The 72,089-nt window shown below is 36.8% G+C and overlaps 4 protein-coding genes and 1 pseudogene across 5 annotated transcripts; 3 read left to right on the top strand and 2 right to left on the bottom strand.

Annotated features, from left to right (window-relative positions):
• Positions 1-539: 539 nt before the first annotated feature.
• Positions 540-9,956, top strand: LOC143592797 (cytochrome P450 704C1-like). Its single transcript, XM_077072621.1, has 6 exons — positions 540-669; positions 5,985-6,513; positions 7,126-7,626; positions 9,044-9,379; positions 9,454-9,654; positions 9,739-9,956. The coding sequence occupies exons 2-6, from the start codon at positions 6,163-6,165 to the stop codon at positions 9,919-9,921; spliced, it is 1,572 nt and encodes a 523-aa protein (XP_076928736.1). The 5' UTR covers positions 540-669; positions 5,985-6,162; the 3' UTR covers positions 9,922-9,956.
• On the bottom strand, positions 2,752-4,229 carry LOC143592030 (uncharacterized). Its single transcript, XM_077072050.1, has 3 exons — positions 3,807-4,229; positions 3,471-3,720; positions 2,752-3,260 (listed from the first exon to the last, which is right to left on the bottom strand). The coding sequence occupies exons 1-3, from the start codon at positions 4,227-4,229 to the stop codon at positions 2,752-2,754; spliced, it is 1,182 nt and encodes a 393-aa protein (XP_076928165.1).
• A 503-nt stretch (positions 9,957-10,459) lies between the features above and the next one.
• On the bottom strand, positions 10,460-15,426 carry LOC143592804 (alpha-L-fucosidase 1-like). The gene is made up of 3 exons (XM_077072627.1): positions 14,703-15,426; positions 14,362-14,601; positions 10,460-11,139 (listed from the first exon to the last, which is right to left on the bottom strand). The coding sequence occupies exons 1-3, from the start codon at positions 15,242-15,244 to the stop codon at positions 10,461-10,463; spliced, it is 1,461 nt and encodes a 486-aa protein (XP_076928742.1). The 5' UTR covers positions 15,245-15,426; the 3' UTR covers position 10,460.
• Positions 15,427-28,012: 12,586 nt separating this feature from the next.
• On the top strand, positions 28,013-29,778 carry LOC143592037 (3-ketoacyl-CoA synthase 5 pseudogene; annotated as a pseudogene). The gene is made up of 2 exons (XR_013145837.1): positions 28,013-28,844; positions 29,161-29,778. The product of XR_013145837.1 is annotated as a 3-ketoacyl-CoA synthase 5 pseudogene (transcript).
• A 20,957-nt stretch (positions 29,779-50,735) lies between these two features.
• On the top strand, positions 50,736-53,210 carry LOC143591027 (3-ketoacyl-CoA synthase 5-like). Its single transcript, XM_077071352.1, has 3 exons — positions 50,736-51,495; positions 52,146-52,489; positions 52,578-53,210. The coding sequence occupies exons 1-3, from the start codon at positions 50,957-50,959 to the stop codon at positions 53,081-53,083; spliced, it is 1,389 nt and encodes a 462-aa protein (XP_076927467.1). The 5' UTR covers positions 50,736-50,956; the 3' UTR covers positions 53,084-53,210.
• Positions 53,211-72,089: the final 18,879 nt, after the last annotated feature.

Raw genomic sequence — 72,089 nt, forward strand, 5'->3', positions numbered from 1 at the left:
CTCTTTAGGGTTTGGTCCCTGTTAACTTATACTGGGCCATATTGGGTCGTTTGCTCTTTCTGGTAAAGTAATTAATTAATCCAATTTTACAAAGCCCAAATAAATCAATATTGGTCCACACAAAACTTTGCATTAGCATAATTCGAAATTATTAACCATCAATATGTCCACAACAAAAATATATAATTATATAATACAACCATCCACCTATATTTTTAAAAGATATTCTTCAAATAAATAGCTTCGTGTAATTGTTGGTTATGATGACCAACGACAAATCTGGAAACATATGATGCAAATCAAAGTTATTGTAAATCTGGAAACAAATGGAAGATAACACGAACACTTAGACATCAATTCCTAGATGTAATATTTTTTAATGGATCAAAAATTAAAAAAAAAACTATTACCGTTGCTATTGAGTAGTATAAGTGGGCATGCTACTATAACGGTTTTAATCTTTTTATAATCCATTAAAGTCACACTTTATATTAGCACGTACCCCGTCCACCGGACGGGTATAAAACTAGTTACATTAGCCGGTCATGGGAGAGTTTAATCATGGTATATATAACATACATTCAACAAACAATATGTTATGTTAACATGTTTATCCGTCTAGCACGATTAATTAGTTAAAACGTGGTATTCTTGCAGGTCGAATAAAGAGTAAACTGCGGTTTTCGTCCCTGTGGTTTGTCCAAATTTGCGATTTTAGTTCAATAGTTTCTGATTGTCTTTTTTCGTCCTTGTGGTTTCATTTTGCTTTCAATTATATCCTAACCAACTAACCCCGTTAAATCCACCTGGTTATGTCCATCATCTTGAGGGACAGTTTGGTAATTGTACTCCCAAAAGAAACACCAACCAACCCTAAATCCCTAATTCCCAGACCTCTTTTTCATTCCTTTTGTTGTCTGTATCATCTTCTTTATCCCAAGATAGACAACATTTGAATAGACAATGTCGAGCTCCTCTAACACACAATCACTTCGTCGCCGAGCCAATAATCGAATGGTGTTTTGCTCATGTGGTTCAGTTACAACCATTCGCACGTATTGGACCGATGCCAATCCTGGTAGACGATTTCACTGTTGCACGAGTGTATGTTTTTTTTACATTGAAACTATATTTTGTTTTTTTTCCTAATTACTTCAAAATCTTACCAGGCATCAAGATGTGGTTTTGTTGATAGGGTTGATTCCCCATTGTGCCAAAGAGCTCAAGAAATCATTCCTGGTCTATTGAGATCCGCCAATAATCACGAAGACATGGCAAGAGCTAATGCAATTCAAAACAAAAGGCTGAAAATTTATTTAGGTTTAAGTTGGATGTTTTTTTTGTTGTATTTGATTTTTAAATGACCTGAAACTTGTAAAGGTCACTGGCTTTATGTTTTTATGTTGTACTCTTAACTATAGGATGTGATTAAATGCACTATGTTGCAAATTTTGTTGATGACCACTATTAATGAAATTTCGTATTTTGGCTACCATACGACAAGTTTGGTTTATTAACGTTAGAGGTGCAAATGAGCCGAGCTTAAGCCTAAAAACAAGCTCATTCAATAAACGAGCCCGAGCCCGAGCTTTACTTACGAGGTCGAGCCGGCTCGCGAGCCTAAAAATAAGCTCGTTTAATAGAGCTCGAAACGAGCCAAGCTCGAGCTCGAGCTATGTATAAGTTAAACGAGTTGAGCTTGTGCCTAGTCGAGCTTGGGCTTGGCTCGGCTCGTTTGCACCCCCTAATTACCTTATGCATTATAACAATAGGTTACAAACGAAACATTGTTTGTCAAAACTGAGTTGGTCAAAGACCACCATTTTTGTCAATTACCGACACTAGAATGCATAATTCAATGGATTCTTGCAACTAGTTTAGGGTATGAAATGTTTACCTAATATTTTATGTACCAGCTCTTCGTTTTTTAAGTAAATAATAGAGGTCATTTGACACCTTATCTTGTTAATTAAAGATATTTACTGCAGTGACCTGTTAGCATGATATCACTTGGAAATGCTAAAGACAAGTACCTGGATTTTAAAAAGACAATTAGATACTAAAATATGTAACTTGTCAAAATCTGAATTTTAAAAAGACAATTACCTTGAAAAACTCATATTTGTCAATAAAGTCAAACATACCAACAAATAACAATCATATAATCACAAGCATACTAAAACATCCATACTTCAACCAAAACATAGCATCCATTACATAAAAACTAACATGCAATATCTAGAGTCAAAGCCTTGATATACAAAACATGATAACCATCAAACATAAATATTAGATTATGTTTGGGAAAGTATTGCAAGTTCGACTAAAAAGTCAAACATGCCAAAACATGATAACCATCAAACATATTAACAGTTTCAAAAGACAATCAACACAAACACCATTCAATCAAAGACCTTTGGCGGTGCCTTTCTTTTTTGAACCTCCCACCCGTGACACTTTTTCTTTCCCTTTGGTGATGCCCTTCTTTTTTGAACCTTCCACTTGTGACAACTTTTTTCCCCCTTTGGTTGTGCCATTTTTCTTTTCAGGCTGTGATGAAAACTTTGGCGCGGTACAAGACCTTATATTATGCCCCTGTGTTTTGCAATTCCTGCACGTGACCGTGTTACTAGACCTTGGCATTTTCCCTTCCTTAGCAAGTTCGCTCAACTCCTCAGCACTTTTCTTTCGTTTCTTCTTTGGCCTTCCAATTTGTTTGTGGTGCTTTGGAGGCTTAAGAGTTGTTGGGCATTATGAAGGCGTCCACATTTGAACACCGTTGATTGGGTCAATGTTATGATCGTACACCTTCTTCCATGTATCAAGCAAGTAGACTTTAGAGATCCAAGCCTCTGGAATGTCAACATCCATGCCATTTTGGGCCATATTATAATTGACTGTCACTGCATGCTTGCATGGCATGGCAATCAACTCCCACATTCCGCATGAGCAAGTCTTCTTGTCAACATCGACTACACATTGATCTTGTGAAGGCCCACTTACTTGGTACTTGTTCATCCCATTCCATATGACTTTGTACAATAATGTATCTTTTTTAATTCCTTCAAACAGTGTTGTTGCTTTCGGAGTCAGAGGACCGTCACACTTGGAAATGCTTTTACGAACTAAAACAATTCTCTTCATCAAATATTCCCTAATAAACTCCAAGCAGGTTATAATGGGCTTGTCTCTTCCGCCAACCAGTTGCTTGTTGAACACCTCGCATAGATTATTTAAGAGAACATCACTTGTTGACCTTCCTGCAAAGACACAATAGATAACATAATTAGGGGTGTGTTTTTCAAATATAAGTTTAGATTTTAACTTTTTTAACCCGAATACCGATCCTAATTTACCAGAACCATTTAACCAAAAACCCGAACAACCCGACCCGAACGACCCGAAACCCGAAAAAACAACCAGAATCGTACCACTGAACACGTAATATTTTTAATTTTAAAGAATCGTACCACTAAAGTATGCTTTAGACCAGTGCTTTGGGTGGATATCACGTAGCCAATCATGTAAAGCCTGATCTTGGACCCTCACTTCTGTCATTGCCTTCTCAAACTGTGGAATAGTAGTTGCTGTAGCACACTTCCAAAGTAGATCTTTAAACACATGACCCCTCCACGTAGACTTCATATTCTCATGAATGTGTCTCAAGCAAAATCTGTGTTCAGCACTTGGATATGTCTTCTTTAAAGCTGGTATAATACACTGATTAATAATAAACCCAAGTAAACACAATAAGTGATGACAAAAATAGTAAACACAATACGTGAACAGTTAAAACTTGGATGTACCTTTTGTCGATCACTAATGAAAGTGAAATTGGAATTTGCATATAGATCAAGATCACGACGTAGGTACTCCAAGAACCAAGTCCATGAAGTTGTTTTAGCTTCGACTAAAGCATATGCCACGGGATATATGCAATTATTTGAGTCTACTCCCACTGCAGTTAGAATCTGTCCAGGAAAAGGCCCCTTCATGAAGCAGCCATCCAATCCCAATAGGTCCCTACCACAAGCTTTAAACCCTTCCCTCAATGGAGCTAAACAAATGTAAACCCTCTTGAACTGCCTTGTTAAACTAGATGGGTTAAACTCTTTCTCTACCTCAATCTCCACAGAGGTTCCCCGATTAGCTCTAACTAGCTCCTTACAATAGTCCCTTAGAAGTGCATATTGAGTAGTGAAATTACCATCAATCTTCTGCCTAGCCATGGCCCTCGCCCGGAAAACTTTAGTCTCTGAGATTTGTATTTGATATTTCCTCTGGAATTGATCTTGTAGTGCTTTAACTGCTATGTTGTAGTTCGAAGCAACAATTTGTTCAGCTTCTTTAGCAATCCAACTCACAGTACACAACTTGACATTTCTTGTATTAAGGCATGTATGCTCATTAGTAAAGGTCTTCACAACCCAAGAGGATAATTTATTGTGGTTGGAGATATGTAAGACAAAAGGACAAGTGGGAATCAGTTTCTCTTCCATTGGTTCTTTCATTGCTTTTTTTGACTTATCCACCTTTTGAGACCCACCAACTTTACTCTTCACAACTACCTCTTACTCTTTCTTTATCATTCTTTTTAAAGTAAAGTTGCCTTCTACTCTCAATGCAAAACTTCTTCACTAGATCCCTAACTTCATCCCTATTTGAAAATTGTTGTCCAACATAAAAAGGTGCAAACACTGGATCTTTGCCCTTTCTATTCTTCTTCCTAGCCTTTTTCATTGCCTTGCTTAAAGGTGTTTCATCTTCATCCATGCTATCAAAATCATCTAAGTCAACTTCAAAATCACTGTTATCATCTTCACTAGCGAAGTGTTGATGTTCTTCGTTAACAGGTATATCCACCACATATCTAAATTCATTCATGTCTACTTCTAAATCATCACAACTATTATCATTATCAACAAAGAAATCAGAATCCTCAGAATCATCTTCATCGCTACTCTCGCCGTCCCCATTGTTATCTTCGTCACCACTCTCACCATCCCTAGTGTTATCTTCGTCACCACCCTCACCATCCCCATTGTCATCTTCATCAATGTGATCCTTAGTCCTAACCTCATTATCTACTTGGCTTACTTGACTTTCATTGATAGTTTATGTAGTGCCTATTGCCTGGCATCCAAGCTCAGTGTATACCTCAATAACCTTAAACTCCTCAACATACTTAAACAACTCATCAAGATCAGTGTCATTTGTTAAAGCCCTTAAACCATAATCAAGATCATTGTTTGGAACCTTAAAATAGTAATAAAGTATTTCATCTCCTACATGAAGATCTAAGCAATTTGTCATAGATTCTAGTTCGTGGAACCCAAACTCGAAAGAGTCAACCATATAAAAAAACCCTACATTTCCATTAACATAGGTTCTGCCTGGAGGCTTTGTGAATCTCCCACCATAGTTAAACTTCATGGAGAAAACCTTTGGGTGACCCCCTGTTTAATAAACAATATCAGTAAAGATTTAATAACTATTGTTGATCCAGACAATCATGGAAAAAAGTTTAAAGAAACCGGTTAAACAGAGATCGGTACTTACGATATTCTTCATCGGGGTCAAAATTTTCATGTGGAGATCGAAGCCACCAGAGACTAAGCGCCATGATCAAAGATTAGTGGTGAATCGTCGTTGTTTGTTCGTCTAGAGTTTGGAATTGTGGTTCATTGTTCTTCTAGGGTTTGGAATCGTGGTGTCGAACAAAACACTTGAAAAAGACAACTGGATGGTTTTTTAATCAGGGATTTAGGGTTGGTTGGTGTTTCTTTTGGGAGTACAATTACCAAACTGCCCCTCAAGATGATGGACATAACCAGGTGGATTTAACGGGGTTAGTTGGTTAGGATATAATTGAAAGCAAAATGAAACCACAGGGACGAAAAAAGACAATCAGAAACTATTGGACTAAAATCGTAAATTTGAACAAACCACAGGGACAAAAACCGCAGTTTACTCTCGAATAAAAGTCTAATCTCCAAATAAAAATATCCATGATCTTTTGTTAATGCAAAACCAAACAAAAATAAAAGAACAAACAAGTGACCACATACTCAATTCTAAACCATAAAGGTCTAATCTTCAGCATTATCATCGAACTCTACTTGTAAATAAAACCCAAAAGCTGCTCATTCACAAATAACCACCATGAAGGCTCCCTTCTTTGTTACCACCGTCTTCCTTCTCACCGGATATTGTGTTTCACCATCTTTAATGCTCGCGCTGAGTGGACTTGTTACTTCCCTTGTGGCGGTACTTTTGGCTGTGGTTCTTGTGCCTTACTTCATAGAACTGATCTCTAGTGATCACCGGCCTCCTGTCGTCGGACCAATATCCAGCCAACTCATACACTTCCAAACGCTTTATGATTATATGACATCGCTTGCTAGAAAGTATCCCACTTTTCGTTTTGCCACACCTTCACATAGTGAGGTCTATACTGTTGACCCTGTAAACGTTGAGTACATCCTCAAGACCAATTTTGCAAACTACACCAAGGTATTCATAACACCAAGGCATTGATAACCCAGTCACAAACTCGATTATAAAACTGTCCCATGCCCGATCCAATACATGTCACGTATTTATCGGGTAATTACATGGAATCGGCTATGCCCATTAGTTTTCTTATAATACCTGTTGGGATTTTCTACGTATTTTTTTCTCTATCCATTTTGTTTTTATATATATTTATGTTTTTAACCAATGCAAAACTAGAATATGATAATTTATATGGATATCATTTTTATCAAGAAATGTTTGAAATATTAAAAAAACATAAAATTCAAGATGATTTAAATCTTAAAAGAAAATTCCGTACTTTGTACCATACAAAATATAAATAATATTATCAAAATACATTTACCAAGAGAAAAGTTCATTTTCAACATAATGAAAACCACTAGATTAGAGGCCAAGACTTAAAAGGAAACAAAAATTTTAAAACAAAATTTTTTTGGATATATGATTCGGGTAAACAGGTATATGGTTTCGAGTAATCGGGACCAATATATGTTTTCGCGTTTAATGTATAATTGACGCCTATTAAGTATTAACCACTTATACATGTTGTTAAGTTTAATTTGATGTTTTATATTTTTTTATTGACAGGGAGAGTACAATATTGGTACAATGAAAGATCTTTTTGGAAACGGGATTTTCACGGTGGATGGAGCTAAATGGCGCCATCAACGGAAGCTTGCAAGCTTTGAGTTCTCAACCAAAGTCTTACGAGATTTTAGTACTGTTATCTTCAAGTCAAACACTGTTAAAATAGTGGAAAAGATTTCTTTAATAGCAGCAGCTAAGAAAGCCATAAATTTGCAAGATTTGCTCATGAAGTCGACTCTAGACTCGATATTTAAGGTGGGATTCGGGTTTGATCTTGACACTCTGTCTTGCTCAGATGAGGCTAGTAACCGGTTTATGAAAGCATTTGATGATTCAAGTGGTTTAGTGTATTGGCGATTTGTCGATCTTTTATGGAGGGTGAAGAGGTTTCTTAACATTGGTTCTGAAGCTGCTCTTAAGAATAACATCAAGATCATTGATAACTTTGTGTATAAGTTGATAAACAATAAGAGGGAGCAGATGAAAAACGAAAATCTTTATGTGAGCATCTTTTTCTATTCAAATCAGCTAATTATGTTGTAGTAATCAGTGTTTTAAATACCGGTTCAAACCGGCCGGTTAAACCGGATTTCGCACAGGAGGCCGGTTTGCTAGAAAATCATACCGACGGTTTTTTTCTAAAATATCGGTTTTTACCGGAATACCGGTTCTATGTCCGAGAAATATTTGATATTTGCGGCCCATATTTTTGTAAAATTACTTTTAACCCAACAATTAACTTTCAAACGTATAAACTTTATGACTATTTTTTTAAAAAAATTGAGTGATTTTGTATTATTTTTTTAATATGGATTACCTTTTGGATTATCTTTTTTTATGGAAGCATTTACTTTTGGGTTATTTTTAGAGTTGAAACTGTATTTATAGGAAATTATATGTAAACTATTCAAACGGTTGAACCTTCCGGTATAACCCGGTTCAACCGGTTGTACCATTTTTTTGCTTAATCCAGTACAAGTTAAATACCGGTTTTTAAAACATTAATAGTAATAGTTTTTTGACTTTTTTCAGGGTGATTTGACTACCAAAATGGACATTTAACCTAATATATTGTGAGCTTTGACATTTAGAACTTATAAAATAGGGGTTGACTAGCAAATCCAAAACAAAAGAAAAAAAAACAAGATCAAATAAGCACAACAGACTAAAGAGGCTGAAATTTAGTCGACACAAAAAATATTTGAATGATACAATAGCATCTATAAAATAAACCAATAATAGTTTAATTGTCAGCTGAATTTTACCGAGTTTAGAAAAGCACCGACTAAGATTCATCTGACGCTTTTCTGAGTCGACTAGTAAGTTGACGCTTTTCTAAGCCATCTAAGATTCGGATATTATTGGTTTATTTTTCAGGGTGATTTTACTACCAAAATGGACATTTAACCTAATATATTGTGAGCTTTGACATTTAGAACTTATAAAATAGGTGTTGACTAGCAAATCCAAAACAAAAAAACAAAAACAAACAAACAAGATCAAATAAGCACAATAGACTAAATAGGCTGAAATTTAGTCGACACAAAAAATATTTGAATGATACAATAGCATCTACAAAATAAACCAATAATAGTTTAATTGTCAGCTGAATTTTACCGAGTTTAGAAAAGCACCGACTAAGATTCATCTGACGCTTTTCTGAGTCGACTAGTAGGTTGACGCTTTTCTAAGCCATCTAAGATTCGGATATTATTGGTTTATTTTGTGGATCCGTTATACTTTTCTTAGTCGGTTTATTTTGTGGCATTTCATTATTGGTTGTCTATTATTAATATTTATGTTTTTGAAAGGATTAGAAGTTAATGTCTATACTTTCGTAAAAAGGTGGGTCGAGATGTCTATTTTCATGCGGGCTTTTACTGGTTACTTGTGTTTACTTATTTTACACTGGTAACAGAGAGATAAAGAAGATATTTTATCAAGGTTTTTATTGGAAAGTGAAAACGATCGAGAGAATATGAACGACGAATATCTAAGAGATATATCACTAAGTTTTGTAATAGCCGGAAAGGATACATCTGCAAGCACTCTCACATGGTTCTTTTATATGCTTTGCAAGCATCCATTAATTCAAGAAAAGATTGCACAAGAAGTTGTATCAGCCACTGAAGCTAATAATGATACATCTATCCACGATTTTGCACTCAAGTTGACCGAAGTCGCGCTTGAAAAAATGAATTATCTTCACGCATCGCTGTCCGAGACTCTCAGGCTCTATCCTGCTGTCCCTTTGGTATGCTTATATATATCATTATATGATTAAAAAATTACTTATGTTTTTTTATCAAACATGAACTATTCTATCAGGACGGCAAGAGTGCAGAAAAAGATGATATTCTTCCTGATGGATTCAAGATCAAGAAAGGGGATGGTGTAGGTTATATGGCGTATCCAATGGGACGGATGACATATATTTGGGGACAAGATGCAGAGGTTTTTAGACCAGAAAGATGGCTCGACAATGGTGTTTTTCAACCTCAAAGTCCTTTCAAGTTCACTGCTTTTCAGGTATGTAACCAGTGACCAGTTTGAGGATTGTTGTAGTTTAGGTTGGGATATTGTGACAATGTTTGTCTTTTGGTGTATGTTTAGGGTGGGCCAAGGATATGCTTAGGGAAGGAGTTTGCTTACAGGCAAATGAAGATACTAGCTGCATTTCTTGTTTACTTCTTCAAGTTCAAACTAGTAGATGAAAGTAAACAAGTTAGGTATAGAACCATGTTCACTCTTCATATGGATCAAGGACTTCATTTGTATGCTTTTCCTCGTTTCTAAAAGTGACAATGGAAAGTTACTGATTTCAGCTTTTATTTGGTTGAATCTGAATAATTCGTTCGTTATAATTGCTACTTCATTGGTCACAACGTGAGAGATGTCTCACAATACGTGTAAGATAAATAATAAGAGGAAGAGAGCAAATGAGGTAAATGCCAAATGTCGTTACATTTCACTATCGATCAAAAGCTCGGGCCTCAAAAGTATATAACCGCTAACTACTGAAGATTCGATTGGTAGTGATTTAGAATGCATTTCACATAACTTGCCACATAGACGGAATAGTGTGGGTAGACCCGACCGAACCCAACGGATTAGTATACTATGGGCTAAATATATAGACCCTTATTATCGTTTCAGGTATCATTTATACAACTTTGTACATTTATGTTACGGGTAGGGTATTCAGACTTTTTAAAAATATATTTAGCATCATAGAATGGGTATTCATCACATTGTTTTCATTAACTTATGATGTTAAAATTACTTTATAAAGATTGGGCAATTATGGTACATCAACAAATGGAACTTGTTTTAATTTATCTTCCAACTGGATTCCAAAACGGATCAAAGTGAAGTCCAACAGAAGATATCAAAGGAACCTCTTTCAAACTAATTACCCGTATCCTCACCCGATGCCCGCTCACCACTCCATTTTCAAGCCTATGAAGCTTCTTATACCCGACTGTTGTCCCTTTCGCAACCCGTTTACCATCAACGTACACTTCATGCATTTTAATCCTCTGTCCCAGCCCGATCGCCTCTTGAATCCTCACAACGTTGAACCTCACACCTTCGTTTGCCGCCGTCAATTCAATCCAATGCTCCTTTTTAATATTATTATCCGGAGCCCAATACGTCCATAAATGATCATTGTCCAAAACCTGTTCTGGCCCGAACCCACTTTCTTGTCCACCCCGTACACTACTTGCTTTTACCAAACATGACTCGGCTAAATTTTTTGAAAATATTGTGTCGATGGCCGCTTTAAATTCCTTCAAACGTTGAATGTCGTTTTGGGAGATTAATCCGGTGGTGTTGGGTGGCACGTTGAGTAACATGACGCAGTTGCGGCCGACTGAGTTGTAGTAGATATGGAGGAGTTCACTTAGCTTTTTTGGTGACTCAGTTTTGTGCCAAAACCAACCGGGTCGGATTGAGACGTCGCATTCAGCTGGTAACCAATCGGTCCCCTTTGGATCCCCGGTGGTGAGATAGCTGTGTGTCACCAAGTTAACTTTATTAATCAGATTCCATTAATGTTAAATAAAAAGCTGGCATCCTTTGATATAAAGTATAAGTACCTAATAATAATGAATGTGACCACTTATATGTAGGGTCATGTGTTGATACGGTATCAAATCAGAAAATTAATATGAATTTAAAGATAAGAGAACATGCCAATAGGACGATATTGATGATTCACTCTTGTATTTGATTTTAAAATCGTGTCTCACGTTCGCTTTAAACTTTACTTATATTATATTAGATTTTGTTGTACGCTATGTCATTTCTTTATAATATTTTTTTTGTTAAGATTGCATTCTTACATAATATTTATCTACCAGTAGGTAGTCGCGCTTCACGACGGATCGTAAAAGTTAAATCTAACCTGACGCATAACTAAACTTGACGACTTGTTTAAAGACTAACTATACTTGTCTATTATTATGTAGTGAATGTCCACTGTGGCCTTGGCCTAGTGGTAAGACAATGTGTATGGTAACTAAGCACATATGAGGATTGTCTGACACTAGTGTCTCAAGCTAATTTTGTAAAAAATGTCATAGTGATAAAAAAAACCTCAAAACATCTTACAATCATCACCATTTCTTCCTTTTCTCTCACAAGCCACCGTTGTATATACATTGATGCAGCCATGCAGCCCAAAACGAGCATCACAACGAGGGAGAGGGGTGGTGTGTACCTTGTTTTGCCCCAAAACAAAGCTTGCAACGAGCAACAGTACGTATGGTCTAAGAAGTGTTCTCTCTTTCGGTGGAGGATATGGAGACTCAAGTTTAATACCATGCGCGAAGAGGGGGGGGGGGGGGGTGGAAGGAGGGGGGTGTGTATATTTAAAGGGGTGGGCTAAAAAGGTTTTGTTGTTAAAAAAAATGTAATGAATTAAATATGCATTACTTAATGTAGTGAATTCGATATGCGTTGTTAAGTAACGTATACTAATTATTAGTGTTAACAAAAGGTAATTTTACCTTAAATAGTTATTATTACTTAAAAATGAATGTATGAATTAAGTGCTTTATTATTACATAAATAAAAATAAACAAAACTCTTAGAATGAAAAAAATCATCATATGACCGGCCTTCTTAAATGTATTATAATATAGATATCTTACTATTTACTATATATATATAATACGTCAAACAAGAACAAATTAAAACGCTTTACATTAAGGAATTTACAAAAAATATTGCACATGATACAACTTTGAAAGGGGGCAAAAAAGTCATTCTTACATTAAAACTCATGTTTATTTAATACTAGCCAGTTGCCCGCGCGATGCAGCGATGTACACACAAACACAACCAGTGTTAGTACGTTTGTAACCTCGCAACGGTACGTGCGTAACCCAACGGTGGTAGGCGTTTAACGTGGCATCGGGCGTGTAACCGGTGCCAGTAAGCGCGCCACATAATACCTATACGCGAGCAACCCGATATGTATAAACAATGTCATCCACGTAACCGATGCTTGGACGCGCATAACAGGTGATGAAAAGCAAGAAGCAAATATGAAATGTACAATAATTTCAAATAAACTACTTTTAACCAAATCCTTTTTTACGGACATGTTCCGACCCGAAAATGTGTTAACCCGAAGCCCGTTTTGACAAGAACCCTTTCGATCTAAACCCATCCCGACATGAACAAAATTAACCCTTTTTGTATTAACTTGTTCCAACCCAAACCCGTTCTAGCACCATTAGTCGAACATGTCCGACCCATTGCCGGTAATAACTGGTAATCATATAACATGTTAGTTTTTAAAAATTGATAAACTATAGCAATATCATATTCAAATTAAAGATAATAAAATGCTCGTGTTTATGGTGTAATTTTTTAGAAAAAATATTAGCGTGTGAAAAAGTTATGGTCGTTAAAGTGTCGTGGGGTAGTGGTTAATAATTCGGGGGGGGGGGGGGGGGGGAATGTGTAAGTATTTAATATATTAACAAAACTTTATTGAAGTTGAAGGACCATTATTGTATATTACTTTTGAATAGGCAAAGACTATTTTACCCATACATTCTTAAAATTATATGCATTGATATGTGTATAATATGCAACAAAAGTGGTACCTTTTAAAATTTAAGAGGTCAGTCACTCCTATATTATATATAGTATAGATAATTACAATATTGTCCTCTCAACTATAGTTAAATTTAAAAAATAATTACAACTATGACCCTTAATCTTTTACATGTATCTTACTTTAATATGTTTTTCATACTTTAATATTTTCCAAAAAAAATGACACCATAAAAACGAGCATATTTTTATCTTTAATTTGTATATGATATTGTTATAGTTTATTTTAGTTGAAAAAAATTACTTTTTTACGTATGGGTGTTTGCGGTCTGGTTTGATAGTTTTAAATTAAACCGTGAGTCAAACCGTTAATAACAGTTTTTTGTCGACGAAAACAAAGACATAACTTGGCCAAAACTTTAAGAAATTTTTTTTCTCTCTTATAACTTCGTAATATTAAAAATAAAAGGATCCAATAACAATAAAGAGGCAAGTAAGCGGGCAACAAGTCGCGCCGTCACCCCCTTTTGAACCTCAAAAGGGGGTTTGAACGGTTTTACGACCGGTAATCGTCATAATCAACCCGATGACCGGTTTGAACGGTTTTACGAATTCAAATCGAACAATGAATACCCATAAACTTATTACGTAATTACCAATATCTGTGTTTCCCGCTCCATAGCGCGGACACCTGTCTAGTCTATAAAATATATGAAATCCCTTAAACTAATATTTTTATGCTAGATTTACTAGTGTTCTTAGAATCGGACAAGTCATATCGAAAAACGTCAAGACAACCGATTCGGTTCCCTTAAAGTCCCTACTTTTAGTTTGGTTTGTTATGAGTTGGACAAGTTGAAACGACAAGTACGACATTTGGTTGGAGCTGATAATTAATCTAAATTTCCATATTTTGTATATCTATCGAGTTAAATTGTAAATTAGCACAAAATAACTTGTCTAAACTTTGTTTTGAATCATATATAGCCACACCTATTACATAATTTTCAATAAATTGTCCAGTTAGGAAAACATTCATAATGATAAACGTAATTATCAACGTTTATGTAGTGTCCTATTATGTAAGATGGCCTCGGTTTTGTCCCTAATATATATCAACAATGCAATAGGAAGTAAATAAATAAATATATATCATAATTAACTTACTCGACGATGCTTGCATTGCCAATGGATAGAGATGTCCGATTAATAGTGGACCAACACGTACTTCCGGCAAACCCTCTTTCATTTCCGACCCACCGGACTCCGGGACCGGCGTCGGAAAATATGTTTATTGTGCTTTGTAACTCCCCCACCATTGAAAACCAATCATTAAAATAGTAACTCATGTTTGGTGCATTTGGACCTTTTGCCCCATCAAACCATATCTCACTCACACTTCCATATCTACACGTGATGATACACCAAACAAGTTATATAATTTAATAATGTTACAAAATCATATCATATATATATATATGTTATAAAGTTATTATAATAAAACTTACTTTTTAAGTAGTTCTTGTAATTGTGCCATATAATATTCATTATAAGCTATAGTTTTACCATATCTAAAATCATGGCGATCCCATGGTGACAAATAGAGACCAATATCCACTCCTCCTGCCCTTGCGGCATTGGCGAATTCTTTTACAACATCCCCATGCCCGTGTTGCAATGGGCTTCCTATGACCGAGTGATCCGTGTATTTTGAAGGCCAAAGGCAGAACCCGTCATGGTGTTTCGCTGTTAATATAGACAGCGAAACACCAGTCTGGACCGCCACATCGACCCATTGGGTCGTGTTTAGGCCCGTTGGGTTGAAAATTTTCGGGCTCTCTTTCCCGGTGCCCCATTCGGAATTGGTGAATGTGTTGACACCAAAATGGTGGAAGAAGATTATCTCTCTTTGTTGCCATTTGAGTTGAGAGTATGATGGGAGCGGTAGGACGGGTAATGGCGGTGTGGTGGCGAATTGGTATTGGTGGGATGGGAGGAAATTGGATAGTATAATGAGAGAGTAGAATAAAAGGTGGTAGAGATTGGCCATCGGTGGCGGTGGTGGTGGAGGGTGGTGGTATAAATAATGGAGTGGGGGACAAAGCTAAAAACAAAGGGGATGAAAGGAAGAAAACTTGTGAATGGAATTTAGTTTTGTAAAGTATTGGATGTTGTCGTTTACGTTATTTGTTGCACATGCATTCACGGGATATCATTTTTATAACATGCATCGTATATTTCTTTCTTGTTATTACCACATTTGAAGTTTTTCATTTATTACCTTGCTGTTTGATAACCAACTATTGATTTATAATCAAATCATATTTTAATAACGGAGAATTTATATTATTTCTGGTCATATATACGTGAGATTTGAACCTAAAACCTTTAAAACCAGAAACCCTTCTAACTAAAGGTGTTTAAAGATTATGTCTTTTAACGATAGACCATCAACCATTTAGTAATCAAACCATTTAGTTAATATTTTTAAGTTAAATTGTTTTTGTTTTTAAATTAATGATCTTTTGTATATTAATTATTATTTGTTTTTAAACCAGTTAATTAATGTTTTAGTATTTAAACCAACTAACTAATGTTCTTAATTAATGTAAATATATTGGTATTGGTGGGATGGGAGGAAATTGGATAGTATAATGAGAGAGTAGAATAAAAGGTGGTAGAGATTGGCCATCGGTGGCGGTGGTGGTGGTGGGTGGTGGTATAAATAATGGACTGGGGGACAAAGCTAAAAACAAAGGGGATGAAAGGAAGAAAACTTGTGAATGGAATTTAGTTTTGTAAAGTATTGGATGTTGTCGTTTACGTTATTTGTTGCACATGCATTCACGGGATATCATTTTTATAACATGCATCGTATATTTCTTTCTTGTTATTACCACATTTGAAGTTTTTCATTTATTACCTTGCTGTTTGATAACCAACTATTGATTTATAATCAAATCATATTTTAATAACGGAGAATTTATATTATTTCTGGTCATATATACGTGAGATTTGAACCTAAAACCTTTAAAACCAGAAACCCTTCTAACTAAAGGTGTTTAAAGATTATGTCTTTTAACGATAGACCATCAACCATTTAGTAATCAAACCATTTAGTTAATATTTTTAAGTTAAATTGTTTTTGTTTTTAAATTAATGATCTTTTGTATATTAATTATTATTTGTTTTTAAACCAGTTAATTAATGTTTTAGTATTTAAACCAACTAACTAATGTTCTTAATTAATGTAAATATATTGGTATTGGTGGGATGGGAGGAAATTGGATAGTATAATGAGAGAGTAGAATAAAAGGTGGTAGAGATTGGCCATCGGTGGCGGTGGTGGTGGTGGGTGGTGGTATAAATAATGGACTGGGGGACAAAGCTAAAAACAAAGGGGATGAAAGGAAGAAAACTTGTGAATGGAATTTAGTTTTGTAAAGTATTGGATGTTGTCGTTTACGTTATTTGTTGCACATGCATTCACGGGATATCATTTTTATAACATGCATCGTATATTTCTTTCTTGTTATTACCACATTTGAAGTTTTTCATTTATTACCTTGCTGTTTGATAACCAACTATTGATTTATAATCAAATCATATTTTAATAACGGAGAATTTATATTATTTCTGGTCATATATACGTGAGATTTGAACCTAAAACCTTTAAAACCAGAAATACTTCTAACTAAAGGTGTTTAAAGATTATGTCTTTTAACGATAGACCATCAACCATTTAGTAATCAAACCATTTAGTTAATATTTTTAAGTTAAATTGTTTTTGTTTTTAAATTAATGATCTTTTGTATATTAATTATTATTTGTTTTTAAACCAGTTAATTAATGTTTTAGTATTTAAACCAACTAACTAATGTTCTTAATTAATGTAAATATATTGGTGTAATTTTGTTTTGATGTAAAGTGTTGGCAGGTTGTTAGGCTTGTCGAGGGTGCCTTTTTTCTGGCAGTTTCGTATTGTTTGTAAAAGTTATTTAAAAATAAAAAAAGAAAAAAAGTATTAATGCAAGTATAATTTTTTATATAATTAACCAATAAATTATTGTTTTTAAACCAATTAATGTTTTTAAGATAATTAATTTCTATTCAGTTAAATTATTTCCTTATATTGGTCTACCTTTTATATAATGGCTCCTACTCATTACTTCTATTAATCACATAAACATGAACGCACATTTGTACGATTCGAACCTTCTATCTCTTAGTTTATTAGTTTTTTTGATTTGTGAATCGTAACTAACGATAATAGACTCCAAAATGATTTATATTGTCCAATTATTATTTAATTAGTTTTATTAGGCTATGTATAGTGGAGGGGTTACAAAATGACGATTTGCGTTATGTGGCGCCCAGTCAGTAAATGGTATGTTTTTGTTTTTTGGGGTGTAATGGTGTTGTAGCCCTATATATATATATATATAAGTATGTATGTATAAGTTTTATTAGTGTGAGAAATGCGATATATGAATATGATCAACTAGTTTTATTTTAGGTTTTAAATATTTAAAAATAAATAAAAAAGATGTAAATGCAACAATAAGGCCATATGTAGTGGGGCTTGGGTTTGGGCGATTTGGGGCGACATTGGGCGTGAACACCCCCCCCCCCCCCCGATAAGTGGGCGAAATGGGGCGGGGTTATTATCGCCTTGGTGAAGAAAACAATATTATTATATTATTATATGTTGTGTGTGTATGTATATGTGTATGTATATGTATATATGTTGTGTGTGATATATATATATATATACATACTAGTTTTTATCCCCCGTATTACGGGGGCTGTTTTATTTACTTGTTTTTAATATTTATATACTTTTTGAGCTTAATTTTATTTATTGTAATGAAATTTATAATATACTTAGAGTTTGATAATAAAAAAGTTTCACAAATAACTAACATGTTATAACCCGATTTAGAAGTTATCTGGGTTTGTTAAGGCCCAAGACCCGCTTATTTTTTTTACTATAAAATTGTTTTTTAATTATAAATAATATTTTTTTAAAAAGAAATCATTTAATAATTATTAGTATATCCTATTTTATAGGATTTTCACATCAATAATTTGGTGAGAATATTTTTTAATTTAATGAGATGTTATAACCCGTTTAAGGAATATCTGGGTTTGGTAAGACCCATACCCATGAATTCGGGTTAAATGAATGAGAAGCCTCCATTTAAAAATCAAGCAAATCTGATGACTCCAAAAAAAGGGGGAGCGACCACATCGCGACACCTAGGATTTTTATGTTTTCGTTTATATGTATATGTATATGTATATGTATATATGTTGTGTGTGTATATGTATATGCAAAATGAATCCTAGAAACAACCCGAACCAACTGAACCACCCATTCCCTCCTTTCGGTCAACACCATGGTTCGCAAAACCAACCGAACGTGAACTTACAATGGAACCCGATGAACCTAAACCAACCGAGCTATCCGTTTCAATTTTCCGACCCGAACCTAAACATGTACGCCAACCGAGCTATATGTTTTTTTATATTTTTAGTTATGTATTTTTTTGTAATTTTTAATTTTAATGCATTTTTATTTAATTATTTGAAGAAATTGGTTTTTATTTGATTAGTTTTTTATAAAAAGAAAATAATAAAAAAATATATTATGGGCCCAACTTGTAGCCCCTACACCATTACACCCCAAAAACAAATTCACCCAATTTGCTGACTGGGCGCCACGTGTCACAATTCCCCCACATTTGTAGCCCCTCCACTACACATAGCCTAAATGCATTTTCTCTCTCCAATTAATACAACTAATATAACCATAATAAATCTTTCTCTAATTAATATATCTAACTAATTTAAATATAATAGTTAAAAAGATAACAACACTACTATAGTTTTATTTTTACACATTCTTTATTTTATTCAATTTCAACACAATTTATTCATATAATACTATTTCTTTATATTAAAAAAATAATTTGCACTCAATTTATTAGCATATATCAATGTGTTTTGTAACACTAAATATCAAAACATAATATATATATTTTTTCAATTGATATGCCTATAAAAATTAATGTCATAAATAAAAAAAAATATTATACAAATGTGTCCACTAAATGTAAACAATAAATATACAACTTACACAAAGTTATATAACATACGCTTGTTTTGAGCAATAAAAACGTACAACATACAAAAAGCATTCAACTTACATATGTAATTCGACATCAACAGTTATATAAACTACACAAAGATACACATATCATACACATGCGTAAGTTATATGTTTTTCGTATGTGGGTTATATGTTTTTTGTATGTAAGTTATATGTTTTCTTATTCTTAGAACAAGTGTAAGCTATATGTTTTTGTGTAAGTTATATAATTTCTATTGACATTTAATGCAAACATGTGTGAGTTGGTTTTTGTATTATTCATCACACTGTAACTACGTGTTGATGGATATTGATATGTTGAGTTTGAAGAAATTGATTTTGAATAAAAAAAATTAATGTATGAATAAATTGTATTTGTATAAGATAAAATTTTCGTGTGTAGGTTATATGTTTTCGTGTCATGTGTATTTTATTGATGATGAATTTTGTGTGTAGGTTATATGTTGCCTTATTCTTAGAACAAGTGTAGATTACACGTTTTTGTGTATGTTGTATGTTTTTTGTTGATATATAATACAAACACATGTAAAATAGTTTTTTGGTATTGTTCATTATAATGTAAGTATGTGTTGATGGATATTAATATACTGAATTGGAAGAAATTCGTTTTAGATAGAAATAAATTTTAATGTATGAATAAATTATACTTGTGTAGTATAAAAATTCAAAACACAAAAAATAAGTTATAAAAATAAATGAGTTTTTAATATTTTCCAATTATAATAATTTAATTAGTTATATTAATTAAGTAGATAAGTATTATAATTTATTAGTTATATTAATTAAAGAAAGAGAATAACTAATACTTTCTTTATTTAGTTTTAAACATTTAAAACTTAAAACAAAACTAGTGGCTCATATTCATTTATCACATTTCTTGTATTAATATCATTTGTCTCTTAAACCATCCCCTGTATAAATAAATATATATATACATCGCGCACACACACACATAATAATAATATATGCACACACAGCACACACACAAAGCCATGCGACAAATACCCGGCGCCTCCCCCCCCCCCCTCTTCTCGCCCCACATTTCGCCCGGGGGCGGTGTTGTAGTCCCTATTCACCCAAACTCATCGCCCACTACGGGTGGCCTTATGGTGAAAGCTATAATTGAAAAGAGTTTGATATATACACTTACCAATGCTATGAAGTGGTTTTTTTTTTAACTGTCATATGAAGTGTTTCAATTAATTTTTAGATCACTAATTAAGGATTAAAAAAAGAACTAATCAAATAATTAATGTATTTAACTTGAGTAGTTCAATTCTGTCATAAAATATTTGAACTCCATATTAAAATAAGGTGTACTTTAGGATACTTCTATCTCAATATATGTATATAAATTATACACGCGCGCACACTTATATATACACACGCAAACAATAGTATATATATATATAAAATGTATATATTATAAGTATGTAGATAATACTCATAATAGCTAGAGATTCATTATTTTATTTATATGTAGATTTATATGATAAATGTCCAAAGTAAAGATCCACAGAAGAAAAACGATTTTCAAATGTGACCTGTCTCTATTCTAATTTCTAGCAACAGTATTTGCCCTTAATCCTAGCTAACTATAGTTGTGGGTCGACATCTATTTTGTTTTTGGAAACAATTTGGCCCCAACATTGTTGGTTACAATACTGGATTGGATGTTGATGGATCTTTAGCCATTCAGCCGCCATCTTAAGTACTTGTCCCGAGCTATAGAAGTTAACATGTCCTAACTAGATGTAACATAATTAAAAACTAGTAATCGTACCCGCGCGTTGCGGCGGGCCGAGTTGGTGCCATGTTCTGCTTATGTTAGACATGTTCATAAGATCATTTGCCAAAATCAAAGCCATATTATCAAGATTACAAAAGTTACAATTTTTTTGACAAAGGCCAGAACTTTTGTAAAGTATCATATTAAAAACTCCTTAAGGTTTTATTAGGCATGGAGAAGAATACATACACAGGCCTTGCAGGCGGTTGTTAGTTAGAGAGTGGTTGCAGAAACCACTAAGACAGACAAAATATAAAAAAGACAACCAAGCACAAACTTGCTTGCAGAATCCAATTGCAAATGTCAACCCACTTCCAGCTTCCGATTACAAATTTCATACACATGTTTGCGAGAGAAATTGATTAAACTTTTTGCACTGCACAAAAAAACAAATAGAGCAGTGCTCATCAGTTGTTAACTTTATTAGTTAATGAAATTGTACAACCTACACTATATAACTACATCTTAAACATAATTCACAAGCAGGCCTAGTTACCATGTTTAGGCTTCAATCGCTAGTGATATATGAAACTTAACATACAGATATAATCATTTCTATAACACTCAGAAAAGACAGGACTGTTTTGAGCTGCTAGTTTATTTTGTTGTTATCCTATTTGGCGGTGTGAACGCGTTTGTGTTGTTAGCTTGTATAAAATATTGTAGATGAGATAATAATCACTTTATAGACATGTTCTTTTTTGTATGCTGTTACTTTATAGACTAAATTAAGGCATTGAGCTACTTTATGTGTATGCTAAATTATTATTTGAGCACATCAGCACATAAGTTACAGCCGAGCATTAATATAACAAAAGTTGGAAGTTCATTGACCTTTGAACAATAAAGTGTTGAACAAATTCAAAACAGTAGCTTTGAAAACAAATTCAAATAAATAATATAATTCAACATATATTGTTAATTACAGTTCTATGGAAGCAGTTTACCTAATTGAGCAAATTGGTACAAAACGACCTAGTTAAAACATATTGGCTACAATGGATATGGCAGTTGGTCTCTTAATTATTGACTGTATTTTGTTCATTATCAGTTTCGCCTAAACCAATTTTATAGTATAGGCTTTATTCTATACCATTTTGGGCATATAAAATCTTAATCAAAGAACAGAGATTTAGCAATTATTATAGTAAAAGTGCAATAGCATAAAGGATTAATACCTGAAAACTATGGAGATTAAAATCCTCAAGTGTGACCTTAAGCATAAACACAAATAGAACCATTAATCGTTCAGAATGGGACCTCAAAATCGTCACATCATACCTAGTCACTGGAGCTGATCACGTTTGACGGGAGTCGGCTTTCTTAGCTGGAAACCACCGATATTGTCGTCGTGGTTCACTCACGCCGGTGATCCGCTGGAGGTCGTTACACCGAATCCAAACCACTCTCACCGCCGGAGTTGAAATCACCAATTAGGGTTTGTCCTACCCAATCAAATCATCCATAACCCTAGGCAAAAGCACGTACGATGAAGAAGGTGGTCTTTATCAACAATTATATTTGATATCCACGAACGACAACCAACTTTAGCGACAAAAGTTATTATAGAGGCAGCTGAAACTTCGCGAAGAGAGAGCCAGAGTTACAAAGCACGTGTGACTATAGATTGAGACAATGGCGGTGTAAAACCATGAGTTACCAAAGCACGCGTCACTCAGAGGTTTGCTAATTTGATGAATAGTGTTTTTGTGTGACTTGACATAATTTTACTTTTTAATATATATATATATATATATATATATATATATATATATATATAATTTAGCATGGTCCTGATTCAGGTTAACCTTATGCAATTGCCAAGTCACAATGTTACCTTTGGCCTGGACCACAATTTCACACTCTATCATGAAACATTAAAGTGATCATCAAGGGGTAATAAATAAGAAACATTTTCACACTCTGCCATGCATGTTCCATATCCCATGTTTTCAATGTGTTCCAATCTGAGAGCTTTACCGGTCAAAGAAAATGTTACGCCAAAGACATAGATGTGGTATTAATTGTAACGCACATTGGTCTAGTGTCGTGGCTTTGAAGACACTTGTGTGGGGCTTAAACCCTTAATAATGATTTAGTAGTTATTCGGTTGGAGCCTTTGTTGAACTTTCTGGTAAGGAACCATGATCATAGCCATGTTGAATCTCTGGGCTGATGCATGTAATGATCCAGTTATTTGGTTTTGTGTCTCGTCAAGTCATGTCAGACTCAGGGTGTTACCCATTTAGCTAGTCCGGCCCAAGGTCCATCCGCAAAGTCTTATCCACATCCGCAGGGTTTGGGCTAGACTCACACTCGCATCCACAAGCAGGTTTAAGCCCACATTCACATTCGCATTCGCATAAACCTTTCAAATGGGCCCAGTCTCAAGTCGTACTTGCATGGGCTACGGCCAACTTACTAAGTTCTATACTCGCATGGGCTTCAAGGTCCATCATTCCATCTGCATTTTCTATTTACTTGGGCCTTTAATTGCATGGTCCAATCCTCATGCAAATACCCATATTATAATTGTATACTAGTTTCTATGAGCCCAAGGTTAACATAACTGGTCCAAGCCCATCCCTCTATTTAGCCCCCAAGTCCACTCGTAACTCGTAAGGTGCGCCTTTGGACTCATTCGCAAATCAGATAAGCCCATCCGCAAACAACAAAAGAAATCATGCAGATGCTATTTATGCCCATATATGCTTATTAATTCCCCTCATGTGATTACTTTATTCCCAGCTCCATAATGTTCTAAATCTATTTATGTTTGTGTGCTCCAAAGCCTCCATCGTCCAACCCAACCATGGTTCTAAGTTGATTATTTTAATTTCTAGCTAAAACCCAATTTAACTTTTCAACAATCAAAAGCTTAACCGGTTCCATTTTCTTTCTAATAATGAGCTGTACATTACTTATTCAAGAAGTCCCATCATTTTAGGTTGCTTAACATGGATTTCTAAATCCTAGGAACTCGATCTATAAGCATACCAAATTTTATTTGCAAACGAGTTTGTTTAACGAGTCTTTTTACGAACCAAACTTTTACTCTGTTAACATTTAACACGAATTAATCCATTTAACTCCTTTGAGGTCAAGTTTGCAACTTTATTGTTTATCAAACCCTGATATAACTTTCTGCCAATTTTCATGCACAGCCGAACACTAAAAACGGACCTTTTTATAAGAAACGTACCTTTAACGAGCTTAGTTCCGAAAACAAGTAACTTGATTGGTGGTGCGGCTTTCACGTTTTCCTTTAGTCTTGACAAGATCTAGTCGTTCGCGAAGTAGGATCTTGGAACCGGCAATAAAACAAAACCCTTCAAATCTTGAGCTCAAGTGTGTGAAAACATGGTGTAATGGGGATAAAGGCTTTAGGTTTAAGGAGTGTTTATACATCTAGCTCATGGGACCTTAAGCTCATCATTTCTTGTAAGCCTATTCTTATTATTATAAGCCCACCTTAATTATCTATATAAATAGTCCTTCGGTATAATAAATTTCCATTTTATTATTTACTCAAAATTGGGTCGCTACAATATAACGATAACAACACACACACATATATATGGGCGAGTTAACGTACAATATTTGTTTAATGTACATTAGGTACGTGAAATACATTCAAGGTTAAAAGGCCAAAAATGTTCAAGCAAAATTCCCAACCTTAAAACGTTCAAGGTTAAATATTAAATTGTTTAAGCTTAAAAACTAAAATGTTCAGGATTAAATCCTGATACATTCAAAGTTAAAACTTATCACTTACAACTCCAAATTGATCGATTGAAGCTTCAAATTTATGATTAATTAAATCAATTTCAATGTTAATTGATCAATTGGCTTCAATTTTAATTCCAATTTCAATTTCAGTTTTTATCAAAAGCTGAACAAAACCTGTGATACAAGGGAAGCGGCGTTCGTGTTTTTCCGGTGAGTTTTCGGACCCTCACTGTCAACTCCGGTGATGATAAAGGAGGTGTATTGATGCCAACGAGTGGTGAGGGAGAGCGACGGGGAAGATGAATGTATTTGTGATTTAGGGTTTCTAAAATCAACGCTCTATCTTCTCGCGTACGTAATATACGATAAATGATTAATGTATCGGATCCTTTATATGTGTGTGTGTGAAATTACATATAAAATTTTCAGTCCAATTAATTTTAATTATCCCTGATTAATCCTAGGTGGTACCTGACCGCCTGACTAGTGTTTAACAACTTCTGCAACACTGAGTAAGAGCCTAAGAGGTTTGCTAAGTGATTTAGATGTATGTTTTTGATGAACCAAAGACATTTAATGGTGACTGATTTAGCTGTAGCTTTTAATTTCTGTGTGTTATTATTTACAAATATATTCATAATTTATACACTCTTTATTTTTATTTTAATCTAAAAAGGTTTCTTCTAATCATCTTCTTTATATATATTCACAAACTACATTTTAAACCTTCTAATTTTATTCATCCTCGATTTGATTCTACATTTTAATTTTAAACATTTTAGGTGAGAAGTTTCGGGTTCAATCCCAAACAATAAGTTTATTTGGTGTACTTTAAGAGTGAGTAGAAGAAACATTTGTTATCTGAACCACAAAGTAGGCTGGTAAGCAGCTAAACTAGGCAAAAAAGCGTGCACATATACTCCCACTACAAATGATATACTCGGAATAGATAAAGAACACCACATATCTCAATCGAGTCCCACTAATTTTCCTCTATTCTTAACTCATAGGAAAGTAAACATCTTTATATCTTTCTTTATTAGATTGATTGAGACCCCTTTTAGTTGAAAAATGTCTCGTTTCTTGCCTCCAATAATCACCAACACGTTGCAAGGCTTACCGATTGGATTGCTCTTTTTTATTTATCAGCATGCATATTTATATTGATATGGAGCTTGAGAAGATCACGAACCGTAAAACCAAACACCGGAGGAATTCCACGCCAACTACTTATGAATTAGCATATAACCAAAGCCACGTAGCATGATATTAAAATATGATTCATTGACTCAAGTTCATCAATCTTCACATAAGGGACACCATGTTGTTTTTAAAAGAACCCTCCTACCAAGTGCATTCGACGTTAATATTTTAACAATCTCCGCTTCCACCCAAAAAAAATTACGTTTGTCGGAACCCTCTTGTTCCAAACCAAGACGAAATCCATGGTTGTATTGTTGCTATTCCTCATGCGTCTTTGCTGATATTTGTGAAAAAGATTACTATCCAAAGTCCACTTCCGCATACCGTTCTTGAAGCCAACATAGTGTTCGGTAACATCTCCAAGCATTCCCAAAGATAGTGGACTTCCAAGGAAGAAAAAGGTTCCCTTATCCACGATCAATTCCATGCATTCAAAGATGAGCCCTCGATCGTTTTATTCTGAATTATACAGTGCCTCTGCCTTTCGAGACTAACTAGGACTGGAAATTTCGACCAAAGGGCAGTATCTACTACCAACTTATCTAGCCAAAAGAGTATATTTTTCTCGTTAAAGAATATATATCCTCTCCGTCCCATTAAAAGTGTCATAGTTTGAACAACAATAAGTTCAACGTGATTGAATGATTATTTTTCTTTATTAATAACAATAATGTCATTGGAAATTAGGCTCATCAATATTGTTTATTAATATTAGTTGTGTGTATTTAAGAATAAACTTGAAAATCGGCTAATAAATTCTGAAAATAGAAATTTATAATAAGAAAAATAAAATAAGAAATATGGAGAGAGAGATTGTATAATTTAAGATAGTCAATAATTGTCTTTCTTTTAACTTTACAACTTTAAATATTATTATCCTGAACATTAATCAATATTCAAAAGTTTAATTCCGTGGCAATATTTAATGCATCAAAAATTGGTGCAACTCCATAGCAACTGGCAACTGCTGTCATTGAATACAAACCAGTATGTTCTCCTTTTTTATGTTGAATGAAAGTTTATGCTTTCAAAAAGAGAGGGGAAAAAAAAACAAATGCAAATATGGTTGTTTATTTTGTTTTGGTACAAATTGAGGAATCTCACACATCCTCTGCTGATGAAGCCACCCGACATAAAAACATATCAATATAATGAAACGAACCATTTACATGTTTTTTACCTCATAAAACAAAAGGTTATGGTTTTAACAGTTGTTTGTCTAATTTCTTAAACTTGCAAACATGCAATAATGACTGTGGGGATAATTAAAGTTAAGGGATGATCAAACTCCCAACCACTCAAATAATTTAAATCTTTATGAATGCTGGTGTGCCTATCATAATTGTAAAAACCTGTCGACCGCATTCATTTACAATATCCTTGAGACCTTGACTCAAGCAAGGTTTTTATTAGGCAAATAAAGTTAATTAATTAAGATTGGGCTTTAAGAAATTAAACTAACTTAATATAGGTGGGCTGTTCGAATCTAATATTGGGTTAAACCAAAATAAATGATTGGGCTTTAATAAATTGAACAACTTAATAAATACTGTAGATACGATGGTCCCTTCTAATATTGGGCTAACATAAAACTAAAATTTAAATAAAGTTATTAGCGCGACTTGTCTCGGCTCAAGTTAAAATAAAAATAAAATGTTAAGCCGACTTTATTTAAATTATATAGTTATTAGAATTCTAATTAATTATTTAATTTCACAAAGTTGGTTTTTATGGTTAGTTTTATATCAGGTTTACGATCCATCAAAAGCTGACAATAATGGACGCGTGATGAACGTGGGACACAATTATTTTATTTAATCATGTATAACATAATTGATTTCCTCTATATAAGTTAACATTAAGTCATCCTTATAATATCACTCTTGCTTGCTTCTTTTTTCTCTTGAATTACACAACCCACCCAAATGGAACAGCTTTTCAAGTTCAACCATGAGAACTTCATTCAAATACAAGAACCCATCTATTTGGCACTTATATTTGCTATTTTCTTATTGGTTGTGTTCAAAACATACTTCATATCCTCATCTCCACCAATATACCTTGTAGACTACTCATGTTTTAAGCCACCAAACTATTGGAGAATACCCTTTGCATCATCCCTAGAACACTCACGCATTGTTCACTCTCTTGATAAAAAAACTATTGATTTCATGTCTAAAGTGTTAATCTCTTCAGGTCAAAGTCAAACCACTTGCCTTCCTCCATATCTACATTATTTACCACCATCTTCAACTCATCAAGACGCCATTTCTGAAGTTCAAACACTTCTCTTCCCAGTTTTTGAAGACCTTTTAACAAAAACCAAACTCACCCCACAAGACATTGACATTCTCATAACCAACTGCAGCGGGTTCTGTTCTTCACCGTCACTACCCGCAATCATTGTCAATAAGTTCTCAATGCGGGAAGACGTAAAGAGCTTCAACATAAGCGGGTCCGGGTGCAGCGCGAGTGCATTAGCCGTTGACATGGCCCAAAACCTTTTAAAAGTTCATAAAAACTCCAATGCTGTGATTCTCAGCACAGAAATATTATCCAACGGCTGGTATGCGGGTAAGACACGTCCCATGATGATCATTAATTGCATCTTCCGAACCGGCGGTGCAGCTATTCTACTCACCAACAAAACCTCCGCCAAAAGGGTTTCCAAATATAGATTAATATACTCTCAAAGAACGCAAGGAGCGTTTGATGACACAGCTCATAACTGTGCAGTTCGTGAAGAAGATAATGAAGGTATTATTGGATATTAAGTTTATTATTATTATTATGGAAAAAAGTTAACGTACAAATTAAATTAACGTGCTAACTGTGAGAATCAAACAGAATAATTATATATACAACATAATATAATTACAGTGTAGTCTAATTACATCATAGTGTAATTACACTATAATGTAATTACATAATTACACTATGTTATAAATATAAATACTCTACTTAATTCTCACAGTTAGCATGTTAATTTAATTTATATCTGATTCAAACTCTTATTATTATTAGCCCACATGCCTATTAGACTTCTAGGGTTTTCATCATGTTCTCTATACAGGTATCCCTGGGGTTACTCTTAAACCGGGTGCATTATTAATGGCTGGAGAGTTACTCCGAACAAGCTTTCAAGTTCTTGGTGCATCTATACTTCCATTAGAGGAGAAAATCTGATACGGGGTGTCGATAATTCGAAGGAAAATATTTGATAAATCGATGGAGCTCTACGTACCAAAGTTTAGTAAAGTGATACAACATTATTGTTTGCCAACATCCGGGAAGTCGGTGATATTGGAGATAGGGAAACGATTGAAGTTGAAGGATGAGGAGATAGAGGCTGCATTGATGACCATGCATAGGTTTGGGAACCAGTCATCTTCTGCTTTGTGGTATGAATTAGCATACATTGAAGGGAAGGAGAGAGTGAAGGTTGGAGATAGAGTGTTGCAGCTTGGGCTAGGGAGTGGGACCAAGTGTACAAGTTTGGTTTGAAAGTGTATTAGACCCATTGTTGGTGAGGCTCATAAAGGCCCATGGGCAGACACTATCCATGACTATCCTGTTCAGGATTGAAAATGATGGAAATTGGGACAAGGGTGATGAAGACTGAAGACATGAATAAAGTAGCATCTATTCTTTTTTATCGGGACATGTTCAATGCAAAGTCGATTTTAAGTATAAAGTTATATCTGTAAAATATATATATATGTACAATTATGTTATGTGTCACAATTGATCGCACAATCATCTTATGTATCACAACTAAAGCGAAATATACAAATATTTATTTGGTTCTCACTTAAAAGTTTTTTTATTTGAAATTTCGTTTTCAGTTTTATACTTTAAAGACTAAAGCGAACAAATATATAGAGAGTAATGTAATTTGCATTGAAGAGGGCAAACAAAAAACAATCTTTTCGAATAGCAAAATCAAGTCGTTTAAAACTAACATTTATAGATAGGACCATATAACATTATTAATTATGACCTGTTAGATACGACTAAATAACGTGTGATCGTATTCAAGCACTACTACACAAATGGGCAAAAGCAACCGAAACTTGCGACCAACCAGAATGGTCGCAAAATTTGCGACAATAATTGTGACCGAAATCAGATGGTCGCAAAATTAGCGATTGAAACAAAATTGGTCGCAAAATCTGCGACCGAAAAAAATCGGTCGCAAAATCTACGACCAAAACAAAATTAGTCTCAAAATCAGCGACCAAAGTTGTTCGGTCGTTAATCGGTCGCAAATGTAGCAACCAAAATTGTTTCGGTTGCAAATACGTTCGCTAGTTCTAACCAAATAAAAAAGTAATTTAACTTGGTCGTCGTAGATTTACCGACCGAAATTGTTCGGTTGCAAAATTAGCAACCATAACAAAATTGGTGGCAAAATTAGCAAGCCAAATTATTTTTTATCATTAATTGGCCGCAAATTTAGCGACCGGAATTGTTTTGGTCTAAAATATGTTGGTTTTAAAAGACAATTATCAAAATAAAAGATGTGGTCGCGAAATCAGTTGCAAAATTACAGACCAAAATAGTTCGGTCACAAATATAGTCGCCATTTTTTAAAACTAAAAGATAAAATAAGAGAAAATTTAAGTCTCATTGCAAAACGGTCATAAACATAACTATCAGAATTGTTTCAATCGCAAATATAGTTGTTAGCTTCAAAAAAATGAAAAAAAAAGACGGGCACAACACGGCCGCACAATGGTAACAAATATAGTGACTAATATAGTTTTGATCGCAAATTTAGTCACGAGTTTTACATAATATCTTTGAAAGTAATAAAAAGTTATTGAATAATATTTTAATTTCGTAGTTTCAAATTTCGGGGTTTTGAAATACTTTTTAGGGGTCATGTGCTGAAATTGTCGAATGCATAATAAAGTGTTACATTAATTTCAGGGATATAGTTAGGGTAGGTCAAGTAGCGCAATAAGAGGGCATTAGAGGAAACTAATATTAGTTAGGATGAATTAGCCGTAAAGACGTATGCTTTGTGTTCCATTTATTTCACAAACAAATTCATCTCTAGGGGTACGTGATATAATAACCGACAAAATCTAGCTAAATAACATCGTCTAGCGAAAGCCATGACCTAACTGACGTGTTCGTAGGATTTTCGCTAAACGTATTTTTGATTTAATGTGGTAGTGATGAAATAAACCGAATAATAATAATAATAATAATAATAATAATAATAATAATAATACAACTAAACGATGGTATTCAAATATAGTAATCCATTTTCTCTCCCGTTATTTGCACCAACAAAAACACCTTGAATTTTTCAAGCCTCGTCCATAACACTCAGATATGATCTTATGAAATCCCTCACTAAGAGCTCCCTCTTGTTCGAACTGTTTGATCTTACTTAAACTTGTCAATGACTCACTGTTGGTAAGGAATACTAACAAATATAAATCAACTACTTGTTTACCCGACTGGACTTGTTTTCAGATCTCTATTATTAATAAAAACTAGTAATCGTACCCCGCGCGTTGCGGCGGGCCGAGTTAGTGCCATGTGCTGCGTTTATTAGACATGTTCATAAGATTATTTGCATTGTAAGGAAGCAATATTGTTAAGGCATCTTCTCGTTTTTACGCACATATTTATCCACCTTGCGTGGTTTTTTGACGGGTGGTCTATGGGACAACCCTTAAGTGGTTTAAGAACAATAATAATCATGTGTTTAATGGATTTATCTTGTTGAATTAGTTGACTATGGTTACTCATATATTTATGTGTATATTTCAACATCATTTGTTTATGTGTATATCAAACTGACATTTATTTATGTGTATATTCAACATCATAGAACTAAATTTTTGATATGACGATTTTTTCTACTTCCAGGTTTAGAGAGGCACTACATAGTTTAGTGGATTATATATCATCCTAAAAAGAGCTAATGATAAGACTTGGTTTTTCAATAAAGATCATTCTTCATGGTGAAACTAGAAGAGTTGGCTATTAAGAATTATCTTCTGCTGTTCTAGTATTGATACGAGTGAACACGAATAACAAATACATGAGTTCAATATAGAAGAAATGGGAAGAGGACAGGTTGAATGGAATGAAAGCAAGAGAATAACTTGGTGAAATAGCTCTTACAATGAAGAATAGATCGATAGTTTTTGTATATCAACGTTCTACAATTCCACTTCTTGTTTATCCTTTCATGAATGGTTGGTTGTAACTAATTTTTGTATATGTATGTGGGTAACTAATATTTTCAAATTTTTGTTTGTATAATTTGAATATTTTGTTAATATTTTAACTAATTATCTTGAAAAATAATTATTAAAATTAAAAATATGTGGTTGCAACAATAATTTCGTCCCAAAAAAATAGGTTGCAAAATTGGTCGTTAAAGTTTTCGGTTGCAAAATCAGTCGTAAAATTTGCGGTCACGAAACTGGTCACAAAATTTGCGGTCGCAATACAGTTGCTAAAAGTTCGGTCACAAAAAACGGTCACAAAAAAGATTTGGTCACAATATCGGTCGCAAAAAAGATTTGGTTGCAAACTCGGTAGCTAAATTTGCAACTAAAGTTCTGGTCGTAAAATCGGTCACAAAATTCAGTCGCAAAAAATAGTCGCTAAATAATTCCCGACCAAGGTATAGTCGACCGTCGAAACCAGTCGCAAATCAGTTGCAAAAGGGCTATTGCGACCGATTTACGACTGAAATGGCGGTAGCAAATGGCCAGTTTTCTAGTAGTGAAGTTTCGAATAGCAAAGCTAAGTCGTTTAAAAATAACAAGTTTGAGTTACCCTATAAATACATAGCTGTGATTAGGGTTATTGTACTAAGGGATTATTGTATTCAAGTTTTGAGTCAATTTCTTGATTATAATAATACGAGAGGTAAATATCATGTGTTCGTTTGTGTTTCAATTTATCAATTCGTTATTGAGTCTTGGAGTCTAAGTTTAGTATATCTTTATCTTAATGTTTAAGATAAAATTAGTTTATTATTTTAATTAATAATTATTTGTTTCCTAGTTTGAGTAGGGTTAGGATTGTGAGTGTTAAATAAACCCATCAGTAGTTTTTGTTTAATTGTACTCAATTTTTTCTTCCTTGTTTATTATTAATAAAAATAGTTGTATAAACTAGGAAACAAATAATTATTAATTAAAATAATAAACTAATTTTATCTTAAACATTAAGATAAAGATATACTAAACTTAGACTCCAAGACTCAATAACGAATTGATAAATTGAAACACAAACGAACACACGATATTTACCTCTCGTATTATTATAATCAAGAAATTGACTCAAAACTTGAATACAATAATCCCTTAGTACAATAGCCCTAATCACAGCTATGTATTTATAGGGTAACTGATATAATGCTAAAAATTTATGTTTCCCGTGTATATTTTAATTAATATTTTAATAGTTTTTGTTCGTTTTTAGTCGAGATTTGTATACTACTAACGTTTTTATGTTTCGTAGGTTCCGGGGTTTGATCGTGATAAAAAATGGCGAAAAGGAGCTAAAACGAGCCAAAATGGAGATCCGGAACGCATCAGGAAGGAACCGGTCTGACCGGCCCCCATGGAGGAGCACGCCGCGCCGCGCCTAGGCAGAAGGCAAAAAGCCCTAGGTGCGGCGCCTAGGCACAACTGGGTTAAAATTATTTCGTTTTTGCTTATTGTCGGGACTTGTTTTCGCTATTTAAACACCTTTAACTTAAACCTGACAAAACCAGAAAGCCACCAGCCGATTTTGGGAGTTCTTGGAGCTATCTTACGAGTCTTGTGGTGATTTTAAAAGCAAGAGAACATCCGGTGAAGAGCTAGACGTTTAAGATCGAAGAATACGGGTTTTATCGCCTTTAATCTTTCGTTCTTTATTATTTCACCATGTTTTCGTTATTATTTACTTCGTTTGAGTTAAACTTTATGATGCTAGGCTAAACCTTATAAACTACCTAGGTCGTGATGAACCTTAGTTCGGTTTGATTTTTATTTGGATTTTCGTTTCGTTATGGATTTTATGTTTTAAGTAAACGATTGAGTTTGATTCAATTAATGCGTATGATTACTTGGTTTTATTTACTTGAATTTATTGTTTCACATTGCCCTTGTTGATTGTTTCATAGGATAGGGTTTTTAGGTCATTTACTGTGTGTTATTGACTAGTTTGTGATTAATATGCATTAAAATTATAGAAACAATAAAATCAAGTAAATAGATAAAAGTGAACTGCCAGCCTAGAAAGCTGTAAGGTGATAGGTTGTTGATAGATCTTTGCTTGTCGGGATTGCTAGATTTAGTTCTTCGTAAGGAGTCCGTCTAGGTTTGATTGTCAGCTTAGTCTATTAAATTAATTGAGTCTGCTTTGCTATCTTTTGAATTCCGCGCTGTAAGGTAGGTTTTCGTCATAAAATATACTTAGACATAAGCAATTAAATAACCGTAAGGAAGTTTAATATTAAACTGGTGAGTCTTAAAACTTGTTAGAAATTCATAGGCGTCTTCTTGAAGTTCAAGGGTCCTGTTCGGGTTTTCTATCAAGGGTCTATCTTTTGATCCCGGTTCCATAACTTGCGTCTTTCCATTTAATTTAATAACCGTAACTTTGGGGATTCCGGCCTGGGTAGTTATTTTAATCATCTGAATTAATCCAAGTTTTCTAAATTGTTTATTAGTTAAAACTAATTAGGTTTTAAGTTTTATTAGTTAATTAATAAGTAATGATTATGTTTTATTATTATTATATTAATTAGGGTTAAGTTTAATTAGTTTATTATTAGTTTAATAGTTAAGTAATCATTAGTTAATTATTATTAGAGTTTTAATAATTAGTTTAAATCTCCCTCAAATATTATTAATAAATAGTCGTGTCTTGTAGTTGAGTCTAATTTGCTAGTTTCGTAATTTGAAGAGTCTCGTGGGTTCGATATCCGGACTTACTTAGCTGTACTAGAGTCGACCGGATCACTTGTCGGTTAGTAGTTTAAGTTAAGTTTAAGGGTCTAGAGTATTACTTAGTGTCTAGATTAGTATAATTTTAGTTATTTATTTTATAACTACTTCAAGCACATCAAGTTTTTGGCGCCGTTGCCGGGGACTCTTGGCGATTGCGTTATTAGTTTTGATTGAACTTACTTGCTATATACGTGCTATTGTGTTTTTGCTTTTTAGTTTTTAGGGTTTTAGTTAATTAGATTTTTACGTATTTATTTTTTTGCTTTGAATCGTAGGTGTCTAATTGTCTGTGTCTTTTTCTTATTTTTAAACTTGTTATTTTAAACGACTTAATTTTGCTATTCGAAACTTGAATACGATCACATGTTATTTAGTCGCATCTAACAGGCAGATTTTTTGATTCACTTGATCGAATAAGTTCAACATATAATATCTCTTGGTTTCTAAGAGGTATTGTGTCTTCTTTTGGCTTAAAAATATCCGACTTCTATTTCTAAAAGACTCATAAATCTTCTTCTATTAGTTTTTCAACCACCATTGGTGAAATATTGGGTTCCTTAAAAACATGTCATCCTTTAACTCAGTGGCGAAGCTTGAATAAAAATCCAAAGCAAAGCACCACCCCTCCCCCCCGCGCGCGCGCGTGGGTTCCTATATAAGTTTTGCTCATGCTTCAACTAGTTCAAAATTTCGCTAATCCTGTTTTTTTTAAATGACTTCATTTGAATGAATGTTCCCATCATCTCAGACACCCTTAGAGCGGCGCTAAGGGAGTTTAGAGATACTCTAAAGACTAACATCAGGAAAGTAGACTTTAGAGACGCGCTAAAGTCTCACTCCTGGACTTTAGAGACGCTCTAAAGTCCTCCAGACGGGAAATTAAAACCTAATGCTATTATATTGAGTTTTCAGCCCCCATTCGACCTATCCTTCATTCCTTCAACCAAAGACAAGCTCTAGGACGATTTTGCATCATCCCGAAACCTCCGGTTCATCCGTTCATCGCATGCTTTCATCCTTTCATCAGATAAGCGAATCCTTCGTGATGCCGATGTCAGGCTAAACCACTGTATTCACTTTAGGCTAGGGTTTTGTGTAAACTAACTTTGATCAGATTCTATGTTTTGAATGAGGATGAACTTGATTGATTGTTTTTAATCTTGTTTTACATTATGAATTGATTGTTTAAACAGTTTATGATTTTGATTGTCAAACTTTGCATCACTTTTCTGGTTGTGTTCATCACATGTAGGGTTAGCTCTTATGTCATTGAACCAATAATCATTAGTCATTTCTTATAACTGATTTTCATATTTTAAACTGGTAATTGGGTAAACCGGAGTTCAGTTGTGTCAACAATTCGGTTAGGGTATCGTTTGTCCTCACAACCCAACTGTTAGGTTTAGTAATTACTGTGCAATTAATCTCAAAGAATCTGTGATTAGTCGTTTATCACTTTACCTGAACCTGAAGTGAATCTTTCTCTCATAATTGTTTACGGTTTTAAAAGTAATCGTGTGTTATAATAATCATCTTTATAAACCGCTTGACATCGTTTGTCCACCGTAGTTAATTAATTAATAATTATGAACTTTACTTGCACTTTCCACTGATTCCCTGTGGAGACGACCTTACTTACCCGTACTAGTTATAGGTATTTAAGTTTTATAAATACTTGTTTTGATTAGAGCACGACATCTACATCAAAATGGCGCCGTTTTCGGGGAATCAACGCGCAAAGTGCTAGTTTAGCTTAGTTTTTAGTTTTTGTTTTTAATTTTTCTTCGTTGATTTTACGCGGGGTGTTAGTGTCTGTGTCTTTGCTGGTAACTTCACAAGTTGATGAAGACAAGATATTCCCGTGAGAAGGAGCCGCTCCAGTTTGATCCCGAAATCGAGAAAACAGCAAGACAAAACCGAGCAGCTCAGAAACCCATATTAAACCAAATACCTGAAATCAGAACACCAAAAGAAGAGACTATGAGTACTCGAAATAGAAGGGACCCGAATATGTACCAACCAAATAACCAAGAGCAACCAGTTCCACAAAACCAGAACGTTAACCGTGACAGAAACCATAATATGTTCAACCGAAGAGATGTTAACCGTAATCCCAGAAACATGGATGAAAACTTGTCAATCAGATCAGCTCCAGTGAGCCGTCAAAGACAGAATGATTTGAGAGAGGAAAGACCTGAGATTGATCGTGCTCGTGCACGGGTGGAAAATTGGCACATAGGGGACGATTTTGGTTATGATTCTGAGGATGAGGAGGAGCGTAGAGATGACTGGAGGGGTCGATATCAGCAACAAGATCCCCGTGATGAACAAGAAATCAGACATAATCATCCAGAAAATCAGAGAGATCGATCACCGAGATGACAACAACACCATGAACAGCCGTATTATGATTTTGATGATGAAGTTCCAAGGGCGTTTGTTCCACCGCCAGTCAGAGGCGTTCAAAGTCACTTCATTCCACAAGTGGCTACGAATCCTCTAACAATCATCATTCCAGTAAGAAGGGGAAGAACTTTTTCGGCAAGGCAGAACAGTTTAACGGGATTACCGATATTTCATGGAAAGGCTACAGAAGAACCATACTTACACTTGAGTGATTTCAACTCGATATGGTAGTTTTCTGCGGAAGAGGTGAAGATGGTAGTTTTCCAGTTTAGTTTTAAAGACGCGGCAAAGCAGTGGTTTTATCGTTGCCATCAGCCAGTATTTTCACTTGGGGGGATTTGGCACAACAGTTTTTAGATGAGTATTATACCCCCCAGAGAACCGCAGAGGCCCGCAACAACATTCGAAACTTTCAGCAGATCACAGGTGAAACCTTCTATGAATTATTCCAAAGGTTCAAACGATTGTTGAGGACTTGTCCACATCATGGGATTGCCTTATGGGAATTGATAAAGGCATTCCATGATAGTCTCTCAAATGATGATGTTCGTGATCTCCAAGCCACCACGAATGGATCGTTTCTTGCAAATGACGAAAACGAGGATTGGGGACATTTGGAGAGACATGCGAGTAATTCAAAGAGACAAGCACAGTCGAACAGGATGTCAAAAAGGTCAGTGGTAAAAGTAGTTGAAAGTCATGGGTCAGATGATAGAATGGATAGACTGGAAAAGAAGATGGACAGGTTGTTGGTTGCAGGTGTACAAGGAGCCGGAAAGTCAGGGAAAACATATCCGGTATGTGAAGGTTGTGGTGAATTAGGACACGAGGTTGCGAGTTGTGGGGTTGTGCAAGATGAGGAAATTGAAGAAGAAGAGGTCAATTATGTGTAGGGTGAAAGGAAATACAATAATATGAACTCAAATACTTATCACCCGGGCCTCAGGAATCATCCAAACTTCAGTTATGGAAATCCGAACACACAACAGAACCCGAACTTTCAAGAAAGTTTTCAGAAGACAGGTTATCGGTCAAACCAGAAACAGTATGGTAACAGTTCGGGAAGCGGTCAGAGTGGGTACAATCAAAGAGATTCGGGGGGTTACAATAAAGGTTATCAAAAGAGTTATCAACAGGGGCAAGGAAATTCTTCGGGTAACAAAGAGGAGTCACTTAAGGATGTGGTGGAGTTATTGAAACAAATGAAGGCAGATCAAGAGACTCAGAATAAGGCATTGAATCAGAGCTTGGAGCTTCAAGAGAAGGCAAATGCTGCAAGAGATAAACAGGTGAGTCAACTGGCTGAAGAAATGGGCCTAAAGAGAAATCCATCCAAGTTACCGAGTGATACTTTGAAGAATCCTAGCCATCAGAACAACAGTTCTTCAAGTGGGAAGAATACCCACATTAACCAGGTAAGTACCCTTAGGAATGGTAAGGTTTATGATAACAAAGTAAATCCACCATCCTCCTTTGTTGAAGGAATGGTGGAAGATTTGGGGAAAAATAGGAATAGTGATGATGAGGTGGAAACTGCACCAATAAATACACCGAAAAAGTCTATTAATAAAAATTTAAACGAATCGGTAAAGGAATAAGAAACACCAAACGCCAAGGAGACGGGTCCCACGGGTAAAACCGTTCCATTTCCTCGGGCATTGGTGAATCCCGCAACATCATCACTGAAAAAGAGGGGCCCAGAACAGGAGGAAATGTGGGAAGTCTTTAAACAAGTAAAAATTAATTTACCCCTAATTGATGCTATTAAACAAGTCCCCGCATATGCTAAGTATTTGAAGGACTTGTGTACTCAAAAGCGAACTCATAAGATGCCCAAACAGGTCGATTTAACGGCTAATGTGAGTTCGGTTTTGACGGGAATCCTCCCACCCAAGCTACAAGACCCGGGAACGCCGATAATACCCATTCAAGTGGGCGATTTTAAAATGACGAGGGCGTTATTGGATCTTGGAGCCGGGGTGAGTATTCTCCCGGGAAGCTTATATGACCAATATGATTTCGGTCCACTTAGAAAAGCTGACACCACAGTGGTGTTGGCAGATTTGACACTTAAGCTTCCTAGGGGAATTGTTACTGATGTAATTGTCATGATCGAGGACTTTTATTACCCGGTTGATTTTCTGGTTCTTGACTATGTCACAGTTGACCCAAAACGGCAACCGAACGTGATTCTCGGTAGGCCCTTTTTGGCAACTGCAAATGCTTTAATAAACTGTAGAACCGGGGTAGTTGACATGGCTTTCGGGAATAAAAATCTTCGGTTAAATGTTTTTTCAAACGTTTCTAACCCTCTGGTGAGTGATGAATGCTTCGCAGCTGAAATCATTGACGGGTTGAATCCTCATGAAAATGAGGAAGATGCCACAAAGGAGTGTGTTATTTGTTGCAGGTCAGCAGTAGAGCATTCACATCAATTAAAGGAAGAGGAAAGAGCAGTTGAAGTGTATGCTGCAAGTATTGGGAAACCACCATGGTCTTAACAGGTGGAGAAACTACCGGACACTATTGACTCCAAATTGAGACCTTCGCTTGAGAGTCCTCCGGTAGTCGAGTTGAAGGAACTCCCAAAGCACCTCAAATATGAACGCTACCCGCCATCATCGCCTCAAATTTAGAAAAAGATCAAGAAATGGCATTGATGGTAGTGCTGAAAGAACATAAGGCAGCACTAGGGTGGACGATAGCATACTTGAGAGGAATTAGTCCGTCTATCGTGATGCATAAGATTATCACGGATCCCGAGGTGAAACCCGCACATGATGCACAAAGACGGTTAAATCCGAACATGCGGGAAGTTGTGAAGAAAGAAGTTTTGAAATGGTTGGATGCGGGAATTATTTTCCCGATATCGGATAGTACTTGGGTGAGTCCAACACAAACGGTTCCGAAGAAAGCGGGTATTCAGATAACCCGTAATGAGAGAGGTGAAGAAATCGCTACCCGACCAGTAACCGGGTGGCGAATTTGTGTTGATTACCGGAAGTTGAATGCCGCGACATCCAAAGACCATTTTCCTCTACCGTTCATTGACCAAATCATCGAAAAATTATCAGGTCAGAAATTTTATTGCTTTTTAGATGGCTATTCGGGGTACAATCAAATTGCTATTCACCCTGATGACCAACATAAGACCACTTTCACGTGTCCATACGGTACTTTCGCATTTAGGCGAATGCCTTTCAGCTTGTGTAATGCCCCGGCCACCTTTCAAAGGTGCATGATGAGTATCTTTTCAGATATGGTCGGGGATTCACTCGAAATTTTTATGGATGATTTTTCTATTTTCGGCTCATCTTTTGAATCATGTTTAACTGAATTAACAAAAGTTTTAAAAAGATGTGTGGAAACGAATATGGTCTTAAGTTGGGAAAAGAGCCATTTTATAGTGCAAGAAGGAACGGTTTTGGGGCATGTCATCTCGAGTAAGGGAATTGAGCTTGACAGGGCTAAGGTTAATGTTATATCTAATTTGCCACCTCCTACTAATATTAAGGGAATCCGGTCATTTTTAGGACATGCCGGGTTTTACAGACGGTTTATAAAAAATTTTAGTGTCATTACAAAACCGTTGTGTAATCTGCTTTTAAAAGATGTACCATTTGTTTTTGATGAAGATTGCTTAAACGCTTTTAATGTGCTTAAAAACAAACTAGTTGAAGCCCCGATCTTGATGTCACCCGATTGGTCACTTCCGTTTGAAATTATGTGTGACGCGAGTGACTACGCGGTCGGGGCTGTTTTGGGTCAACGGGTGGATAAGAAACCCGTTGCCATATACTACGCGAGCAAAACTCTTTCCGATGCTCAAATTAATTACACAACCACGGAAAAGGAGTTGCTAGCGGTAGTATATGCATTGGATAAATTTCGATCTTATATTTGGGGAAGCAAAGTTGTTGTGTTTTCAGATCATAGTGCAGTGAAATATTTGATGTCAAAGAAGGATGCGAAGCCGCGCTTAATTAGATGGATTTTGCTACTTCAAGAGTTTTATGTGGAGATCAGGGACAAGAAAGGGAGCGAGAATGTGGTCGCGGACCATCTGTCCAGATTAATTGGAGAGGAGGAAGAAGATGCTAGGGCCATCAATGAGTCATTTCCGGATGAACAACTGTTTTCTGTTTCAACAATTACCTTGGTATGCTGACATTATTAATTATCTTGTGGTAGAGACAGTCCCTGAATTTTGGCCCAAGAAGAAGAAGCAACACTTCTTGTCACAGGTAAAGTATTACGTTTGGGAAGACCCGGACCTATTTCGGGTGGGTGCTGATCAAGTGATGAGAAGGTGTATTCCGGAGGAGGAAGTCAAAAGTGTTCTATACCATGCTCATTCATCACCATGTGGTGGACATTTTAGTGGACAAAAGACGGGGCATCGTGTCTTGACTTGTGGATTCTACTGGCCCTCCCTCTTTAAAGACGCAGCTGAGTTTGTTAAAAATTGCGTTAAATGCCAAAAAATGGGTGGCATTTCAAAGAGAGACGAGATGCCCAGGCAATCAATCCTTGTTGTCGACATCTTTGATGTTTGGGGGATTGATTTCATGGGCCCGTTCCCAAATTCTTACGGGAATTTATATATCTTGGTGGCGGTTGACTATGTTTCTAAATGGGTAGAAGCAGTCGCCACCAAGACAAACGACCATACCGTTGTTTGTAAGTTTGTCCAATCAAACATATTTTCACGATTTGGTATTCCTCGTGTCATAATTAGTGATGGGGTTCACATTTTAAAAATTTTAACTTTGGCAAATTGCTTAAATGGTATGGTGTTAACCACCTCATTGCCACTTCATATCATCCTCAAACGAGTGGCCAAGTAGAGGTTTCCAATAGGCAAATCAAAGAGATTTTGCAAAAGACGGTAAGGCATGATCGTAAAGATTGGTCAAATAAATTAAATGATGCATTATGGGCTTACCATACGGCTTTTAAAACACCTATTGGAACCACCCCTTATCGGTTAGTTTATGGGAAGGGATGCCATTTACCTGTTGAACTTGCCTATCGTGCGTTATGGGCAGTTAAGAATATTAATCTAGATTATGAGTGTGCAGGTAAGCAAAGGAAGTTGAACTTGTGCGAGTTAGAGGAGTTGAGAGACGAAGCATATGAATGTGCATAAGCTTATAAAGACAAGATGAAAAGAGTGCATGATGCTAAGCTGAGGAGAAAGACGTTCGAGGAAGGTCAAAGAGTGTGGTTGTACAACTCACGTTTGAAGTTATTCCCGGGTAAGTTGAAGAGCAAATGGACGGATATCAAGTTAAACGAGTTGGTAAAAATGGTGAAGTGGAAATCGAGGATTTTGATGATCATTTGAGGCAAGTTGTTAATGGACATCGATTGAAGCCATATTTAGAAGATGCAGACTTAAATAAAGAAGTGCACGAGTTGGAGGTTTGCTTTATTACAGACGAACCGACGTATTCGGTTGAATAAGAACAAAGAGGTGTCTGGCTGTAGACACTAAGTTCAGCGCTAACTGGGAGGCAATCTAGCTCTGTAAGTGTAAAAGTATTATGTGTCTTGTTTTTCTAATCATTTGTCTCGAATGTTCAGTATATTGCAAAGATCGAGTGTGGGGATGACGCAAAGCAGGGTGTTCTCGGGTGTGTTGGTAAGAAAAATATTAAGTAAACTGAGTGCCAGGTAAGTATTTTAAGTTAAAATGTTAAAAAATGGCTAAGGAATTCAAGAAAATGACAAATTTTGAAAGATAGAAAAATTTTTCAACATAAAAAATCCGGCCAAACATTCTGTGAAAAGTGCGTTTAGAGACGCGCTAAAGTCACCAGGGTGAGTCTTTAGCGCCGCTCTAAGGTCTATTAAAAAAACAATTAAATAATAATAATCAGATAATGAGTCAGGTGGGACCCACCAACAACCTATACCCTTTCATCCTCACCAAACACACACCACCACCATCACAAAACCCTCCGGCCGATCTCCACCCTCGCCGTCACCACCACTACCCTAACCTCCCCGTCGCCGTCTGGTCTTCTCCATCTCACAACACACCACAGCCGAAACCCTAGCACCACCACCGCCCTCCCGTCACTTTCCGACCACCACACACCCACCCCAAACCTCCGCCGAACCCTAACTCCACACTCCTGTCACTCCATCTGCACCACCGCTACCCCTGCCACCTCCCTGTCACGTCTCCGACCGAGCACCACCAGCTTCCATCCCCACCCTCCCTGTACACCACCACCGCCGGCTGTTCATCGCCATCACCTCTACACGCCGGTCGTCTACACAACCACAACCCCTCCGCAGTCCTCTGCCACTGTCTCGAAACACCACCACACCAGCCCCTGCCACCGTTACTTTTTAATTTCTTGTTCAACCGAACCCAGGTACGAGTGCGAGTTATTATGCTTTGATTATGTACTTGTTTTGATTTTTCGGGTTAAATTGGTGTCGGGTATGAATTATTTGGAAGGCAAAGTTGTTAATTTAGGACCGGGGTATGTGGGTTTGGGTGTCGGGCAAGCTCGGGTTAACAAGTGATAACTTGAAGTTGATGAAGGGTGTTTGTTGGGTCTTAAACGAATGCAATTACTTTTAAGTTGAATGTGTCGGGACGAGTTTTTGATGTCGGATTTTGCCCGGGTTGTTAAAGTTTTGAATGGAACTATTTGAATGTTGGGACAGAGTGTTGTATATTTTTATTTTGGTTCGTTGTTGCGTCGTTGGATTGTCGGGAATTATTTTGATTAATGAAACCTTACACGAGTAAAAGGTGAATCACCCGTACTTAAACTCCATTCAGGTGAATAAACCGAGTTTTCTAAGCTTTATATTTGCATTCCCGACAATCTTGTTTTATTTATTTTTCTAGTTTTATAATTAATTGTGTATATATATATAGTTGTTTTTGTTATCGTATTGACAATCGTGACCACCGAAACACTATAAGGTTGTTAATACGATTTTGGGTGACCCGAACTGATTATTAGAATTATTATTTTGCAGATATGTCACAAGAACAAAGTGGTTCGAGACCCGCGAGGCGAAAGCGACCCCGTAGGCAGCCCGTGTTTGACCCGGTAGCTCAACGATATGGTCGTCGTATTCGTTATGAGGTGGAAGAGATACCGATTGAGGAGGCGTCGGTTGACGAGATTAAGAGGGACGAGGATACACCACATATTATATGGAGGTTCAGTTTGAATACCACGGAAAGGGGAAATATATGATAGGATTTGGGAGGCGCCACTGTTGCGTCATCGTACGTTTAATTGGGAGTTGTTGGGAACATTGGGTCAGGCTGAGAGGGTTACGACGTTGTTGGGGCCACGTTGGGCCACAATATTGAGGTTTGAGAGGACACAATATGTCGAATTGGTTCACGAATTTTATGCTACATTTAGACACAAGACGAGTGATTTCTTTAGCGAACATGCAGTCTCGTTTTCGTTGGGGAGGCAGTTATTTGAGATGTCAGTGCCGAGATTTGCGGTACTTACTGGGTTGTATACCGAGGAGGAGGTGCAGACGAGTGCATTCACAGAGAGTGTTCGGGGTTATACTCTGGGGACCCGACGGTATTGGATTACAGCCACTGATCTGGCTGCTTTTTGGTCTACTATTGTTGAGGGCCTGCATGCTAGAAATGCGGCTGCATCTGCCATTCGGGATCATGTTCACAGGTATATTCATAGAGTTATTACTTCCATGTTCGTTGGTCGTCAGTCGGGTCACGATAAGTGTAGCAATCTGGACTTGATGTGTTTATATAGCATTATTGGCCAACATGACGTTAACCTGGCTACCCTTTTATTATCATCCATGGGTCGGGGTGGACGTCGTGCTGAGAGTGTTTCAGCTAGGTTGCCTTTAGGGCCTAATATCTCACAGATTGCAGCCGCATTGGGGGTGTTTGAGAAATATTCTGCTGCTTATTTGACTCCGGGTTTGGACACATAGGTTGTGAATATAGCTGATGCAAAGAAGGCAGGTATGTGTACGTATGAGGATCCTCCACGTCTAGTGGAGGCACGTGTATCAGCTGGGGCAGGCAGTAGTTCGCAGAGATATCAGATTGAGAGACCACTCGCTCAGCCCCGCATACGAGCACCACGGCCGACCCGTCTACCACCACAGCCACAGCCGTTGACCTTAGAGTATGTGTTTGAGAGACAGCTGGCGATGCATGAGGAGAATCGGACTTGTTTTCGCGCTTTATTTGATCATTTGCAGGTACCAATGCCAGATTGTCTGAGGCCGTTTTCTGACATGGGTGGATCAGGTTATGTTGAGCGTGATTCTGAGGCAGGAGGTTCGGGCACCGGCGAGGCCGGTGACGAGGAGTAGTTGATGATGGATGCAGTAGCAGTAACAGCCGGTTAATTTGGGTTTATCTTTTATTTTCCCCTTATTTTTGTTTTTATATCATGACGGTCTGTACTAAATTTAATATACTTAAGGGAAAAATGTATAAAGGGGTAATCGGCTGGGTAATATATGCATAACTTTTATACCTGCTGCTGTTTATTTGTATTTTTGTGTTGTATTTGAACTTTGTGGGTGTTGTTCACTATAAACCCTCGTCCACCCGGGCTATTATATTAATCGTGGTAATTGATGAATTATCGATCGAGGTGTATGTGTTGCATGAGAGTTTGCTTGAGGGCAAGCAAAAGATAAGTGTGGGGATGTGATGGTCGGGAAAAAGTCGTGTATATTATTATATCATTTGTTTACTTTTAGTTTAAATTGGTACTTCAAGCGTGTTTATGTGTTTCAGGATACTTGACGTTATGGACGCATATCGGGATGAATTACGGGCTTGGAACGAAGATGTAGAAGACTCATAATGATTGGCAAGCTTTCCGATGCAAAATAAATGAAGAAAATTCTGTCAGACACCCTTAGCGCGGCGCTAAGGGAGTTTAGAGATACTCTAAAGACTCACATCAGGCAAGTAGACTTTAGAGACGCGCTAAAGTCTCACCCACTGGACTTTAGAGACGCTCTAAAGTCCTCCAGAACGGTAAAATTAAACCTAACTCTATTATATTGAGTTTTCAGCCCCCATTCAACCCATCCTTCATTCCTCCAACCAAATACAAGCTCTAGGACGATTTTGCATCATCCCGAAGCCTCCGGTTCGTTCGTTTATCGCATGCTTTCATCCTCTCATCAGATAAGCGAATCTTTCGTGATGCCGATGTCAGGCTAAAACCATTGTATTCACTTTAGGCTAGGGTTTTGTGTAAACTAACTTTGATCAGATTCTATGTTTTGAATGAGTATGAACTTGATTGATTGTTTTTAATCTTGTTTTACATTACGAATTGATTGTTTAAACAGTTTATGATTTTGATTGTCAAACTTTGCATCACTTTTCTGGTTGTGTTTATCACATGTAGAGTTAGCTCTTATGTCATTGAACCAATAATCGTTAGTCATTGCTTATAACTGATTTTCATATTTTAAACTGGTAATTGGGTAAACCGGAGTTTAGTTGTGTCAACAATTCGGTTAGGGTATCGTTTGTCTTCACAACCCAACTGTTAGGTTTAGTAATTACTGCGCAATTAATCTTATGAATCTGTGATTAGTCGGTCATCACATTACCTGAACCTGAAGTGAATCATTTCCCATAATTGTTTACAACCTTTACCTTATAATCGTGTGTTCTTATAAATCAACTCTTTTTTAAACCGCTTGACATCGTTTGTCCACCGTAGTTAATTAATTAATAATTATGAACTTTACTTGCACTTTCCACTGATTCTCTGTGGAGACGACCTTACTTACCCATATTAGTTATAGGTATTTAAGTCTTATAAATAATTGTTTTTGATAAGAGCATGACATCTACATCAGAATGTTCTAGATTTCATTAGCCCATCTATTTTGTCTTTAGTGGGCTTGTTTGGACCTAGTTTGACTTGTTAATCAAGTTTAAGTTATCTATTCAAGGAGTTAACCCCTATAAACGAATTATTGATCATTCTAGCAGCCATCACACCTGTTCTAGAGGAAAAACCAAGGAGAACAACGGTTTTATCTTTTATCCCTTGGTTGTCGGTTTTGATTGTTTTAACGATTTTAAGTTCATTTTTGGTTTTTATCGTTCAAACCTTTTGTAATCAGATTTATATGAACATGTTCATAACTTTTATACATATATTTGCTAATGTTCATTGATAATGATTGGCTAGATTGGTTAGAGTCACCTAGGTTTGATGTTTAACGGTTTAAACTAACTAGTTTGGGGTGCTTAACAAGTGGTTGATTGTTTTTCTATTGTAAAGTTCATATTTTGTGATTTACTCCGTGTATACCCGCTTCCCTTGATGTGTTTTAGGTTGCACGTGATCCGTGTGATTGATTATTGCATGAATTAGTTTCGTGTAGTTGTTAATTACATAGTTCGGTTAATACTTTTGTGTTGATTGAGTTTGTAGACATCACCATTAGGGTTTATGTTTCCTATTCAAGTATGTGAGTTCACCACCTTTAAGTTGGACCAAGACCTTAGGGTACGTAGATAAACAACCACGAATTAAAAACTATCAAGACGTTGTTAGGGTTTTTTGGTAAAAATGACCGTAGGGACCTAGTTGCCTTGACCTCACCTATGTTTGCCCCCTTCTTTAGAACCATGGTTTCGTCCACATGTTATTGCTTGTGTCATCTTATAGTCGTTAAGTCATCTTACCTAGGTGGTTCGTTTTTTTATTATTGTTAAGTCCCGTTAAGTTTTCCCGTGAGTTAATTAAGTTAGTTAGTTTTAAATAAATAAGATAAACAAATATATTATTTAGGTAGGACTTGGTTAGGGTTTAGTATTTGAGCCACCTCACCTGTCTTTGTGTTCGACATCCAGACTTCTATTAGACTGTTCTGTTATGCGACCCGTACACTGTGTGAAGCTAAGTTAGGTTATCCTTTTTTATTTTTAAGACTTAGTGTTCAATTGCAAGAATTAGTTATTAATATTTATATATATAGATTTTCACACATCAAACACAATGAAAAATAAAAAAAGATACAACAGGTGGCAAATTATAATACAACGTCGAACAAAATTAACACAATGTTGAGTAATATAACACAATATCAAGAAAAAAAACACAATGTCAAGGAAAAAATATACAATCAATGTTGAAAATAAACAAAATAAACACAAAACACAATGATAAATAAAAAAACACAATGATGTTTCCTCATTTTTTATTAAATTTTAAGTTATGATTTTTTAATTAATTTTTCATTATTTATTTTTAGGGTTTTTTTAGTGTAATAATCATCGTCATCCTTCTCATTTTTATCTCTTTTATAAAATAACTTGACCATAATACCTTAATAATAACATGTAAAATTAAAAAAAAACAATTAAAACATAAAAAAGAGCAGGCACGATCATTTTCCCAAACCTTCCGTAGTTTAGCCTTTGCCCCTATTTGCTGTTTCCACGATCTTAGCCCTCAACAGTCGCCTCAAGCAGCATCAACGACCGTTGTCCCTTGCTGTTCGATTACAAATTTCATCAGTCATGGAAACCCTCCTAATTACCAAATCACCAATAATCATCCATCTTCGTTTTCGATTTTTAAAATCCGAACACGAGTGAAAAAAAGTCAATGCTAGATTTTGATTGATTGTTTTTTTTTTATCATTTATTATTTGTGTGTATGCTTGATTAGACTTATATGATAATGTGTAGAATTATATGTTTATGTTTAGAATTATATATTGAATTTGTGCATTTAGGACTTACGACAACTTTTTAAATGAAAACCTCAACTTAATCGGGCCCAGTCACAACCCGAAAACTTTGATGCCGTAAATCTAAGCACCGAAAATACTAAACTCATAGAAAATAAATCATGGCTCTGTCACTTTGCCTTACACAACTCGTACCTTCTTTGTAATGAACTCTTGTACAATATTTAATTTAATGTTATTGTACAATCTATCAACCTTTTTTTCTAATTGCTAAAAGCTGACTTTAGATGTTATTAACAAATGCTTTAAAATTTTGAGGTGTAGTTCCATGCATGACAATATCAGGGAAAACAAAACAAACGAACTAAAACTACTAGAATAAATCTTATACAAGGTTTAAGATTTCCAGTCGCAAAACAAACCATTTACATGTTTTATACTTTTATATATACATACATCACATGAACAAAGATTTAGAATTGAAACAGTTGTTTTCTTGTTCTAGAAAACAGGAAGATTAAGAATACGTGTACTGGGAAATGTCGATTTCCAGTTACCCAAATCTTGATCATGAATGCTGCTGCACCGATTGACTTGACCCCTGCCTGCCTACCATAATTGAAAGAAGCTACCAACTGCTTTCATTTACTATCAGTCAATTTAATGCATGCTTTTATCATTATCGTTTCCCCATCTTTTTTTTTACTAGAATCATCTTTCAGGTTGAAATGATAAGTGTGAATCTTTACACAATTTCAAATTCATATATAAACTATAAATAAATATAAAGATATACAGTCTGTCCATTCTAGTCATAGACTCCAATTTTGCTTTGAATTTGACCCATAAAAAGCTCGTGATTTTGATCTCATCCAAATAACTTGTTACTCAGTGTCTTTTTGTTGTTGAAGACTTGAAGATGACCACCTTGTTTCGAGCCGTCATAAACACTAACAAGTGATCACGATAACTTGATAAGATAATAATCGCACGAGTTTTTCTTTTTCGATTGTATTGACTGTATTCTAGTGAAACAAAAATGTTTCGAGTGATTTAAAACTATTTATTAAAATTAACTTTTTTTTCTTTATTATAATTCTTTTCTTTTTATTTGTTTTGTTTAAGCAACCTATTATTATTTTTTAAAATTTTTCCTTAATCTAATTATTATTATTTTTAACTCTTTTATTTTTGAACTTTTTCATTAGCTACTCGAGAAAAAATGTATTGAAAAGTCAAAAAAGAGTAATATACTAGTTAAAATAAAGGAATTACAAAAAAAAACCCTTTTTCTAAATATATTTCAGATTATCTATTTTAATAACAATATTGTTTCTTTCTTTCATCTAGAAAAGAAAAGTATATAATATAGATAATCTTTTTTTTAACAACGTTTAACGCTATCATCAATACCCGAGTAGGAATTCTTAAGACTGGATGCCAATTGTAAATATATATAGATTTTAGCGCTCCATGTCTAATTATCTAGGAACATCATCAAAGAAGAACCCATCACTAAGAGGTCATCCTTTTGAGTCAGGTTTTGATCAAGCTGATACTATAAAAATCTCATGCATCAACCATTCATACACGTACCATTGGACCAGAATGCCAATTGTAATAATAGTAGATGATAACGAGTCCGATTACTTGAAGATAACATCCATCTCTTTTTGGGGATAATCGATGATGATACTATCCAGACAATAAAGCCATAACTTGCATTAATAATGGTCACCTTCCTCATCCTTCTGCTCCCATGCATAACTCTATATAATGTCACCTTTACTCATTGTTATCATCTCACAAGTCACAAAACAAATGGAACACCTTGTCAACTTATTCAACCACACTTTTCATAACACAAATCCACTTCAAGAACCAATATTTTTAGCACTCTTTACTATTATCTTCTTGATTGTGCTCAAAACATACTTCTTATCCTCTTCTCCACCAATCTATCTTGTAGACTACTCATGTTTTAAGCCACCAAACTATTGGAGAGTACCCTTTTCGTCTTTCCTTGAACACTCACGCATCGTTCACTCTCTTGATCAAGAAAGTGTTGATTTCTTGTCTAAGGTGTTGGCGTCTTCGGGCCAAAGTCAAAAGACATATATACCTTCAGCTTTGCACTATATACCGCCAAGATCAACTCATGAAGATGCCATTCAAGAAGCTCAAACTGTTCTCTTTACAGTTTTTGAAGATCTTCTAACCAAAACCAAACTTCACCCTCGAGATATCGACATTATCATAAGCAACTGCAGCGGCTTTTGTCCTTCTCCGTCGCTAACGTCAATCATTGTCAATAGGTACTGTAAACCGAGGTTATCATGTGTCCTTTTGCATAACTCCATGCATGTTACTGATATGGTACCACTTTTATTATTAGCATTTGACGTTTTATTGTTGTTATGACTTGCTTTGCTGGTCCATTGACCTTTTAGTGGTTATGAGGTAACCTTAAGTCAGAATGGTTAAGAGGTTAATTCTTAGCTATTAAGACTTATGACTACCTTTTAGCCATTAAAAGGTTATGGACTATTAAAAGACTATCAAATAACCCCTTAGCTTGAGCGACCGCTCTATCTCTGTCTGTATGTCATTTCCTTTAACTGATTAGACCAATAAGACGGTTTTAGCCTTCAAAAACGCCACGTCGTTACTTGACCATTGTGGCTATTTTTTGAGTGTCTTGAAATCGAATTCTTGTCCATAGAACTAGAAAAATGTATTGTGTAGGGCTCATTATACTTTTATAATAATAATCAGATAGCAAGTGGTTAATAAAATTGAAATATAGTAATGTTTTTTCTATTATTTTTTTTTTGGTTTTGTTATTTTCGGTGTTTATGATAAATATGAATTTTTCTAATGGATAGTCTTAGGTTTATAATTAATTTTTTATTATGCTTTGTTTTCAGTTATTTAACATATAAAAAACACTATTCAATTTTTACAGATACTCGATGCGAGAAGACATAAAGAGCTACAACATAAGCGGCATGGGGTGTAGCGCGAGTGCAATGGCCGTTAACATGGCGCAAAACCTTTTAAAAGTCCATAAAAACTCCAACGCGGTAATCCTTAGCACAGAAATTTTATCCAACGGTTGGTATGCAGGAAAAAACCGGACAATGATGGTCTTAAATTGCCTCTTTCGATCAGGCAGTGCGGCCATTCTCCTTACCAACAAGCCATCCGCTAGAAAGATATCCAAATACCGATTAATATACTCGTTAAGAACACAAGGTGCCTTCGATGACAAAGCTTATAACTCCGCAATTCGTGAAGAAGACGACGAAGGTATTATTGCCTTATTGGATATTAAATTTATTGTTATTAGCCAATAGGCCTTTAGGTATCTAGGGTTTACGTTTCGTTCTCTATATAGGTATCACTGGGGTTACTCTTAGAAAAGACGTGCTACATGTCGCGGGTGAATTGCTAAGGTCAAACTTTCAAATACTTGGGTCTTATATACTTCCCTTAGAAGAGAAAATTCGATACGGGTTTTCAATAATTCAAAGGAAGTTTATCAATAAATCGGTAGAACTTTACGTGCCGAATTTTAGGAAGGTGATACAACATTATTGTTTGCCAACATCCGGGAAGTCGGTGGTAATGGAGATAGGAAAGAAGATGAAGTTAAAGGAAGAGGAGATAGAAGCTGCATTGATGACATTGCATAGGTTTGGGAACCAATCATCTTCTTCATTGTGGTATGAGTTAGCTTACATGGAAGGAAAAGAGAGAGTTAAGGTTGGAGAGAGAGTGTTGCAACTTGGAATGGGGACTGGGCCCAAGTGTACAAGTTTGATATGGGAGTGTAATAGGCCTATTGTTAATGAAGCCCATAAGGGCCCATGGGCTGACAGTATCAATAGCTATCCTGTCTGAATGAATTGAATCATTGATGATAGTAAATGGCAATGCTACCATTCTTGTGATATGTCGTGTTTTTTATTTGCTAATGTATACTCGTACATTATTAATGATATTAAACTATTTAAGGTCGTGGTGTATGAAAATAATTGAATGATATTAGACTTAGACCCATATTTTATTTTATGACTTTATGTGGTACCGAAACCTTAACTTTTCAAAATCAAACACATCTAATTTCTTACGATTAACTGTTTAGATTAATTTATATATTATACTGAGTATTTAAAACATTCGTCTTCGTTTATTATCGTCAAAGGCTATGAATATGTAAAATCACAAGCATGAAGTTGATATTTGGTAAAGAATATAAGATTTCATTTTGTTTCATATATACTCAACTAGCTTTTGAATCATAGTAATTACTACGATGAAATTACCATCTACACCCTCTTAGACTGTAACTGTTTTAGATAACTTTAATTTTTGTAGTGGATATTTTAATTTAAAACCTTACTTGTGGTTTTTGGAACTAGTTATCTTTTCTTGGTTATGATTGATATATTGACAAGCTGGGAAAATTACCGACTATTTCTGTTTAGTATAATTCTTCACACATCAATTGCATACTATAACAATCTACTTATATTAATTAACTTCCTAAACATACTAGACTTCAACTCCTCATATCTAGTAATCCGAACACTAGATAAACTAGTAAAATATTCATAAACATAAAAACTAAACAGATAATTATCCTAAACATTTCAGCTATTAATCTATACTATATAATACACCAAATAAGGGTAAATTAAGACATCCATTTTTAAGTAATTTACAACACTTAAAGCATGAGGTACATGTGTTTGTGTTATTAAGGGTAAACATATCTTTTAAACACAATCCATTTAACTTACAAGTTTGGTCACTCATCTTTTACAATATTATGTTTTTAATTTAACTTGTAAACTAACTTCCCGCCCATGATTTTTAAACGACTATAGTCTTTTCATACGTTAATATTTTTATAAACAAATTGCACCATAAAAACGAGCATTTTATTCTCTTTAATTTGGATATGATATTATTGTATTTTTTTTCATTTTAAATAAATTAATATGTTACGTAAGGGTGTTCAGTGTCGGTTTTGATGGTTTTTAAGTTAAATTTGTGAGTCCAACCGTTAATACAGATTTTTTGTCGTCCAAAACCAAACTCAACAATTGAAAGTTGAAATCGAATCGTTACTAACGGCTTGGTTCCAGTTTGGTTCATAGTTTAAACTTTAATAATAAATTTAGTTTAAAATAATTAATACTTTAAATGCACCATCAATTTTAACTAAAAACCAACTTAATATGATACTTGAGATGATCATTAACAAAAAAAATGATAATTTTAGCCACATAAATGGTAATATTAATGGAAGATCTAGAACGTGAAATAATAACAACAAATATTACAAAAGGAATCATATTGCAATTAGGTTAATTTGAGTTGTATAGCCAAAATACTTTTAATAAAAAGATTATGTTCAATTAAATTTTAACCATATCTAATATAAATTACAAAACGTATCTAATAATTAATAATAAAAAAGATTAAATTGCATTCAACATTTACAGTCTGGCCTGATTTCATATGGCCGATTGCCGATATAAACCATGAACCAACCGTTCACTACGTTTTGAAAATTTGAAACCGACCAACAAACCGAAAGTAAAAAAAGAAAAAGAATAAATAAGTCAAATCAATGACCGATTTAAACGATTTTAAGGTTTTAACCGAACCATAAACACTTATATTTGTACGTGATTAACGGGTTCAAACACCCGCTGCATCGCGCGGGCACCCGTCTAGTTTAATCCAATTTAACTGAACTCTTTCCAAATACCCTTCAACTTTCACTTTTTTTCTAAACCAACCCGTTAACTTTCTTGATGACATATTTCAGGATTACGTCCAATATAAAATGTGTGACAATGGATGCCATCAATTCCTACGTTCATCGGTCATCTAATTTAACTTACTAAGTTTAAATATTTGAAGTTATCTTGTAAGGCTGTTAGCTTGATTTGATGTTTATGTATTAAAAAATAGTACTAGTTTTCCTCACATACATTGTATTTTAATTTGGTGTTATTTTGACAACAATATGTGTTAATTGTTATATATCAAATGATAATAATCTATTGTAATTTATTTCTTGAAATCTTAAACTAAGCCAAAACAATTTTGTCAAACCAAAACCAAGACCTAAATACTTAATAATACCATGTGTTACCATTAGCCCGCACAAGTTTTATGAATAAAATATGATTTGAGTAAGGCGGTGCTTAAAAGTGAAAGTTGGACTTGGAGTTGTTAGACAAAAATCGTGTGGCATGTGGATGTGGTGATCTGTTGTTCAAGTCTCGAATGATCTAACGTCTTAATTTAAACGGGTTAGTTGAAAAAACCAACTAACACTTCCAGCCAAGTATTCATAATTTCACATACATATCACTCACCAACTTCACATAGCTTAAATATCCATAAAAATACTTTCTTTTAATACGAATTCTAAGCACACCTATGTGATTCGAGTCTTAGATAATAAACGCCAACTCGTTTAGGAATTAAAATGTTCATTTCATATGTTGAGATGGCCACTTTAGACTTCATATTCTTTAAGTGAATTCAAGTCTACAAGCAAGTCTATACACATTATATACATGAATGTGTGTCCGTATATACTAACACATACACACAACAATGGTGTTGAAACTTGAAACGGATAGTAGGCGTGCATATGAAATCATCGTCTCCTTAGTTATCAAAACTAGTAGGATATGTGTGTTTTATTCAAGCTTTCCTACAGTTTCTAATTAAAAAACTAACTTCTTATTTTAACCCTTTTCTTTGAAAGTTTTGGTATAATATCTTGAAATCTTGTGTACCAAATGTGTACTTCGGGTTAGAATGAAGAGGGAGCTTATGAACGAACAACAGTTAGTTGCCACCCATTAATAGTATTACACATCGTTGAAATTGAATCATATACCTAGTCTAAAGTTGGCATACTTTAAGGTAAACATTAGGGAATTTATATGTATGTATGATACTATATGTGAAAAAGACATATATTATATTTACAAGTTTTTCAAGCTTCAGAAAAGAACATCATCATTGTCGTTAAAAAGAAAAAAAATACAACATTAATCGATAATATCGCGTATAATATTCAAGGGTGAATTTTGATGCTAAAAGGCCCATAGACATTTTAAATTACTTCGAAGTCAAATACTTGTGATACATTTTCTGAACAAGTATAACTAGTTTTATACCCGTCCGGTGGATGGGCGTTTTAACGTCGTAATGACATAAGTATTTTTTATTTACCTTTTGCAAAAAAACATCATTGCTTTAAAAAAGAGCCATAATGTGGGTACAAATTAAGCTAAAACATCATTGCATTAATTCCAATAGATATTACTGGAGAGTTTCTCGTATATTGTTAATTTGATGTGAATCATACATTTAAGCTAAAACTTAAAGGTAAAAACAAAATCTGATAAGCAACATCGAAAAACATCATATATTTCTTTTCTGTTATACATCAGCAATTTCTTCACACTGCTCAAGAGTTGGATCAATGCCTATTGGGTTGTAAGCACACAAAAGATCCTTCTGAAGCTGCATGAAAGTGAATACCATAATTTATTTTTCTTTTTCCAAATAATCAGATGCTAATACCAAAACAATTATATGGGAAAAGACATTACTTGATGTTGGCAATCATCCTTTCAAAATCTACGGCTGACTGTTTTGGGATCAAAGTATTGGTGATGCTTATAGCAATAAAAAGCTACTGATTCTGCTATAAAAATAATAATATAATACAGATGCACTACCTTGAATAAGGCAAAAGATGTTTGTTTTCGGATAAGGAAGCTACTAACTTTGTCATGATCCACCAGATCAAAATAAATATATTTTGCTATCTGTTCATGAAGGTCCTGATTTCTAGCAACCTACCTAATCATGTTAAATTACAAGGCAGGTCAAACAAATGGTTTCTAAAAAACATTGTACTAATTCAAAAAAGGGCTTAGTAAACTGTTATCCTTTATAATAACAGGTTATAAATGACTCTGCTTTCTCTTATCTTTTCTTTACCTTTTATTCTTGCTTATTTTTCAACCTTAGCTGAAAGAGGTTAATATAGTTTGTTGGGCATGAGGCGAGAAAAAAAAATCCATATAAAAAGATTAAATATCTTACTCTTAGGTGCTCTGCTATATCCTTATCGTCCACGTTGCAGATTGTATTCTCCTTGTCACTTTCATGTACATACAGCTATACACAAAGCATATATGCATCTGAATACTAAATTTGTAGAACCCAGGGGTTACTTGAGGTAACTGTAACACACAAGATATTCAAAATGAGTCCATATTATATAGTATAGAAACTTCTATACAAACCATAACAAATTATCTGTCAAGTCACCTCTTATCCTCCATACTGTTCACCCAATGCCCTCTTCATGTCTTATTTTGGTAACACGTTCATCATCAAACTTAAGCCTACTATAAAATCAACTTCTGTAATATCAAAATAAAATACAATAACCTATAAACAAATTAACAATCCATACGCTCATACCAAAATAAAATTACGAATTGTATCAAACTTGACATGATGAAACATTGAAAGAACACATGATGACTAAAACAATGACTTGGTAAATAAGAAGGGGTTAACCAAAACATCATGGCAAAATGATAAAAAAAAGACCACACAAATGAAAATCGAAAAAAGACACAGTAGTCAAATTTGAGACTACATTTTGACAATTCGCATAAACATATACAAGTTTATCTGCAGGACATAATAATAACTGAAATAACCAAAACTGGTCTGTCTGATCAGTCGGTTAATTCCATTAGTTAAATAGGTTATCGTTTATGTTTGATTCGGTTATTTCGATTATGCTAGCTCAACCCTAGTACATAATAATTGAAAGAAATAAAATGCCAATATAACAAAACTCGATTAGTATACCTGCAAACACTTTACGTGCAAAGGAATTATCCTTCATAAATTAAATTCTGTTATAACCATAGTGCTACAAAGAAACCTACAGAAAAAGGGAAAATATATATTATTTAGTATGGCATGGATATATAAAGATATTGCAGAGACATGCAAATATAACTGATATATAATTACCGACTATAGCCAAAAAGATTCGTCGTCTTCGATAAGGAGCTATACTAAACTGCTATCAACACTATGGTGCAAAGTAAGCTGAAATAAAAGCCAAAAAAAAAGGTTTAGTAACATTCTAACTGAGAAACGACATACAAAATTAAGCTACATACTTAAAGTTGTCACACACCATGGTGCTGCGCAAAGTACCAATACAGTGTGTGTGTGTGTGTGTGTGTGAAAATTTCCTAAAACCAACACTTAATACGTACCTTTAAAATTAGTGAAGCGGCCTATGATCTATTGTCATGCTCATCTGCTTCTGACAACATTAACGGTTGAAAAAGATATAATTAATTTATGAAGTATCCAAGTTCAATATGACCTAAAATTCAAATGAGTAAAAAGTTAAGATCAATTCAAAATGTATTTCATGAATTACTTTAAACAGATGGTCATTTGACCCACAAGGTACGATATTTAATCATGTGATGATTTATGTTAAAAGGTAACCCATCCTAAAAATTTCACAATGCTAATACTCATCTGCTAAATCCCAATTTCAAGATCTTTTAATCATGGTTAATCTTAATCATTCATAATTGCAAGAATAGAATGATGAACATAGGATGTGCATGTTTTGGACAAAACCCATTTTGACCTAAAATAAATTGAACCATTCTTTTCCTAACACTACCGACCTACTTGTTTTGCCAAGTTTAAATGTGATCATTTAATTAATACGGGTAAAACAAACATAAAACTAAATGTTGATGCCAGAGTGGATATAGTACTAAAATTGAATTTCAAAACTAAATATTAAAAATGAATAAAAGGCGATAGCTTGAAAATTATAAATCAAACCTTTAAAATAGAAGCAGCAACCCCAAGATAGGTGGCCCTTTCTGCACAAATACATAACAAACACAACAACTTAAGTAGAAAAATAGATATTCAAGGTGATAAAAATGCCGTAGATACACGTCGCGCGTTTTTTAAGGATTGAGAACTGTTTGAAACTGCCAGTAACCTCTGCTTCTAGAAGCAATTTTATGAGTTTGAACGGTCAAGATTTTGTTTCAGAATGATCCGATGGTTGATATTACTTCAAATTCGGTTTTTTTAACGGGGAACAATATATTATATAATTAAGCTTTTTCTATAACAAGTTAGTTAACTAACAAAGCATGGGAATCTATTATCTTCCTTTTTTTCAACATTTCAATATTGATCCTTATATTTTAGGTCATTTTAATATATGAATAGAAGTTTATTTTTCTTGAATGTAAATCCTATTCGATTCATTCATTAACATTAATGGTGAAAGATGATAAAATAAGAAAATATCAAAACTGAAGTTGCAGACGTATTAGAATAAAATTTTAAAATCATAAGTAATTAAAATCAAGGTAAACTATAACTTATTTTTAAACTGTGATTTGAGCAGCAATGCATAATTTTTTATATAAGATTTGTTTCAAATTTAGATTTAAAATTTTCTCATATGTATTTGAACTCAGGAAAATGTGTATTTTCTTAATTTTCTCCAACCATTTTATATAAATATTGCAAACACGAAAAATACATTTTATATATATCTCGATGTTTAGCATTAAATCATTGAAGTTGAATATTATAATTATAATCCATATGAATAACAATTTACTATATGAACTATCTATCATTTATTTATATGATTTTTGTGTGCAGTATAAAAGGTTAGCAACAAGAAAATCAATATTTAGTTTTCAATATTTTCTTTCATAACTCAAGACAAAAATGCTCCAAAACATATATATTATGACTTGATTTATACTTTTTTTATACATTCAATTATATTAAATCTAATATGCCTTATAAGACAAATTACTTAATTAAAAGCATTCAAACTTTTAAACAAAAAAAATATATTTCAATCCCTTTCACTCTTTCCGCTTTCCAAAAATCATTTAGGATATGAAAACATAGAATATCGTTTTCATCAATTATTTATTCAAATCATTTCAATATTATATTACTTAATAATTTTAATTTTAGAAAAATACAATGATTTGAGGTTATGTTAGGTTATTGGGTTATATATAAATTAAAATGTTTATTATAGTTTATATTCAAAATAATAAAGTTATACACAAAAAAATTGAAAAGAATATATTGTTATTTGAACATGGTTTTAATGTCAGTATGTCTTTGTCATTTTCCGTTCATATGAAACGAAGCAAATCATTTTGTTATATTTAAATTTTGGGTTTTATATGTTTCTTGATTATACAATTGTTAATTTTAATATATAAAATTAATTAAAATTTGTCATATGCAGAATATTAACAACGACAAATAATTTATCATGATAAATCAATTTCAGATTCTAAAGATTCTAATGATGATTATATCATCAAAGTTTAGGTAATCTGTTTTTTGGGATAATCATGTTTTTTTTATAAACATGAGCAAATGATCTCAAATGACATCATATATATTAATTGATCAAGATGTATGCTATTATGTGTATGAATATTTTTTTGTCAGTTTCATGGATATATATATCATAATTTATCTAGGGTCGCGGTATGTACTTGAATAACCTTATTTGTCACACATACAACTATACATGGCTATATCAAGAGTTATAAGGAGACATATATGTTACCTTATAAAGAGTTACAAGCAAACATGAACTAAAAATTTTGATTTTTGATAAACAATGTATACCAACCAATACAATCACAAATGTAGTGTACAATGAAGGTTTTACACTCTTCGTTCCATTAAAAGTATCAATGTTTCTGTTTTTGTTTGTCCCACTACAAATGTCCACTTTCAAAAGTTATTAGTCAATTTCTAAATCTACCATTAAACACACAATTAACATTAACAACCAACATTGATGAACCCAATTTCAAGGGCATTATTGTTATTTGGTAAGCAAGAAAAATAATCATTCAATCTACCTTAAACTTTGTGTTTTTCAAACCATGAAACTTTTAATGGGACGAATGGATTACTTATTTGTAACATATTTGTGTTATCTTAGTTATGTAATTTATGTAATTTTCATATAAATTGTAATTGTATTAATAATGCATGATCATTTTGTTAACTGTAATTCACTTAATGGTTAAAATTTAAAATTTTCATCAATTACCCGTGTAATACACGAGCCATAATCTAGTTAACTATAAAGAAACTATAAAGGATCTCAAGTTTTGAAATTGATTCATATACTCTTATATTCATAATCAATTACATAACTATTGAAGAGGTAGGTCCCAGCAGAGCCCAGTTGGACCCGCAAGACTCACCTTGAACAGGGACGTCTGCGCAATGACCAACTGCTCCAGCAGGACCCACCATGCTCAAAGAACCTTACGCGCAGTACGCCAGCTGTACCCGCAGGGAAAGCCTCCCAATGGTGAAGTACCCCGCCTGTTCCCGCAGCTGCGGATACAAGCCATCAGGGAAGGCTACCCGCACTAACAGCAAGGCTACACGTACAAGGCATTCGTTCAGTAGTCACATGAAGGAATGAGCAACGCGGGAACACTCCCGCCTAAATGGGCCAGTCCGTATGCTTCTGGAAGGTCTTTCGTACTATACCTACTAAGGTATGGGCGGAACAGACAGTTTGACCAGAGCAGCCCATGAACTAATCACAGGGTGACAGCTCACCGACAACAATACGAGGAGGAGCACCCTCTAGTACTGTTTGTCACTATTAGCCGCTGCCTACTCACCAACCCTTACGATGGGACGTGCGCAGCCTACAGTTGGTGGAACAGTGCGTAGCCGGCAGTAAAGGAACAGTATACAGCCGACCTTATTACTGTTGGCCATAACCTATCCACCAACCAGCATGGCCTGTGCATAGTCCACTGTTGGTAGAACAGGAATACTATTCAGCCGGCTGTACCTGCTTGGAAACCTATCTTCGGCTATAAATACTCCAACACCTTGGAATGGTAAGGATCATCTGATATCTCAATCTTATCTAGCAATCTCTTAATATACACCTATATTCAGAGCAATCTAGTCTGATTCTCACGCCGGAGGGTGGTCACAAGGAGGAACCCCCCCCCCTTCTCAGTGACGAGCTTACGGTGTCTGTTTTGCAGGTTTCCAGAAGAACAACCTTCTCTGCTGAACCTCATCCCCGTGGGAAACATTACTTAACCCCCAGATTATCTATAATCTGTCCAGGGTTCACTTAGTGTTTCTTCATTGGCGCCATCCGTGCATAAAAAGCTAGAACTAATTCTTAGTCTTTTCAAAGTTTCTGAAGAAATGGTTAACGTTACTCCGGTCCCAAGACCAGTAAGTGACCAAGAAACCCCGGTGACCACAACCCCAGTAACGGGGAACACCGGCGGTTATACAAATCTTACGAACACTACCCCGGCTACCCAAGCCGGGGCAAGTGCAGTAAACATTCCACTGGGGTTCACTGATGCCCAGTTGGAAAAACGAACAAGGGTCCCTCGCCAAACACTAGATCAAGTGAAGGCTTGGGCCGAAGCACGTCAAAGAGAGTTCCAAGCTGAATTGGATGAACGCTTGCGTTCAGTTCAACAGGCTGACGAATTCGGCAGTACTCGCCAACACCTAAATATGAACAGTGAGTGCGAGTACTCAGACGACGAGAGGGAAGAATCCGATACCGACGCAAACCCTCGCCATAAGGCGAAAGGGAAGCGTAAGGAAACGGACTTCCAACCAAAAAGGAATTTTGGGGAAGCTTTTAAACCAACAAATGCGGAGAGAAACCCGCGTGACTTCTCCAAAACCTTTAGACCAACTGCTACAAATGCAGGAAAGTCAAAATTCGCAAGGGACATTGCGGAAGCAATCGCCCCGAGAAGTGCCAAACAAATGTCCAACATTGGCACTTATGATGGTCTATCCGACCCAGATGACCATTTGAACAGGTTCATTGCGGGGGCTACCGTCAGCAACTGGACGGAACCCACGTGGTGTTACATGTTCCAGATGACTCTGGTCGGAGCGGCCAGGGCATGGTTCGATCGTTTACCGGTCCACCACATATATGACTGGGCGGACTTTCAGAACAAGTTCAGCCAACACTTCAGCCAACAGAGGAAATACACTGAAGAACAGTGGACGATCCTCAACTGCGTTAGAGAGGAAGATGAATCTTTACTAGACTTCATCACCCGCTTCAACTCCAAAAAGCTAAGTCTCGGCAACATAAGTGAAGATCTGGTTCGCGCCGCTTTCATCCAAGGCGCCGAATACCCAGAGCTTATCCGCACATTGACGGGTAAGGATGGCATGCCATCAACATGGGATGCCATCATGACGGCGGCAAAGCGCTTTGCCGAGACAGAAAAGCAACTGGGAAGGGATCTTCCCCAGAGTACACACCTCTACACGCAGAGGACAAGAGAGAACAATGTCCGGATCGCCCGGCAGAACAAAAAGAGGAAGCTAGGTATCTGGCAGTCAAGGGTAAATTTTGACACCTCATCCAGCTCTCAACCTCTTGTTGGCAGAAGAAATCACACGCACCCTCCAAGCCAAAAGCACCGGTGGACGCCACTCACCAAAAGCGTCACGGAGATATTTGCCACTGAAAAGCTACCGTGGCCAAAAGCTCCAATGATCCGGCAGCGACCTAATGCGGATCAGAGCAAATCCTGTGACTTCCACGGGACAAAAGGTCATGATACGGAAGAGTGTACATCCTTGAAGGACATTGTTGAAGCATTCGTCAAGGATGGAAGACTGGCACACCTGGTGGCATCAATCAAGAAGGGAGGACGGAACGACAACCGGTACCGAGGCAACGGAAGGAAGCCCGTTGACATCAGCATCAACATGGTTCATGGTAACGTGAGAGAAAGAAAAAGGCGATCGATAGAACCATGTGCGTGGAAGGAAGCTGAGGTGCGCTTCCCGCGAGTGCCAGGAGGACCCAGCAAAGAAGGCCCTATCATCATCAAGAGCCAGCTGGGGCACTACATCACCTCCCGCACTCTTGCTGACAACGGCGCCTCGTCAACGGTGATGTACAGGCAGTTCTTCGACAAGCTAGATGACGAAGACAAGGAGCGCCTGGAAACGATCTGCGCCTCGATGGAAGGGTTTGATGGCAGCACAAACACCCCCCTGGGTATCCTATCTTTCCCCGTCACTCTTACGGATGGGAGACACTCCCGCACAGAAGATGTGGACTTTGTCGTGATGAGGAAGCCACACCACACGTACGACATTCTCTTTGGGAGAGACGGGATGGCAAGATTCAACGCCGTGGTATCCTCAGTCCACGGCATGATGGGATGCCCAACAGCTGAGGGTGTAGCGATGATCACCGGCATTCCCCAGGTATGCATCGCATCTGTCTCATCTAAACCCAAACCAAAGATGGCTAAACCAACCATCACCGAACCAGAAAGATGGGCCTTCAACGGCAAGTACCCGGACCAGGCCGTCACCATTGGCCCAACAATTGTTGGTCCCACACGCACCTTACTTAAGCGCTTATTACAAAGGAACGCTGACATCTTCGCGTGGACACCAGCTGACATGACTGGTGTACCCCGGAGTAAGGCAGAGCATAAGCTCAAATGCGATCCGGCTGTCACGCCGATCGTACAAAAGCGCAGAGTAATGGGGCCAGAACAAACTAACGCGTGTAGAACCCAAGTCAAGGAACTCCTTGCCGCAGGCATCGTACGCGTTAGTAGATATCAAACTTGGGTTGCAAATCCCGTTATGGTACCGAAGAATGACAAACAATGGCGCATGTGCATAGATTTCAAGGATTTGAACAAAGCATGCCCCAAAGATTGTTATCCGTTACCTGAAATTGATCTTAAGGTGGATTCGTTGGCACCATTCCGCCTTAAATGCTTTCTGGACGCGTATAAGGGGTACCATCAAATCCACATGGCCGTTGATGATCAGGACAAAACCGCTTTTCGGACGCCCGATGGCACATTTTGTTATCAAATGATGCCATTCGGACTTAAGAATGCCGGGTCCACATACCAACGCCTGATGGACAAAGAGTTTCATTCCCAAATTGGGAGGAACTTGGAAGTCTACATGGATGACTTGGTCATCAAAAGCCCTGACCTAGAAGCGATGTTGAAAGACATCGAAGAAACTTTCAACACGCTCAGGAAGATAAACATGAAGCTCAACCCGAGCAAGTGTGCCTTTGGAATGGAGGAAGGGAAGTTCTTGGGGGTCATCATCACTAAAGATGGCTTCAGAGCGAACCCTGAAAAGGTCGAAGCCATTATCAAAATGGAATCACCTACTATCATCAAACAGGCTCAGACACTGAATGGACGACTAGTGGCACTTAATCGCTTTTTGGCAAACCACGCGGATAAGTCGTTTCCATTCGTGTCAACATTGAGAAACTGTTTAAAGAAAACGCACTTCCGCTGGACACCAGAAGCGGAAGCAGCTTTTCAGGAGATTCGGTCACGCTTGATCGAACTCCCAAAGCTTACAGCACCAACAGCGGGAGAGGAGTTAATACTATACCTTTCCGCAACTGATAGAGCAACCGGGGCAGTCCTGCTAGTAGAACGAAAAGGCATCCAGATGCCAATCTACTATGTTAGCCGTGTCCTAACAGACGTAGAAACCCGGTACTCTACCCTAGAAAAATTAGTCTTAGCACTAATACACGCTTCACGCAGGCTAAGACGATATTTCCAGGGTCACCCAATCACCATTCTCTCAAACTTCAAACTTGCAAACGTTCTAGGCAAACCCGAGTTATCGGGACGCCTAGCCAAATGGGCAATTGAGTTGGGGGAATACGCGATAAAGTATAAGCCAAGACAAGCCATAAAAGGCCAGGTTCTGGCCGACTTTATTGCAGAAGTGCCTGCATCGCGGGAAAAAGAGTGCCAGGAAGAGGCTCAACCCTCTCCAGCACAAGACATCAATGATGTCTGGCGACTCTACACTGATGGAGCAGCAAGTAACGAGGGTTCAGGCGCAGGGCTAAAGCTAACCAACCCAGCAGGCCAAGAATACACTTACGCTATTCGACTGGATTTTCCAAGTACAAATAACGAAGCCGAATATGAAGCATTCCTGGCTGGGCTGAGAATTGCGCGTAAGATGGGAGGAAAAAACTTGGAAGCCCACGTGGATTCCATGTTAGTAGCCAATCAAATCAACGGGACGTACACGGCCGTGAACGACACAATGGCCCTGTACCTCGCACAAGCAAAATCCCTTATGCGCGATTTCAATGACTGCAAAGTCATACACGTCAAGCGAAGTGAAAACAAATCTGCGGATGCGTTAAGCAAGCTTGCATCATTAGCCTTCACCCACTTAGGAAAGGATATCCGCATTGAACTCCTCAAGACACCATCGGTCCCGCACAAGGAAATTTGTGTCATCCAAACAGGCACAGAAACATGGATGACACCAATAATAAAATACCTTGCGACAGGTACACTACCGGAGTCCAAAACACAGGCAAGAAAACTACGCTGTAAAGCACTGAATTATCAACTCATCGATGACATCCTTTACAGACGTAACTTTCTTGGCCCACTCTTAAGATGCGTGGACTACCAAGATGCTGACTACCTCCTAAGGGAAGTACACGAAGGCATCTGTGGAGTACACGCAGGTCCCCGCGCTGTTGTAGCCAAGCTAAACAACGCGGGATACTTTTGGCCGGGGATGCATACGGATGCACTGGCATATATCAGAAAATGCAGGTCTTGCCAGCTTTACGCACCCAACACGCACCGCCCGAAGAATGAACTTGTTCCAGTCACTTCTTCATGGCCATTTCAGAAGTGGGCCATCGATGTGACAGGTCCATTTCCTGCAGCAGCAGGAAATGTTCAGTTCCTAGTGGTAGCCATCGACTACTTCACCAAGTGGATAGAAGCAAAACCTTTAGCCCAAACAACCGCGAAACATATCAAAAAATTTATTTGGGAATTTATTATTTGTCGTTTTGGACTTCCACAGAATTTGGTGAGCGATAACGGCACCAACTTTGCTGACAAGAAGCTACAACAGTGGCTGAGAGAACTTCAAATCACCCACACCTTTACCTCAGTGGCACACCCGCAAGGTAATGGTGAGGTGGAAAGAGCAAATAAGAGCATCGTCGAAGGCATAAAGAAAAGACTATTGGAACACAGATCCGGCTGGGTGGACGAGCTTCCGCACGTCCTTTGGGCAAACAGAACGCTGAAGAAGGCCAGTACGGGAGAAACCCCGTTCAGCCTCACTTATGGCACTGAAGCCATGGTCCCGGTCGAAATTGGTTTACCCTCACCAAGGGTCTTGATTCAGCCAGAAGACAATGATGCGGAAAGACGGTTGGATCTTATGCTAACCGAGGAACGCAGAGACTTAGCCGCAGTGCGTGAAGAGAACTACAAGCGACAAATGCAAAAGTACTACAACACGCGGGTAAAACTCTGCAACTTCAATATAGGAGACTACATACTGCGTAACAACGAGGCTTCGAACCAAGAACGCCCGGGAAAGCTGGCCCCGGTGTGGGAAGGGCCATACATTATCAAAGAAGTCCTGGGAAAGGGCGCATACCGGCTCGAAAGGTTCGATGGCACTCCAATCCCAAGAACATGGAATGGAGCTCAATTACGCAAATGTTATATGTAGATCAATTCCAAACTTGTAAAGAAAAGGCCTAGAGCCACTTCTAATGGAAATGATTCTCCTTTCATAATGTGTTGATAACTTTACCTTTGTACTTATGAACTTCACACATTGGTGCCGGTATTCACCGCATAAATGGGGAAGAAGTAAGTCGTTACGTGTGGAAGGTGGCAAAACCCGCATAAACACAACGCTAAAAATAAGGAAAACCTACACGCAGGTTAGATGTAAGTAAAGTTTAGCCATCCTTGTAAGTGCAAGTGACGGTCTTACCCGCACAATCACGAACAAGGAAGCAAAACTTCAACCGATCATCTACCACGTTCAAAGGTTATCCTAAAAAAGGATGAGGAAAACCTACACGCAGGTCAGATATGGGTAAAGTTTAGCCATCCTACTAAGTGCAAGTGACGGTCTTACCCGCACAATCAGGAAAGAGGAAACAAAACTTCACACCTATTATCTACCACGTTCAAAGGTTAACTTATTCTAAAACACTTGGAAAATTGCAAATTTAAACTAAAGTATGCAAGTCATATAACGTTTATAAAGCAAGGAATCCAATGAAAGAGGTCTTAGCCGCACAAAGATTTTTATTTCATAAATATTCGTTACAAGAATGGCCGGGTAACTACCCGCCTACGAGTAAGAATCTATACAAACTAAATCTATCCTAGCAGCGGGAAGGGATCTTCAGGATCAGGCTTCAGGGCCACTTCCACTTGGACCAGCGCCGTCAGTAGAACGTGGAGGTTCAAGGAAAGCTTTAAGGATAGATAGCCCATCATCAGCAGCAGCAACTTCATTCACCTTCTCCACCACCGGATGCGGGAAGACGGCATACTGGTTCACTGCTTGGTCGTAAATAGCTTCAGTATCCACATTATACAAAGGGAAGTTGGAAGGCGGGATGCCTTTCTCAACGAACCCTAGACCAAGCAGGAAGCCGGCCCGTTCCCCATCCTCGTGAGAAGCGTTGAGGGCTGCGCTCATAGCATCGTCGTAAGATGTCTCTGAGAAGACCCGATGCACAACCTACAAAAGAAAATATACAAGTGTCAACACCCTTTTTATTTACAAAGAAAAGCGTAAAGACATGAAAGCGTACCTGAGACAACGCTTCTCGAAGAAGCCATTCCTTGGCAACCAGAGCTTCTTGGAGGGCAGCTTGAGCTTCATTACGGGCGCGTTCGGCTTCACTCTTGTTAAGGTTGGCAAGCAACACTTCTTTAGCCGCAGCCTTTTCGACGCCTTTTAGCTTCCGCTCAGTATGGTCAAGCACCCCCCTCTGGTCCAAGATCTCCTGGAGCTTTTTGGCGTCTTCCATTGCCAAGGCATCATGAGCCTGCTGGAGAGCCTCTAATTTGGCTTTTAGTTCTTCACTCTCCACGCGCAGAGGCTCAGCAATAGCTTCAGCCTTGGTGGCCCTCTCGGTTGCGTTCCTCGCAGTTTCCTTAGCCAGCCGAAGCTGTTCATTAACAGCTTGGGCAGCCTTGGAACGGGCCTCGAGTCTCGAGGGCCTTGAAGGCCTTCTCCTTCTCCGCAGCCACTGCGGCAAGTTTTTGGTTCTCCTCCCGCACAGCCCGCGCCTGAGCTACTTCCTTGAGACGAGCTGCTTTTAACTTGTCGTTTTCACGACAAAGCAGCTCGACGCGCGGCTGCATCCGGGCCAGGAGAACCCGAAGCTCATTGGTTAGCCTACCCTCCTGGTAGCTAGCCATGGCTTCCCCCAACGCACCACTGGGAGCAGCGTGACGAGCCCATTCCACGCACTCCACAGGGGTGCGAAGGGTTGTTCCTCGGCGAATGTTCCATCGTGGAACATACACTTCATTGGAATCCGACACTGCAAAAAACATAAAGCAGTTAGGAAAAGATGATAAAATATATATATAAAATGGGCCAGAAGAACCCTACGCACCTGTAAGGTCAATGACAGGCCGATAGCCGCCGAACCCATCACCTGAACCCAAAGGAAATCCATCCAAGAGGTCAGGCAGATGGGAAGGTAGCAAAGATTGGCGGGAAGCACCATGCGTACCTGATGGACCGGCCGTCGTGGCCGATGGCGGGGGCATGGTAGCAGCCGCCGTGGTCGCCGCCGCGGTCGCTGCCGCGGAATCCGCAGCAATAGTAACCGCCGGCTCCGTGAAGGATGCTGTAAAAATCGCACTCACAGCCGGCGGTGACGTCATCTCGGCTGGAACAGTCGGCTCAAAGGAGTGAGCAACTGAACCAGCGGAAGCAGGCGCAGGCGCCTGGGTCGACGCCTCAGGTAGGCTGACCAAGCCTACCATCATTGGCGGAGAGGTACTACTCGGCGCCTCACCCTGGAATGCGTCAACATCCACGCCTGCATAAAGAAGAAAAGTGTAAAAGTTAAGCTATGAAGATAAAAAGCTAAAGGAAAGTTGTACTTACGGGTTTTCTTGAGCCTAAAGGTACGGAGAGGCGGGGACGGACCCGATGGAGCCGGCCTCTTCGCGCCGGTCACCGTCGTTTTCTTCGACTCTCCGGAGGGGACAGTCGCAACCTCCGGAGCGGTGGTCTTATCACCACCGGGATTCCCCGCCACCTCTTCGCTCTCGGTCTCCGAATCAGACCGAGGCGCCGGATCGGCAGTGGAGGCCTTCTCTTTCCCCTTCCCGCCGGCAGCTTTCTTCTTCCGCACCAACGGAGGACCATCTGCGGATTCCTCATCAGAACATACGATTAGAGGAATTCCAGCAGAGGTTTCAACATTGAGGGGTCGAGGGTCGAAGAGCGCCTTACCTGGCCGACGGGCACTGAGGATCTCATGGCCTAGCGGATAGACCTCCACGAACCGATCCGCCGTCTATTCTAGGATGGGCAACTCGTTCTCGTCTAGAGCGCGAGTACCCATCCGGGCGGGACCATCAGCCTCCCGTGGATTAAGGAGCGACTGCAGGTCGTTCCCCTCTGAAATAAACAGGAAAAAAGTTAGAAGCAATTCAGAATCAACAATAAGAGACAAAGCATACCGTAAGGAACAGAGTTCGAACCGTATTCGAGGACGATTGGGATCTTTTGCGCATCGGCAGCCTTCCACACTCGGCTCATCCCCAGCATCACCATCCCGGACTCCGCAAACCGGTAAACCGGAGATTGGACCCGAGATATCTTCGCAAACCATTCCGCCTCCTGGTAGTTGGAGGCGTGAAGGCTCGGAAGTGCTTGCCCGTTCTTGAATTTCATGGCAATGGGGATGGCGCGAGCGGATATGAAGAAAAACTCCCTCTTCCACGCGCGAAGACTGCGCTCGGTCGCGCAGATCTTTAAACCCTTAATCCGGGTTGACAACGTGTACCACCCCTGGATGCACCTCCAAGTATAGAAGGTCATAAGGCGGTCAACATAGGGCTCAACACCCAGTATCCGGCACACCCACTCGAAGTGGCGAATCTTGGCGATCGCCATGGGGTGTAACTCGGTCAAATGAACACCGTGCCTCTCAAGGACACGGTAAACAAACTTTGTCAATGGGAATCTAAGATTCCCATAAACAAAGAATGCTGCATAAACCCCGATCTTGCCTCTGGGGGCATCGTACACGGTATGATGGGGTTCAGGAAACTCAGGCTCGAGAGACTCGAGCATGAACATCCTGACGACATACCGGTACAGATCGCCAGGCAGAGCACACTGGCACTCGCCAGCAGTACTCTTATCATCGGCTGTAGATTCAACATCTCGAGACGACATCTTGTGAAGAAAAGAAGAAAATGATTTCGGGAGAATGCTTGCCTGAAAAGGATGAGTATTCGCCGGAAATCGCTTAAAAGATGAAGAGAAGATTGAAAGTGTGGATTACAAAGAACCCTCTCCCCCTTTATATACTAATCGCAATTAATGCGATGAAATTAATACGGAGGAGAGAGAAAACAAAGGTGCAATGAAACTGTGACACGTGGCAAAAAGCAAGCTGGCAACAGCTGTTGACAGGACGCATACCATTAATTTCGCGGCCACGCGCCCGAAAAATCGCGCCCACGCGCCTGAAAAAGCGTCTGGAATGACCATGTACTGTCACGTCACCATAACTTCCTGCACGTCCTGACACAGTCTGAAGAAACCGTCGCACGACGTTTCAGATGTTTGGACTGTTCCTATCATTCCACCAACTCTTCGAATTTCGATATTCAAAATTCAAAAATATTCAAAAGTAAGCGGGAAA

This window comes from Bidens hawaiensis, unplaced genomic scaffold, assembly GCF_021521415.1.
Source record: "Bidens hawaiensis isolate Kalapana, Puna unplaced genomic scaffold, B.hawaiensis_p1.1 tig00001685_1, whole genome shotgun sequence".
Taxonomy (NCBI): Eukaryota; Viridiplantae; Streptophyta; class Magnoliopsida; order Asterales; family Asteraceae; genus Bidens; species Bidens hawaiensis.

Excerpts from the sequence above, each read along its gene's own strand:
- LOC143592030 (XM_077072050.1), bottom strand. The coding sequence starts at position 4,229 with ATGGCTAGGCAGAAGATTGATGGTAATTTCACTACTCAATATGCACTT. Across the intron at positions 3,721-3,806 it reads TCATTAGTGATCGACAAAAG|TGTATTATACCAGCTTTAAA; the intron begins GTACATCCAAGT and ends ATTATTAATCAG. Across the intron at positions 3,261-3,470 it reads GTCTAAAGCATACTTTAGTG|GAAGGTCAACAAGTGATGTT; the intron begins GTACGATTCTTT and ends GTGTCTTTGCAG.
- LOC143592797 (XM_077072621.1), top strand. The coding sequence starts at position 6,163 with ATGAAGGCTCCCTTCTTTGTTACCACCGTCTTCCTTCTCACCGGATAT. Across the intron at positions 9,380-9,453 it reads TCTATCCTGCTGTCCCTTTG|GACGGCAAGAGTGCAGAAAA; the intron begins GTATGCTTATAT and ends CTATTCTATCAG. Across the intron at positions 9,655-9,738 it reads TCAAGTTCACTGCTTTTCAG|GGTGGGCCAAGGATATGCTT; the intron begins GTATGTAACCAG and ends GTGTATGTTTAG.
- LOC143592804 (XM_077072627.1), bottom strand. The coding sequence starts at position 15,244 with ATGGCCAATCTCTACCACCTTTTATTCTACTCTCTCATTATACTATCC. Across the intron at positions 14,602-14,702 it reads TTACAAGAACTACTTAAAAA|ATATGGAAGTGTGAGTGAGA; the intron begins GTAAGTTTTATT and ends CATCACGTGTAG. Across the intron at positions 11,140-14,361 it reads GGCAATGCAAGCATCGTCGA|CTATCTCACCACCGGGGATC; the intron begins GTAAGTTAATTA and ends GGTGACACACAG.
- LOC143591027 (XM_077071352.1), top strand. The coding sequence starts at position 50,957 with ATGTCACCTTTACTCATTGTTATCATCTCACAAGTCACAAAACAAATG. Across the intron at positions 51,496-52,145 it reads ACGTCAATCATTGTCAATAG|ATACTCGATGCGAGAAGACA; the intron begins GTACTGTAAACC and ends CAATTTTTACAG. Across the intron at positions 52,490-52,577 it reads TCGTGAAGAAGACGACGAAG|GTATCACTGGGGTTACTCTT; the intron begins GTATTATTGCCT and ends TTCTCTATATAG.